Raw genomic sequence first — 72,089 nt, forward strand, 5'->3', positions numbered from 1 at the left:
CTCAGGTGAGATGTCTTAAATATGAAATAAGGCAGCAGTGCCTGTGATACATCATGGACACTGAAGGAAGAAGAAACCAAGCCTTAGCCTTTGAACCTTTTAAGGAGGTGGATATTTCAGTGTAGCACTGGCTTCATTTGTACCCTTATTTTTTCTTAACTTGCTCAGTCAGAATTGCTATCAGAAAAGATCCATTAGATCATTAAGCTGTCTCCCTACCAAGGCAGGAATGATCTCACCAATGTATCACTTATTTCTTGTTCAGTGCTGTCTTGTGCTTCATATGGCTGACTTATCTTGTGCCCTTGCTGCATTTAGAAAAAAATGATGTGTGTTGGAACTACTCCGCTGCACTCTTCTTCTATAAACTTTGGCTTCTAAGACCATTTTCTTTTAAAACAGGGATAAAATAAATCTTCTGGCCCCTGATTAGAGGGCTGAATGTTTTTCAAAATGAAAAGTTGAAATAACAGTGCTAATGATAGAGTGATACCGAATGTGGGAGAAAGGTTATTTTGGTATGTAGAAGGGACTGTAGAATTATAAATTATAGGGATTAAAAATGATTTTACCAAAAATGGATTATCATTGCCAGCAGATAATCCGAACTAGAGAATTCTTTTAACTGTCACTTCAGTTAAACCTAATAGGCGTGTTTCTATCAACTTTATTCTGCCTTCTACCTTTTATGCGATTCCTTTTCCTCTCACTTTCTCTGATTTCTGCCTTCTCTTGGCTTCTAGGCTCTATGCCTGCTTTGAACTCATCCTGCTTTGTTGAGCAAATCCTGCAGCTGTATCTTTACTTCTTGTTCCTCCTTATTCTTACTGATCTACGAGATTCACTTTTTATGAAAAATCTTTAAGCAAGTGTATTTACATGCAAAAAATTCCTAAATCGTAATGTTGAGTTCTTCCACAAATTCTAATCTCTAGATCCAGTCATATTTATGTATTTCCTTTGTGTTTAATATCATCTTCTGATTCAGGCAGCAAGTGATAGAAATTTCAGGAAATAAATAAATAAGTAGAAAGTGTGATCCTACTGTATTTTTTAGGATGTAAAGATTTTAGGTGCACAGTAGGAAGTGGCAGATGTATTTTTAATCACCAGAGCATGTGCAGTCTGAGAAGAAATTCAGGAAAGTATATTCCTTTCAATAACTGAACTGATTTCTCAAAAATGTCTCAAAAAGACACTTCTATCAAGCTGAAGGAGAATGAAACTATTCAGGAAAATGTGGACTCTAGGCTATTTGGTATAGATCTGTCTATTTATTTTCAGTGGACCTTGTCAAGTATGAGACTGGCCAGATGCTAAGATGTGTAATCTCTTTTCATCTATGTATGCTATTTATCCAGCTGTATTTAAGCAATTATTTTCTTTATGAACATGCAGCTTGTTTAAGTGTTTGAGCTGCTAATATTGCCATTAAGCTTTTGACTACATCTTACCTTCTAAGTCAAAGTGAAATGACAGATGCACACTTGACTTTTTAGTGGAATAAATTTACCATCCAATGGCTAAGTCTAGAATTAACAGAGGGAGGGAACACATGGCAGACAAGTTTGGAGCCCATTACTTCCAGCACATCTCAGCCTCCATGGCACACTGAACAACTGTTTCTTTCTTCAATACCTCCCTTAACAAAATGGTTACTCAGGGTTTAGTCTCTGATTTCTTGTAGCTGTAGCTTCTCTTGTTGCAGGTACAGTACAGTTTTAAAAACATAGAAGAACCCAGTACCAGGAGCAAAGAGAATCATGATTTTTCTCGTGGACCTTAAGACGTAAGAAGCACAAATGCTGTTTTGTGAGGCCACTGTTTTATCACATTTTCAACAAAAGAGTTGTGTAGTAGACTAAAAGTGTTTGAGGGATATTGTGGAAAAGCTACCACGTAGATACACAGTAGAAGAACTGTAGGCATGCTCTGGATCTCCTCATATTTTAGAGTGCTTCTTTAAAGTTGTGATTTTATCCATTTGTGTTCACCCTTCTGATCAGCTCTCCACACCTAGCCATGGTGTGAGATGGCAGGAAAGAGAACAGTGTGGAGTACTTCTTCCGGAATATACATGGCTGGGCAGAGCTGAAGCACCTCCCATCACAGTCACTGGCAGACTTTGCTGTCTGGGCTGGTGCCAAATCAGATCAATGGAGTTGTGCCTCACTGAAAGCTCTTTAATTTGAGGGATAGGATGGAACAAGAATTATCGTCTCTGGTTATAATAACAACTGCATGAACAAGAGAAAGCTTATATAAGCCACAAGGAATGAAAATTCATCTTTAAACTGCAGGAAAACTAAGGCTGTCTTGTACCTATGGCTTTAGCAACAACAGTTACAACATTTAAACTTAGATTTTATGGCAGGTTTTTATATGACAGGTTTTTTCTCCCCTCTGAGCTCTTTTAATAGGCTTGCAGCTATCCTGGCTCTATAGTAGCCAGCAGTTGCAGTGAATGAGTATTAGTTCTTTCACTGTATAAAAATGAAAAAAATTGATTTTTTGTTTTGTTTGTTTGTTTGTTTGTTTTATTATTATTTTGTTTTTTTAGACCTTGCATCCATGTGGCATCACTTACAGAAACAGTTCTTCAAATGTAGCTTGCAGTGTACTCACTGGTGATCCATGAAGAGGCAGTCAGCTGAAATTGCACTGAATGCTTTCCTAATGCTCCTTCTCAAGTCAAGCAGATCACAGAATCACACAGAGTCACAGGGGATGCAAGGGACCTCAAGAGATATCGAGTCAAACCCCCCTGCTAAAGCAGGTACTCTACAATAGGTTACACAGGTGGACATCCAGATAAGCCTTGAATATCTCCGTGGAAGGAGATACCACAACCTCTCTGGGCAATCTGCAGGAATGTTACAAATTTCTGAATACATTGGTAAAAAAATCTGTCTGGCATCTCCTGAAAGCTAGCAGCTGTCACTCCTTAACTATGTGGAAAGCATGGGGTGCACAGCAATAAGAAATTTTAATTTTTGTATTCTTTTAAAACATGACAAGGAATCAATACAAAAAAAAATCACAGTAATGCACAATTATTCCAACCCTGGTTTGTGCACAGTCAGCATGTTGAGGTATTCCAAGCCAGGAGGATTTTTTCCTTGCATTTAAAGAAAGATTTATTCATAAGGGTGAAGAGGGCAAATTCCCAACATTTCAGCCCTCAGCTGGCTTTTGTCAAGGTTTTCTAATGCACACACATGGTGAGGCTTGGCTAAGGCACAAGGGAAAAAAGTTACGATGTAAATTCTATGGATTGATATATGTTCTCTGTAGTAATGTTAAGATTTGCCAAATTTTTCATGGCTAAGGAATGTTAAAGCTTAGGAATATGTGCTGATCTGCATATACTTCTACACGCACAGATAAATAGCGCAGTCTGTGTTTTGCCACTATGACTTTACCACCGTATTATCTTACTTTGCCCTTAATTCCATTGAATTCAGCCAGTAACTGATTCAGCTACAGAACTGAAGTAAAAGTCACAAAATCTGGCCTTTGGTAAGGAGCTCACTTTGCTCCTTCCCCCACCTATCTAAAATAAGACCCATGCTTCTCTGATGACATATTTCTTTATTTTAAATTTCAAAACACCCAAGAGAACATACGTTTTAGTTTAATATGTTTGGGTTTATTTCCACTTCTGTTTTTGAAACTATCTGTATGGACAAGTAAGGTCAAAACAGATTTCAGAGCAAGCTTCTGCTTTGTTCTTTTGAGGGTTCACTCACCATCTGTAATGGTTAATGAGAGAACATGAAATCCGTCCTCTCAGATTCTTCCTCAGTGGTTGGTGAGTTCTAGTCTATGTTCCCAAGACCACTGCATTTTACTTTCTGTGTTTAAGCTAAAATCATTATCTACAGTAGCGACCATTCTGAGAGCTGGGGTTGAGATTTGTTACTCCTCTAGCTTAGTGTCCAAAACATGTAGAGAGACTGTATTTGTTTTCCTTTGGTCCTCTTGTGTGAATCTTGCATACCTGGCTGCTCAGCAGTAGTTTCTCATTACCTGCCTACCTGTCTTTTAAACAGAGCTGTTCTGTGCATGTCAATTACGTTATCTGGAAATCTACTGAAAGTGTTAGAGAGGAACTTAATTTTCTAATTGAGAAAGAAGCTAAGACAACTGCTTCCTGTATCATTACATTAGTTGCTAATAAGCATTCGTTGCTACCATTTTAGCCTCCATTCTTCTTCCCTGGCAGCAGAAGAAGCAGCTAGTAGAGTCTTCTGAACCATCTTTTATTTTCAAAGGAAGAAGGCTCCAGCCCTTCATGCTTGGGATGGTGAAATTCAGTTTTATTTTCACCTTTGAAAACAGATGAACAGGATGTGCTTATGCACTAACAGGCATCATTTCTAGGAAGACAAAACAATTACTTTGTTGCACTTAGGAATTTAAATTCCATATAAGCAGGCCTTCAGGTAATGAAGTGACTTTTTGGGTTCTTTCATTTTTTGCATAGGTGCTTTTCCACATGGTGCACGGACAGTTATTTTAAAATTGTCTCTCTTTGTAAAGATGAATAACATTTTCATTAACATATACGCAAAGGATCTTGAAAATATATGGAAATAACACTTGGAACTACTGGTTAACACATACTGATTTAAAAAAAAATATTTACACAATAAAAGTAAAACATGTGATGGTTTTATGTACCAATGTTTTCTGATTGAGCAAGGCTAAAAAAAATTGTTTTAAAATTGACAGTTTTGATTATGGTAATTAATATTACCATAAGAAGAGCTGAAAAAGAGAGGAAAAAGTTTTACAATAATGATAAGACTTAAAATAAGATTAGAAAAAAATATTAGGCACAAATAAAATAAATGCATACATTTAGATTAGAAAGTAATTTCTGATAACACCAATCAGAAGTAAGAAGTTTTCAGTACACAAGTAGTATTGTTTATTTTTAGAAAATAAGTGCCCTCTGTGGAATCAATTATTCAACTGTATCAAATATTTCACTTATTTCTCTTGGCTCCATTTGTTTGGTAAATTCAGATGTTTTCAGCAGAAATCTGTACATTTGAAGCAAGCTCTACATTATGATGTCTTCATTGTACAAAAACTTGAATAAACAGCAGGTACTAAAGGAGAAATTTCCTAAGAGTCAAAGTTAAAACTGTGTTTTCCATTTGCCTAGTTTGATTCAGCTGGCGTTTTGCTCCTTCTGATGTATTCTTCTCTTTCTGTAATCACTCTCTCACTCTTACAAGCTCATATGCCTTTTGGAGAACTGGACAGAGGTTGCAGCTTTAAAGTTCCTTTTCTCTGACTGAGATGAAGTAATACTTCTTAGAAAGGTTTGGAAAAGCAGAATTCCTCAGCTGAGTGAAGGAAAAATTCCAGCAAACAAATGAAAAATTTCATTGATTTTAAAAGGTTTGCTGTTTGATTTCATAGCTATAGGTCTTTACAGTAGAAAACACACATAAATGGCAGTTTTCCAGGAAAGTACCACTATGTGGTAGAGGATTTGAAGTTATTAACATACAATGAAAACAATGGTACCAAATAGAAGAAAAAAAATAATCTCTTGAAAGAAGCAAGAATCACAGAATCACAAAATGGTTGAGGTCAAAAAGGACCTCTAGAGGTCAATTGCTTCAAATCCCTTTCTCAAAGAGAGACAAGATATCAAAAGATATTTCAGTGGCACCAGCATCCATGGAACGTGAGTAATAAGTTCTAACAGTGATAGAAAATAGAGATAATGTCTGAGGGGAAATAGGCAACTTTGTTGGAAAAGAGGGGAATTACCTCCATCGAAAGATATTCTAACCACCATAAAACTCTCAGAAGGGCCTGAAGAACAGCGTCTTTAAGATAAAAAGAAAATACCTTATAAGGAAGAATAAAAACCTGAAAAGAACCAACAGAAGTGAAAATCTATGTATAAATCAAAGGTTATAGATTGCCGTTAAAACAATTTTTGACAAGGGAAGGCAATAATAATTGGATACAAATAGAAGGAAAGAAAGTCAAAAGGTTATCTTTAATTTTTTCCTGAAGCATTCCTCTCAAAATTGTCAGAGAAACAACAGGTAGTTGAAGAGGAGTAAATAAAATTCAGCATAAGATCATTTCCATGAAAGAATACAGAAATTACATTCAGGGATGAATGAATAATGAAAATGATAGAAACTTTAATAGAACATCAGCAAAGAACATCTATGTCTGTATTAGAAGCATGTCAGTCCACTGGTCTTAAGAAGACTGTTTGTGTTTGGAAAAAGCGAAGCAAAACAGGTATGGAATTTGACTGTGTTTTCAAAGCATAGAGGACCTTTCAATTCTGTGCATCATCCAGACAGGTTATCTCACATTTGGATATCCTAATAAGTGCCTTCACCTTGAGCTGAGTTTACACAGATACCTCTTAGGATTACAGCAATGGGAAAGATTTGTCCTGCCTGGCTCTTGACTTGTAATGCAGTTTGAAAGGTGTCACATTCAGGACGTTTTCTGGACCTTTATCATACCACTGTCAAGGCTGTATTGCTGTGAAAGTTTCATGATATAGTGGTGGAAGCAAGTGAAACAGATACCACAGATGTAGAGATTGCTACATCACCACAAGATCCAGCTGCAAGGCCCATTTGGTGTTTTCCAGCAAGGAAGTAATGGTACTCTGTGGTTTCCAAAGACATTTGCTTTTGAGCCTCTCTTTGAGCATCCCATCCTTACAGCTTACTGAGCTATATGCTGTACCTACATTTTGGTAAACAGTTCTCGTTGACTGAAAGGATGTTAAAAGAGTAGATAAGAGACACACGCTGGTCATAGTAGAAAACAATGTGCTTACTTTTGCTTTTGATCATTTCTAAAATAATCAAATGGATATGTGAAAGAGGAATATTTTCCACTACCTGCCAGAGGAAAAATCCTTCAGGAGTTTGCTAATGCCAAATATTTTTCCATGTCTGATATATCAGTAAGATTCTGGCATCGCCCATAGGAAAATAGACGACATGTCTGTGCACAATCAACACACCCTTAAGGAGACCATTTCTTTGTAGACTTCCATCTCAGTTATGCTTGGCACATATGATTTATCTCACTGGAAAATGGAAAATTTCATTTGTATGCAGCGTAGGAATCAGAATTCACACTTTCTGTTGGGAAGGAGTGGAGAAGGTATCTAGAAATGTATGCAACTATGGAAAGAGCTGGAGATTTTGAGGAAAGGTAAAAACAAACAAACAAACGAAAAGCAGTTCCTTGTGATAAAAGCAGTAAACGTAAGATAATTTTATATGGCAAGATCATCAGTTAGATCCTGTTAAGTATGAAGAATTTATCAACATATCTGATCCAAAAAACAAAGAGAAGATACAGAGACTCCTTGGAGAATGCTGCAGAAAAAAATATGCCAAACTTAAATCCAACCAAAAGCATCAAGCCAAGAGTTCTACAGTGACTGCATGACCACAAGGATATTAAAAGATTAGAGTAGAAAAAACAGTACTTAAAAAACATAAATACATTTACTCCTACTTGGATATTAACCCATCCCTCTGTACTCTGCTCAGCATGTGTGTAAAATGATACAATAAAATCTCTAAATTCATCCACCATGGTGTCTAATCAAGACAAATTTCAATTTCATTTGTATGTATGAATGTATATAACATTCATACATATAGGAGACTCTGAACGTGATATACATTGGAAAAATCTCCTGTCACTGCACAAGGTCCATATTGGTTGAAACTACTGTCACACACTGTTGCCAAAGTCTACAGAAAACTGCAAAACAGCACTCTAGGATCAAAAGTGTATGGACTGCAAAATGAGCAAGAAGTCAGAGAGTTTTGGACCTACAGAGATACATTCATGTTTTTTTGGACAAAAAAAAAAATGCTATGGAGCAAGTCTAGTGCTAGATTTTACAGGCAAAATCAGATAATTCTGTCTTGCCTCAGATGAAAAGAGGATTCAAAATCGTGGAGCTAGAGCTCAAGATGAAATCCTACTGAAAGCAAAAAATGATATAAGCACTGCCAAACTGAGGAAATATATTCTCTATTCTTATTATCTATGATGGATAAATATTCACATTATTTTCCATTACCTGTTTTCATGAGGTTACTGTAAAGGTCTGCTTATATGTAAAGACTGCAACTAAGATATAAATCTGTCAGTCAAATAAAAGGGACTATGTTAAAGACATGGGGAAAAAAAAAAAAACAGTTATTTATGTTGCTAAAATGAAAGAAAATAAACTTAACATAAAAAAAAAAAAAAAAAAAAAGAACATCTGTGTGCTTTCACAGGGAAGCTGCCTCTCTCTCCTCAATGCTTGTGTCAATTCATGTGCCTAGGATGGCACATGAATTACCAGTGCATATATGGAGTTGCTACTCTATAGATACATATTGTCTTGGCATAGCAAACATTTTCTCCAGAAGAAAATAAACAAAGCTGAATCCACTAATTTACACGGGTAGGTCTTAGACTGACAATAACCACTGCACAGTGAATGACATAAAAGCAAGCCAAGCTCAGGGCAATTACAACATGTGGGACTGCTACCTTCTGACTAAAGTGATGCCTATTCCTCCTGTTAAAGTAAAAGTTTAGAGCACCTGGTCTTGTATATGAACTGTGGACTCTGCAATTGATTTTAAATTCCCACATCTGAGATTGCACATCCCAGCTACAATCAGCTTCTATAACATGGAATATATCGAATACACATCTGCTCCTCCACACCATGGTTCCTGTAGGTGGAAAATGAAGGTGTGAAATTGATGGAAACCATGAGTAGAAAACTAGGAGTCCCAGACTTGAGACCTGTAGGATTCTCAGTGGGTAATTCTGTTTCAGTCTCAGACACAGACAAATGGACAACTAGAAAAAATGAAAAGAATGAAATGGATTCATTTACCTTATTATTATCTTTCCAAAAACTGCAGAACAATTCATAGTTCAAGAGAAAGATACAGATCTATCAGTCTCACCTCAGTGCTGGAGAAGGTTATGGAATGGATAATCTCAGTTGCCACCATGGACCAATTAAAGGTCAACCAGGGGATCAGGCCCACTAAGGTGGGTTTATGAATGGTAGATCCTGTCTGACAAACCTGATTTCATTCTATGACAAAGTAACCCACTCAGTGGATGAAGGTAAGGCTGTCGATGTGGTCTACCTTGGCTTCAGAAAGGCCTTTGACACTGTCCGCCAAAACACTGTTGTGGAGAAGCTGTCTGCTCACGGTTTGGATGGGCTTACACTCCTCTGGGTGAAACACTGGCTGGATGGCCGGGCCCAAAGAATTGTGGTCAGTGCAGTTAAATCCAGCTGGCAGCTGGTCACGAGTGGTGTCCCCCAGGGTGTGGTACTGGGACTGCTTCTATTTAACATCTTTATTAATGATCTTGATGAGGGGATTGAGTGCACCCTCAGTTAGTATGCAGACGACACCAGGTTGGGAGGGAGTGTTGATCTGCCAGAGGGGAGAAAAGCACTACAGAGGGATCTATATAGACTGGATTGATGGGTCAAGGTTTACTGTATGAGTTTCAGTAGGGCCAAATGTTGGGTCCTGCATTTTGGTCAAAACAACCCCAGGCAACCCTACAGGTTTGGGGAGGAGTGGCTGGAAAGCTGCCTTTCCTGATGGAAAGGGACCATGGTGTACTGATGGACAGTCAGCTGAATATGAGCCAGCAGTGTGCCCAGGTGGCCAAGAAGACCAACTGCATCCTGGCTTGTATGAGGAATGGTGTGGTGAGCAGGACTAGGACTAGGACTCATCCTGCCCCTGTACTCGGTACTGGTGAGTCCTCCCCTCGAGTACTGTGTTCAGTTTTGGGCACCTCAGTACCGAAAGGACATTGAGGTGCTGGAGCAGGTCCAAAGAAGGGCAACAAGGCTTGTGAAGGGCTTGGAGAATATGGCCTATGAGGAGAGACTGAGGGAACTGGGGCTGTTCAGTCTGGGGAAAAGGAGGCTGAGGGGAGACTTTACTGCTCTCTTGCAATATCTGAAAGATGCTTACATTAAGAGCGGGGTTGGTCTCTTCTTACTGGTGACAGGTGACAGGATGAGGGGAAATGGCCTCAAGTTACACCAGGGTAAGTTTAGGTTGGATATCAGGAAAAACTTCTTTACAGAAAGGGTTGTTAAGCACTGGAATAGGCTCCCCAGGGAGGTGGTTGAGTAACCATCCCTGGATGTGTTTAAAAACTGTTTGTATGTGGTGCACAGAGACATGATTTAGTGGAGGGTTGTTAGGATAGTATGGTTAGGTCATGGTCAGACTCGATGATCTTTAAGGTATTTTCCAACCTGAGTGATTCTATGATTTTATGATTCTATGATTCTAAGATGAAAGAGAAGCAAGATAGGAGGAGAGGACAAGAAATCAAATTAATTCTATCCAAAAGTAAGCAGCTCTGCAGAAGCACCTTTTTTTTTTTTTTTTTTTTTTTAGTTCAAATAGTACTGGGGTCATATGAGGAAGAGATGATCAACAATAGTGAATGTTGTTGGTGATCTACTTACATTTGACATAATCCCATTACAATTGATTAGAGAGTTACAGCAAAAGCTGTGTGTACTAGTAAAGCAAAATCAGGATTTCATTTATTATATCCCATGGGCAGGCAGATGTTCAGCCACTCCCAGGTAATCAGGGCTCATCACACCTAGTAGTTTCTTGGGAAGAGAAATGTCATCAATCCGAACATCCTCCCCCTTCTCCCTCTTTACTCCAGCTTTTATTGCTGAGCATGATACCATACAGTATAGAATATCCCTTTCACCACTTTGGGCCAACTGCTCTGGTTCTGTCCCCTCTCAGCAACTCGTGCACACCCAGCTCTGCTGGCAGGGCAATTACCAGAAATAGAAAAGTCCTTGAGTCTGTGCAAGCACCGTTCTGCAACAACTAAATTATCAGTGTGCTATCATGGCTATCCTCATCATAAATCCAAAATACTTTGCCGTGCCATATATTATGAAGAAAATTAACTGTATCAAAAACAAAACATGGACACTGCCTTTGAACTGGGTTCTGATTTGGGTCACCTTAGCTAGAAGCACGTAAGAAATCATCCCCTGACCACAAATTCTAGTGGGTAGTTCAGACTTTCAATGCTGCCTGTTAAATGTCAACATTTTGGAGACTAAAAGACAGATTTAAAGTATGTGTCAGAGCTCAAGTGCATGTATGCATACACAGATATAGATGTACTCAAACTGAATTTAAACACAGTTCAGATGCATCTTTTACCAGCTCCCCGAAAACTTATCTTCTCCAGGAAGGAAATCAACAAAAGAAACAACAAACAATGCCTCCAAAGAACATTAAGTGTAAATACCAATCATTTTACTTATTTATTTAAATGAATAGATGTTACAAAATAGAACAAAATGATGTACATTTCTTTAGTTTCATAGCATCATTTTGATGCTAGATTCATAGCATCAAAAATTGAAACAGGGATACAAATTTATATCTCAGATATAACATGTATATAGCGTCTTATGACAGTATGAAAAAATATTATACTGATACATTCACTGTAAGATGTGTAACAAAACAAGCTTTCTTCTCTGAAAAAACAGATGCAATCCCACCCACTCAGTAATAAAAATAAAAAAATCTAAACTAGAAATGATGACAATATATAACTAGAGGGAGAAAAGGATATTTTACTGTATAAATACTTAACATGTTTTTGGCTTGGGTTCACATAGAGAGCATAGAAATGTCATCATTTTCAAATCCTCAGCATTTCCAGTCCTCAGAAAAATCTTCCGTCCTCCTTGCAGATAGAAGTAGAAAAGCAACTGTAAATGGTTTGTTTGTTAAATGAACCCTGCCTTTAAGCACCATTTTGATTTCTTAAGAGCACCCTATGTGAAACAAGATGTTTAACTCCTCAGAGTTATTAGATTCCAATATTACCATTCACTCTTAAGGAACAGGTTTTTTTACTATCATCTAAGATGATTCCTTACTTACATGATGACTGAAGCTATGATGAGTTTGCAGCATGATAAACAGCTGAGTCCTTCGAAGGATGGTCTGTGTGCTAAACATATAACCATAATAAGAGACGTCCCCTCTCTTCTCCTGCTGGCCAAAATATCCCAAGAATAATTTATACGGATTGTTAGTACAAGGGATTTTAAAAGAATTTTCTGACTGATGGTCAAATGATAAGACTGCAAATGATTAAAGTATAGTAAAATCTCTTTCACTCTGAATTTTCTCTCTTGGCAGTAGAAGATAATAGTGAACCACCACAAAAATCTCAGTCTGGTATTCTCACACTTCGCAATCAGGTGAGCGCAGCAGAATGGGGTAACTATTACATCTTATGCCTAATTTTAAACTGCATTCCCTTGTAACATGAACAAAAGCTCCTCCTCTAACAGAAAATAAGTATATCTTAGAGAAACTCAGTAACTGAATGTCACACAGCAAGAAAATCTTGAAATCACCATTAGTAATGATTCTTTTCTTCTGTCTTGAATTAAGTAGATGGGCTGTTCTTAAGTTTTCTTGCTTTTTGCTTATTTTCCAGTGAAACAAAGCAGTCTGAGAAGTCTGTGGTTCTTTCAGATCACTACTGTTAGAGATTTAATGTTCCCCTTATTAATCCAAATGAGAAAGTTTGTGTTCTTTGCGACCGTCAAACCAACTGTGGTCTAACAGAAAGAGCACAAGAATTCTCTATTTTGCATCATTCTAAAAAGCACGTTAGAATACTGTGTGCTCAAATTCTATGAGATTATTTCATTCTTGAAGAAAAAATCGTGGTTTTTTTTTTTTTTTTCCTTGAAAATTTAACAACTAGGGAAAAATGTCAACTGTAATTTGGAACTTTTGTTAAGGATCACTAGAATTTAGAATCTCATTAAGGCTGCTTCCCACCCTCTACATTTTCTGAACTGTGTCTGAAGTAGTGCAGCTAAAAATTTGTCAGACATCTGAATAGCTCTATCTTACCTTATACTCTTAGAACATTGTATGGTAGGAAAGCAAAAGCCAATGCAATTTTGATTCACTACTGTATTTACAAATGACATAAAGATGAGAACTGGAGAATTTATATGACAGACCTCTTTTTTCAAAGCAAATGGACAAAGTCACACATCTTTAAAATCAAGGTCATAAGCTTAAAAAGGAAAGCAACAATCAAACAAAATATATATGATTTTATTTTTTTTTTTTAAAGCCTAACCCTTTTTGGAGTAGGACAAAATCAAACAAATATATATTAGCATTCTAAACCACAAGAGGGCATTCATGCTTGTAACTGGATCCCTGAAGGTAATATATAAATACATACATTTACCTATCTACCCCCTATCTACACATTTGGTATATTTATGATTTCTGTTAGATCCTAATTGTGGTATAGAGCACTTTTTCTGTGGGGAAATTTCCTCCTTCAGATTGCTGTGGTTTATCCCAGTGTTTGTAAGGGATAGCTCTTACAGTCTCATTTTGATATTTGCAGATGGAACCAGATTTTCTCACTCTTGCAAAAGCCTCCCACAGTCTTCACTGAGACCTGATCCAGCTCATCTCAAATTCAGAGGGGAACAAACTGATCTCAGAGAAGAGGAACACACAGCTTCTCAAGACTAAGTGTGCAAGGTCAAGCTTGAATTTTCTGAATTCATTAATTACCCCAGAGAGAGGAGTTGGGTCTCCTCAAATCTCAAGTCACTCAAATCTGCTCAGCATCATTCTGAAATCATAGCTGTCAGAGGTCTTACTCTCTCCATATTTTTTCCCTCAGGCACCTCATTGTGATGAGAAGAGAATGCTGTTTGTTTTGGTTTTGAACAGGAATACATTTCCCTCTCTGATGCTTATAAAATTCTCATTAGAACCTGAAACAACCATAGAAAGGAACTTTGAAAGCAAATCCATCCCTGTGGTTAATTATGTGCTTAGTGGGAAAAGATCTCAGAAACACTGGAGTGTATATGGTAATACTAGAAGTAAATCTACTTTTCCACAAAAATAATGTATTACTTCAGCACCAGAACATATAGGTTAGCACCAGAAGGTATCAATTGCTACCCATCATCTCAGATGTTTAAATGAGGCAAAAAATATCACAAGGAATATAATCATATAAAAAGCTGCACTCAGTAGTTCATGATATCCACTACCCCATTTTTACTCTTCTACCTCTCACAGTATTTTGAGAACAAATATTTTAACCTTATTCTAGTTTGTGTATACTTTCATGATTTTGTATTTAGAACAGAACAAAAGTCTGAGCTAATTTCTCCAACAGCCAGACTGTTTTTAAAGGCACACTACTCTGCTTGGAAGAAGTGAAAATATGCTGTGAGAATAGCAAATGGGGTTAGTTTGCCTCAGCGTAACCTTGAACTCATCTAGAGCTTTCCTCAATTCATATCATAGCAGACACACTGCTGAAGACATCTGAAGTTTTAGCACATTTCATTACTTTTTTTTTCCAGCTCCACTTTGTGCCGGGTAATCAGTCAGGCAACGGTGATGCTGGCAATCAAAGTAGATCTTTCCTGACATTGTGATTATCCAACTCAAGACAAAGATATGATAGAAACTGGGGAGGTTCAGCTAGGAATACAGAAAGGCTTTCTGTAAACTACATATAAAATAAAGTGGAAGGACAAATTTTGCATCATAATCAAACACCTGATTCACTGCAGTCATCTCCATTCAAAATATTCAGCTAATACTTGAGTGCTAGTGGCTGGTTTTATCAGGAGCTGCTCGTATGAAATAGCTTATTCCCAGGTCATTTTTTGCTGTTAACAATTGCAGTGTGAGTAGTTAATTCCTAGCACCATTATGGGATGTTGTGGAACACCTGCATACCTGTTTGTTAAAAGCAAAGTTTTCTATATCCACAAAAAACAAGATATTTCACAAAATTAAGGTATTTGTAGCAACTTAAAAAGTAACAGATACAATAACATATATACCCGTTATAATAATTTCAGCTGAATTACAGAATTATAAATTAATTTACAATGCCTAGTCCTGTTTGGAAAGTGTACCATATAACATACAAGTTGCAAGTTCCAAAGTGCATAGTCATTTGTCAATACACCTTCTGCTATAGGTTCCATGGTGTAACCTGAACTTTTGCTTATGCTCTGCTTCCTGTCTTGTATTTTTTACATGAAAATGTCCAAGTGCACTGTTTTAGCTGTGCTGTCTTTACTTCTTGAGAAGAATTCTAATTTGAACCAAAAATGTATCTGTCTCATGCATCTTTGTCAAGTACTGTGCTAGCTGAGGGCTGGTGACCCACCTAGTAGTTTTGTCTCATAAAGTTCTTTCTGTATGTACATAAGTATAAGTAAGTATACATAAGTACATGTGTACATGGTTATATTTCATTTCCAAAACAGAATTTTAGTCAAAGTATTTGACTGATCTCGCACTTCTGAACCCAGAATCCCTTGAAACCAGAAGGAAAACCATATACATTGTAATTGTGTGGATAAAGGTAGAATATTACACATTTTGTTCCTTCAAAACACGGACACCATTTAAGACAATGTACTTATCCAGCTATTTTCCAGTCACATGGAGGAACGTCATTAATCAGAAATATCTGAACAGTCACAGATCAGTTGCTGATATTCTCTGAGGACAAATGAAGAGGGGCTGTTATATTTAGCAAGCTGTACAGTTCAGTCCCTCCACATGTGTCTTGATGCAGAAAAAGAATAGCTAATGTGAACAATTCCAACTTTTTTATATAGCACCACCATGGTACTTCACTGGATGACAGACTGTCTCAGACAAACACCCTCAAAAGGATTGTAATATAACGACAAAACTCTAGGCTATTTCAATAATGTAATAGTTGTGATAGACACTGGATTTCTTTCTTTCTACAATCTGGTTTTGAAGAAAACTAATTGTGCAATATCCTAGCTTGAAATGTACTCTCAGAGTATATACTATGCATTCAGTTCAGATTTTGATAGGAAAGATATGAATAATTTGTCTTTTAATATCTCATACAGATACTTTCGGGAAATAGTGAAATATATTTTAAAGGACATTGTTCATTGCTTTAGAAATTTGGAATCTTCACTGCTAATCTGTATGAAGAAATAAGGTGTTAAAGTTGCCTGATGAATTTTTAATATTTTACTTGGAAATCCTCTTACCTAATTTAGGCTCGAATTCTTGAAAATTTCAAGTGGATGAGATTCAATCAGGGGAACAGCAGATATACTGGTAAGATAGTAGTTTGAAAGATGTCGTATGTATGTCATTTACTGATATGCATTGCTTTGTATCAATTAATTTCTTTACTTCCAGAACAGGAAAAAATATACTGTGACAAAGCACATTTATACCTCCATGACTGTGCTCAGAAAAACAGCAATACAAAGTTTGGCTGTGTTGATTACATCAGTATATACAAAACGATGTAGCTTTCTATCTACATCAGGTTTTAGGCACATGATTGACAGCCACTGCATCTTGGCCCACATGGTTTCTTATTCTAAATTTTTTGTCTGCACACAGGCATCATTGATGATAGCAGCAGCCGTGTGCTGAATTCTTGAAACACCATAAATGAATTAATGTTGTGCATGAGGTAGGTAATATCCTGCAGTTTCTCTTGCAGATATGTTTTCCTCTGCACAGTCCCACTGACACTGCAGATGAAAGCACAGGTATAAATGGGGGGAACCGCTGGCAGTGTGACAAAGAATTATTGCTTTACATGTCTCCGTTTTTAAAGCACAGTATTAAACAATGATCCTTCTCTTTCAAAATACATAATTTTTTAAAGGACAGCATATTTTAAGTATAAATTGACAGTACCTTTTCATGTGCTTTTAATAAACCTTATTTTCAGGAAGCTACACTTGCTAAAGTGAAAATGAGTTTGCTCCTCTTTACAGAATATTAATCTAAAAGGGCTAATGTGAGTCATAAATCCCGAAGAGTTAACAACTAATTACACTATACTTTGGAAGCTAATTATACAAAAGCATACAAAAAGAAAACATTGGAGTATTATTACAATATCTCTCTATATAAAATATGTGCAAAATTCAATATACAAGCTTCTTGTTACTCATCCAAGTTTTTTAAAAATAATGTAAACACTAACTTATTTAAACCAATATAAGTAGTTTGATGTTACTCCTGGGAAACAAAGATTGTCGGTACAAGAACCTCCATAGCTTGGAGGGCAAGCAGAACATGGGACTCCTACTTTATATGGTGCCTCTCCAATCCAGTTTCCCCTGAAAAACAAAATTAGAAAAAGAAAACAGAATACTTAGTATTTTGAGAATGGAGGAAAAAATATTCATTAATGGTATCTTCTGGGTGATTAAGTGAATGTTTTTAATGATATCTCATAAATTTACCATTACTGAAAATATGCATCAATATATTTCTGGAGGTTACTGGCAAACATCAATATACTGATCTAAAAAAGACAAGGAGTATGACCATATTGTCCCATACCAGTGGTCTGTCCCATATCCTTTATATGTCTACAGTGAATACATGACAAACAAGTGACTTTTGAATCTCCAGGACTGGGATATTCCAGCTATTCTACCAGAAGACTTTGAGGGAAATAAGCAACACAAGTACAGATGGCAATATTTTCCTTGAGAATATATTGTCTGGCAGTTATCTAAAAGCTCATTGTTCACAGGTGGAAAGATGAACTGAGTGAATCAGTTTCAGGTTTCACTGCCCTGGATCCGCATTGATCTGAGGTTGAATTCACAGTTGGAGGCAAAGAGAAGATGAAAAGTATTAATTACTGCAGTGTAATAGAAATAACTTTATGTCGGCATTTTTAGTGATTTGAAGTATTAATGGGAAGTTAAGGACTCCCATTTGGTGAATAGAGATGTACTGTTTGTGAGAGAGCCGTAAGGAAGAAAGGGTAAAAATGGTAACTGAAAAATCTAGGTATGTCTGAAAAACCTATCCAGACTTTTAGGTGCTTATATAAATCTCCAGACTTAAACAATATGTGCAATGATTGTGATGTCAGCAGAAAGTTAAAATTAGGTTTCTGTTTAACTGTTACACTTCACTTAACAGAGATCTTTCCTAGTTTGCATGTGATGTGTTATAGCACTGAGTAATGAAATTATTTATAAAACATTTTCTCATTCTCCACCTTCCAGCCAATAACACTGGTTCAAAAGCCCTGGTCTGGTTTGTACCTTGGAAGAAAGCAGGAATCTCTCAAATAATTTGCTCATTCCTACTTCTGTTCCAAATGGGTACAGCAGACTGAGTGCTCAGGAAATACATTTAGTTTGATAACAGATAAGGAAATCCAGGAAGAGGTTTTCTGAAAAATGATTTCTATTTCATTTTCTGTACAATGCACAACTGATTTTTATGAGTTCATATTAGTTAACTAGGTGCAGGGCCTTTGTAAACCGTGTAATTATCCTCGTAAACCTTTTTTCTTCTAATTTCAGAAGCACATATATTTTTCAGCATTATGAGTTAGTATTAGAGAAAATTATTGGAATTCTAAATCCCAAATCTTTTCCAGATTCCAATTCTAGTAACTTAGAAGGCTGTAATATTCAGCCTCTTCTGCTTTAGAAAAGCTTCTGACGTATTCAGAGGGACAGAGCCTTTACTGATTAACAGAGACTTCTGCATGTCTTCCCAAGGACATTAAGTCCACTGTCCTTAAACTAAGATTTATTAATTCTTAAGAATTAAGAATATAACCTTAAATTAGACAAATTTATTCAGTATCCTTTTCAGTATTCTTTGTTTTCGACTGTGCATAAAGTAGGTATGAAAATCCTGATCCTACTACCTAAGAAACAAAGATCTGCTAAAAATCTCCTCCAGAGAAAAAGCTTGTAACTCCACGCTTTTCTTTGCCTTTTGAGAAATATACTGGGATTTTTAGGCTGAGAAGATAGAAATAGTAGTTAGCTTTCTTTTATAAAATCTGATTTCATTTTTTCCAGGTTATGGAGCTAAACATCAGGTTCAGTTTTTTTTTTTCTGCCTGATACCCCTCACATTCAGTTCTTACCAATCTTTCCTAGTAGATATTAAAGATAAATGTATGAAGAAATCTTAATTTCCAAAATAAAAGGGTGCTGGGTTTTTTTTTTGTCATTTTTTTTACTAAATCTTAGCTTCTTTCAAGTTGAGAAATCTTTAAAATCTTAAAAGAAATATTTTACACATGTAACAGCTACAATGGCAACATACTTATGCATAAACCTTACCACAGATGGACCTGTGTCTGAACCAAAATTTTGTAGATGATGTGCTCAATTAATTATACTTGGCTTTCTATATGGAACTATGGCTCTACCTAATACTATACAGTCAGAGAAATCAGCCATTTACACTGTCCATAATGCTTTTGAAGAACTGGTCCAAACCAGAGCTCAAGTCAAAGCTCTCCCAGATTCACAATTTATTGGTTCATTTTGCACTTAGACATGAGTTTAAGTTGTTTCCTAGGGGAACATCGAGTGAAAAATCATTTCTGTATTTCAGTTTTACATAGGTCACTGCACAGGTGTCTGATATAAAGGCTATCCATAGTTGTGTATGATGCATACTCTAATGGACTCAAATTTGGAAGGCAAGATGATATTTGCAGACACTAAACTTTGGTAAAAGGACTACACTGGGCTTAGGTAAAAGGTTTTTGTAAGAAATCTATGCTTGGGCTGCCCTTAAGCAGCAAGGTGATAAGAAAAGGTAATTGTGGGCAACAGTTTTGGTTCAGTCTTACCTACAGTGTAGTAGCTTATCTGAGGAAGTCTAGTTCACCATGAGTATACATAACAGATTGAAGTAAGAAGGAGCTAAAACTAAAGCAGATCCAACACATAGGAGGAGGACAAAGAAATAACAATAGAAAATATCTTTTTCGTTTCATTCCAAACACATCAAGGGATTTCTTTTTTCTTCTGTATACTAAAGTCAAGCATGTGCAATATATTCAGATATGATGTCAGCATGAATGAGCAGCATGCAGAAAAAGCACAAATAAAGGTCAAGATGCAGAAAAGGGTGTAAGCATAAGAGAGGATCCAAACATGCAAGCAGTATAAAAATAAACAATATGAAAAGAAAGTAACTCACTTTGGGGCATAGTTGCATACCAAGTAAACAGCTCGTCGCCAAACAGATCCCCAGACGTTCATATTGTGGCATGTGTGGATTGCGCAGCCTATACGATTGGAAGTGGCCCAAACCATCTGAATAAATATTCATTATTGGTGAAGTCCAAATTAAAAAGAAATATATTTATATATACACATTTATATGAAAAATAGCTATAAATAAATCACAGAAAAGCCAAGCTTTGGACAGTAGATTTTGAATAGAAGAATGCAATGTATATAACCTGTGTGTAATGGGTGCACATGGGTCCATAGCATCGCATGGGGCACCTGGGGTTGCAGTCCTGAGGATAAGGAAAAGCATAATCCTTCACTTCATCATACCACGGCTTTACCAACTGGAGAATAGATCGATACCTATGTTTGTTTAAAGACAGAAGGGAATATATCACTTCAGATATTTTGGAATTTTCTGCTTATCATTGCTGTGATTCAAGACACCTAAAAACACATTTCTCAGTACATCACTATGGGCATAGCATTAAGGTTGGATATTGGAAAAAACTTCTCCAAAAGAGTGGTAAGGCACTGGAATGGGATAGGCTGAGTCACCAACACTGGAGGTGTTTAAGAAACATGTAGACGGGAAACTAAGTGACGTGGTTTAGTAGGCAAGATTGGTGGTAGGTGGATGGTTGGACTAGATGATCTTAGAGCTCTTTTCCAACCTTAATGATTCTATGATTTTATCATTCTATTATAAGAAACTACTCAGGTCAAACAAAAATCTTTGTAAACAATAGATGGATATCAGTTATTGCTAGAACACTAAATGTTTCTTGCATCAACCTAAGATTTGAATCTCAAAGGCTGTACAAAGACTGACAAAATAATTCTTCTGGAGGACATCCGCCTACCTTCCAGTTCTCACAGACAGGTTCTGGCCCAAGAATCTCAGCAAGTAGGAAGGTCCATGGTCCCAAATGCAAGTAGCAGCCCAAGCCTCTGCAGATTTGGCAAGAGTTTCATCCCAAACCTGACAAAATAAAGCACCATTAGCATGGGGGGGGGGGGGGGAAAAAAAAAAAAAAAAAAAAAAAAAGCAATAATGTGAGAATATCTTAAGTCACAAATACACAGAAAAGATTTAAGATTTTTTACCAAGGCAAAGACCTCTCAAATACAGACAATCATGGATCAGCAATCAGCACATACAGGCAACATCTGCCCCAAATTTGGGCAGAATCCCTGCCCACATCATCAAAGAAGGCCTATATTCATGTCCCTTCTTTGCATATGGAAAAACCCTTGAAAAGGCATTCTCCTACCATTTTCCCTTCCATGTTAATGAGATCCATGTGTGGAGAGGAATGAAACACTGGATGGGGCCCAAATGGAAGGCTAAAGCAAAGGAATAAAGTTCACCACAGGTATTACATACCTCGCAAAACCCCGATATTTTTGAAATAAGATTTCAGGAGTAGCCAGAGAGAGTATGTGTGGCAGGTTTTCCTATCTGAGGTCACAAAGTCAAGAAAAGGGTTTCCACAAAAACAAAGAAATGAATAGTTTCCAGGTGTAGAGTCAGTTTCATCACCATCTTCTACATAGGAGCTGACATTGCTATTTAACTGGGTTACAAAGATCAGAGGTTTGTAAGAGCTGATCTCAAGTTCTACTCCAATGACACTCTTTTATGCACTGATGCTTGCTCACTCAGGTGCTTAGTTACAACTTGATGCACTGCTGGAGCTACAGATGAAGAGAATAGTTACACAGTTACACAAAGTTACACAAATCCTAGGCTCTGTGTGTTTAAGTGATATCCAAGTAGGCCTTAGATCCTAAGATTACATATGAATTTTGAAAACCGCATATGAACTGTTTTGGTGTGTGAATTGAGTTTTAGTGAATTGCATATAGAAAGAAAGAACAAAATGTAGTCAAATTTCTTAACCCATTGCATCTTTTTAAATACAAAGCTAAACTTGTAAATCTTAAGCAGCTACAAAATAAAGACTATGCTCTGTAAGGTATGAAATAAGAAGAAAAGTCAGCAATAAACTTATCAAAGGATCAGGTGTCCCACAGAACAAATATTTTCTGTACTATGAACTAATACAGATTTCCAAAACAGTGAACTCATAGTTTTAAGCTCCCAAGACTCCAGAATGAAAGGACTGATCACAGACTAGGACATGGACTAGAACAGAAATTCATGCCCCTGACTGCTCGTAATTTGTGAAATTTCTCTAAGCAAACAGTAATAAACCTTTCCTAACATAGAGTAGTTGAGGTATTTCCTGAATTAAAGCTGAAGAAGCACAACAGGTATAAATATAAATCCTTAATGGAAATGATCTTCCATTCAAGTTGAATCACTTTAGTGAAAGTAAGATGGATGGAGTTTAAAGCAGAGAAGGTTAACTATACACCTGTTCGTCAAAGGTGCCAGAATGAAGTCAAAGCAAAAAAATAGACAAAATAGAAGAAACATACTAAAAAGGAACAGTCTTAAGCCAGACAGTCCTTTGACTTCATCTCTGAAAAATGAAGGGAGTTTCTTGGAGGAGTTAGAGATAAGCCTATAACTCAAGAAAAGAAAGCTAAGCTGGAGCGCTAGCATACATGAGGAGGGACCTGGAGTTGCTTTGGCACTGTCAAAAACCTAAAAAATGCTCCAGGGTCTAAGACGAAGAAAACTGTATGCAGATACTTGTTCTGATTTCTATTCCTGTTATTAAGCCAATTATCTGAATGCAAGCAGTACACAAATAACCCTTTATAATCTCTGCAGTTTATCAGTGATATCAAAAAGAGGGCTGAAAGAGGAGGCAACAGCAGGCACCATCGTAAAACTGTATGGGAAGCACGCCTGACAGGCCAGGGCAATAGACAGTGCTTGGAGCCTGCCAGGCCTGGGGGAATGGAGAAGCATATGAACCCAGTGTGTGGGTCCAAACACAGCTGCCTGGTGTGCATTCATAAGGGGCAGCTCAGCCAGTATTGTGACACCCCATAAACACCCTCCTTTGCTGGGATTAATCATGCTTCTGGCATGAGTGCTCTCTGCCAGGAGGCTGAACATGAGGTTTGCGTACTTGCTCCCAAGTGACCTGGCTGCAGTCCCACAATAATTCAAATGTGTACTGTATTTGCACAAATAGCATCAAGCTCCTGATTTTCACTCAGCATATTTTTGCATACTAAATTGCCTTGCAAAGTAGTGTGTTACTTGTTACAAAGAACTGCTGAGACTGGATTGAGTTTTCACCATTAATGCCCTTTCTAAACTGGGCATGTTTCCCTCTTGGACAGTGAGAACATTGGTAGTCTACTTTCTTTAGCTTCATTTTCTGTTTCTCAGGAATCATTAGCAACATCAGATTGGGAAAGTTGTAGGGGATTGCTTCAAACTCAGTTAAAAGTGTCAGGTTGGCAGGTAAACATTACTGGGTATATAGTTCACTCTGCTTGCCATTATCTTGACTCACTCTTGACCACTCTCTGGACATACGAAATTTTTGGCAAAGAAGGGAGATAGAGAGAACAAGAAAGAGTACATAACCTCTGAATGAGAGGGAGAGCGAGCATCTGCAGTATCTTTTAATTCCTTCCACTACTTAATTAACAGGTTGATGAAATACCTCTGTACAGAGTCCTCTCTTGCCGGGTAATCATTTGTATTTCATGAGAGAGGGAAGTGCACTTCACCATGATCTTTTTTTTTTCTAGAAGTAAAGTGATAGTATCAGTCCATCTAGGATTAGTTCTTGTTCCTCTTCACAAGAAAAGAAAAATAACTAATTTTAGGCTGAAGCAGAAAAAATTATTATCTCAGAATGACCTTAAATGTTCTAAACTACAAGACACTGTACTGCCACTGCAGTCTTTCCAAATAAGTTTGATTCTGAGTCAAAACTTGTTTTAATTTTTATCTCAGATCAGTTCCCTGTTTTGGCTGTGTAGGAGACCATGGCAAACTGATTTAAGGCTTTATGAACCCATGAGGCTTCAGTGCTGTACACACAAACAAAGAGAAAAAAAAAAAGATAACAGAACTAGAAAAGTATCATAAAAGTAGAAAATGAAGTAACACGAGGGGTAGTTTCTATATGAAGAGAAACTGAAAAGTTCAAAGAAATTAACAAAGAAGTTTAAAATTGCGATAAACAAAACTGTCAACTCTGTAGTGATGGTCAATCTATTTATAATCATTTTATTAAACACAGCAGAGAAACTTGCCTAACATCAAAGGAAAACTGCAAAAGAAAAAAAGATTTGCATACACAGAGAGTCGAGATCTGAGGAGGTGACTCATCCTCATAAACTAATCATGCAAATACACAGGATCAGACTTTGCTCATTTGCTCCTCTGGGGATAGCAAACTTTTGTATGCTAGGTCCTTAGTGCTTGGGGAAGCAGTTGTCTTCCTGTGATCCAACATATAGATCCCCCCCAAACTATCCAGACCACTAATCTTGTTCATCATGAAAATCCTCTCCACCTTCAACTGGGTTTAACTGAGCTGTGAGGATTAAAAGCATTTTACCACACTTCCACTGGCAACTTGAAGTCAACATCCTTTGACCAAACTATTTTTCTTTCCTCAGCCAAAGATTATTTTCCTAGAAAGCTGTCTGACTGTGCTCTTTACACAACTCCCTGCTAAACAACTCTTAAAAATTACACTTCACTTGAAATTTTTCAAGCAGATTGAATATAGGTGAGAGGCCAATGCTAGGATATGGGACATTTCAATACCTGAGAACACTTTTCAAGACTCTGTGAAGTTGTTGTGGTGTTTCTGTGCACTCAAACAGCACATGCTTGTTGAGCATCAGGAATAAAATCTAAGTTTTAACAGTGGGAATTTTGTCAGCAAGGCCAGAATTTCATCTGAGATTGTTGATTTCTGCTCACTCTATAAACCAATAGTAAAATAAATTCTTGTAGAATTTCTTGTAAGCCCACAGAGGGAGCTTCTTTCCTTAGAGGAAACCTTGTAATGTCATGGTCATACCTACCTGCCTTTCTGTAGCTGTTTGCTGTTTTTGTCATTCTTGCATACTACATACATACAGGGGATAGAGATGCTCTTTTGTTCTTTGTTGGAATATTTTTTAATACCATAAGGTTCCAATCACCATTGTCCTCTTAGGTAATAAAATTATGATGAAGAAACATTATGTTGAAGAAAAAAGAAAAAAAAAAAACTACAGTATTACAAAGATCTTTCCACAACATTTATAGAAGAATACCTGGCTATGCTTTTATTTGAGGAATGGTGTACATTACCATTACATAACTGAACTGAACTTGAAAACAATGTCTACAGTTTGAATGAAGAAGCTTTTTCTTCTGACCCTGTTTGACACGTGTTAGGGAGACAATTTTTGCAGCAGAATGGGAACTAAAATGGAAAGCAACAGGGTAGTTCAGGCAGCAACTTCACTCTGTTATTTGTAAACAGAACACAATGACTATGTACGTGTGAAACAGGTTAAATGGAGCTCTATTAATGAGTATCATTTGTTCATATTGCAAACTCTCTAACAGACTGTTGAATTACTGTAAATACACTGTTGCACTGGAAACTTTCATTCTGTGGTCATTTTTCAAAAATAAACATCAATCTTCTTGATTGATTGATTACTACAGTTTTACTTGAAAAGTAACAAGATTCATAGTTGTAAGTGCAGTAGAGCAAATTTATTAGCAAACATGAGAACATTTGTGAAGGATGAATATTTGAATCCATGGTTAAATTATACTAACTTAAAGAGAGTAGGGACCCAAAGCAGCATTATCATTGTCTGAAGCTCCCTCTCAGTGACAGCAAAATGAAGTCTCAGCATCTTTACGGTATTAAGGGGGGTGTGGAATTTTGGATCTGTATGTTTATTTAAATGAGGGAAGGGGGGATGGTGGTGTTACCTCCACTGTAGATATGACTACCTATGGGCAAAAAGATTCATGCCAGACCATCCTAAGGACTTTATTTTTTTCCTGGAGCACCACTTGGTTCTGCTGTACGGAAGGTTCGAGTCCTTGTAGTGTGGCTTCACACATTTGTATTGTGCAATTCTACGCAGGTTAGCAAATTAAAACTTTATCTTGTATAAGGTCTGATTCAGGACCTCTACATATCTGTAGAGCTCATGACTGAGTTGCGTACTTTCTTTAAGCAACCTTAGTATAATGGTTCAAACACAAGCATTTCATAGCTTTGCAATAGAAAAAGAAAGCAAAAGATTGCTACTCTATAAATATCAAAATATGTGCCTGCTTCTATTGTAACTCTTCAACATTGTCAAGAATAAAAAGGAAGAATCATGTTTTTCAGTTTCCATGTACCTATCAGAGCAAAATGTGCTTTGATTTTCTTTTTTCTCAGAAAGCAGTTAGTGGCTTCTTCCAAGCCACTAACCAAGATCTTCAGATACTTGCCCTCAGAATGATGTTACATTCCGTAATAACTCATTACTTCAAAAGTAAAAATACAGTACACGCAGATAAAATGTTTATTTCAGTGTTCTTATAGGTAGACAAAAAAGATCTGAGTAAGTACTTGAGATCCCAAGTAAAACAGGTAATTACACTGATAATACCATTAGAGCTGTAAAGGTAAATCTTCACCTGCAAAGGTGGAGATGCCACACCTGAGAAAATATGCCTGATACAGTCATATCATACCCATTTGTAAGTTCTTGAAGTTAAAAATTAGAAAGAAGAGAGATTTAGAATTCATTATTCTTAGTGAATACAGACAGTGAGAAAAAAATCAACCTATCCTTTGGTAGTCAATTTATTCATTATGCAAATGTTATTGGGATGGGGATGACCAGTTAGCAAAAGATGACTTACATGAGAAAGCTGAAATAGTTTCAATTTAACTTTTGCTGACATCTTAAATTCCAGAGCTAAGCATTCTTGTTTTCTTCCCAAGGCAATAGGATACTGTACTTTACAATGCAAATTCCCACTGACATCAGGAGAAATATCTTACTATGGTTATACTTTTACATGTCTTGTTGTATGTAAGACATCATTACCAAAATAAATTTTAATAAAATCTCTTCTTCTGTGTGAATATTTAAAAATTGTTACTTTTGGCAATGCGTCACAAGAATTTGTGATCTAGAAAGAAATTGAGAAGAATATTTTTACTGATACACTGCACTATTTTTCTCATTTCTTTTGGATATCTGTGCATAAACTGTATTTATTATTTTATTTTTGAACAACTCTTTGCAGCTTTCATTGTCACAAATAAAACATGGGGAAAAAAAAGAGAAATAGGAACATTATGATTTGCCAGCAGAGATAATGCATAGCTGGTAGAGATGAGTTAGCTGGAGAATTCATAAAGATAAGTTTTTAAGCTGGGGTTCTGTTCGTGATCATTTAACACATTCAAGCAGAACAGAACTGTGTTTCCATTCCTTTGCTGTCATCATAATCCTTAAAATACCCCAACTCAGATTTATTGCTGGTAGTAAAGAAGCTCCTCTCACTTGTTCTAAATGTTGAATACCAGCAGCAACCCTCAGTACTTAACTGTGGATTTTGTTGTGTTGGTATTTTGTGTTGGCTTTTTACATGTAACATATCAACTAGTACAACAGTCTGCATATTTCTCAGTGGTAAAGAAAGTTCTTTATGCAAAGCATACATACCCCAGTAACTCACAGTCCTAAGAATCCTCCAGAGCACCCATCAGGCAAGGACAGCTAGTCCTACTGCCAAGTCAACTGTGACGTGTCAAGGCTGCTGCCACCAGTTGCCCAGTTAGAATGACAACTTCCAGATTCAAGATCTAGTGCAAATCCAGACTGAATAGGTCAATTTTTTATACACTCTTCTATTTAAAAGTTTTTGTACAGCAATTTGTTGACAGCAATTGCATGATAAAAATGCAGATGAAAAGTTGGGATATGCAATCTCAATACAGCTGCATGGCAACAGTAGCTTATATTCAGTAGTAATAGTAATAGAAAGTATGATCTTTTTGGTCAGTTTTGTCATCTTATTTGTCACTATTATGTGCTTACTGTGGACTCGTATTAGTTCTTCAGATTGCTATTTGGTACCAATAGCAGAAACAAATCCATACCAGTTCCTACGCACCTCAAAAAGGTGGCCAGTAGGACCTTCTTCTAGAAGCAATCAGTCAAAAAAATAACCTTTCTAGATCAGAGTTCTGATTTTATTCTTCATTATCCCTATGCCTTTTGTTTTTGTTTTTGTTTTTGTTTTCCAGCTGAAGATCAGCAGCACTTACTTCCAGAATGGGAAAAAGTAGAAAAGAAGAAAACCTCAATTAAAATGATTTCTTCCTATGAAAACAAAACAAAACAACAAAAAAAAAAATGTTGGGAAACTGAAGGATGAAATCTGACATAACCAGTCCATCTGTGCAGCTGCACTTCACAGCTGCTGGTTCAAATCCCAGAGAGGATTAGCAGATGTAGGCTGCTACCCCTCCAGATACACAGACCTTGTCCTTATGGGTCACTCAGCCATGCAGCCTTACACTGACTGTACTGCTCACACATGCAGTACCCATTTCTCAGAAATCTCAGAACGGCGTACATAGCATGCAGAATTCCCTAGCACAGCTTCTTCCCATCTCTGCTTTTTAAGGTCCAGAGGCTTTCCGTAGGACCTCTTACCACATTCAGTACCCTTAATCTGGCATAAAGCTTAATAAGAAAACCACCAGTCCCTCTGCCTGCTTGCATTTTCAGCAAAGTGGCTGAAAGAGCCTTGTCTTTTTGCCCTTGCTTTTTTCAATACATACTGTGTGATGAAAAAATGAGGTCACTGGAATTTATAGACAGATTTGGCAAACTTTATGTATTTATTTGGGCTCTGAGATCATTTGGACTCTAGGCACTCTCTCTAAGAATATGAATACTTTTTGCTGTCAGCTGCCACCTGTTAGGTATTTTACTGTGCATGCTGTAATTGGTGCCTACTTCATGTGCAAATCTTCATGTTCCCAAACAGATTAGATACTAATTAGAAAGTTTACACAGAAAAATCCCAAAGTCTATCCTCTAGAGGAAAGAAGTCTCAATAAAAACTGCAGATCTGTACTTCTTTTGCAAATACATGCAGGGTTAATACATTAAGCTGCTTGTCCAATACTCCACTGCATCTCAAAGTAAAATTATGCAATGTTTCACAGTCAATTTGCTCTCATATAAACAAACCTCCAAACATCTGATTCACACTTCTGAAGGGCTCAGTATTATAAAGTCTGACTTACAGTGCTGAGGGCATCACTAGACAGAGGTCCAAGAAAACTCACTGCCAGAAATTCTTTTCATATGAAAATCCAAGTCTGTATTTTACATAGAAGTTTGTATTTCTGGGTGTCTATTTGGTCTAAATTCAAACTCCTATTATTTGAGGCTCAACCATTCTAATAGCCAATTTGTTTCTCCTAAATGTTGCCCACATTTCTTTCCATGTTTGGCACAAGGCCTTTAAACAATAAGAAACAAAGAAAATTGGTAGGTTGTCAAATTTAATAACATTAAGCTTCCCTGATATGCTATTATTTGTTTAGCTTTTGGAAAAGTTAAATATCATAACTACATATCTTAAAATATTTAGTGCTTTCCTAACCTACTGCAAGGCACATTTTAGTTGGCAAGAGCTTATCTCAGAATTGGTAACAAAAAGGGCCAAACTGTCCAGTTCCATGTCACCCTGACAATTTTTCATAAGTCTGAAGAGGAAGGTGTCTGACTTTTATGATCAGTATAGATCGCCTTCTTTCAAAACCAGAAAATGTAAATACAAAACGTGTCATATAGTGCGCTTTTTCTTTTCTCTATGAAACATATCTACATTTTCTACTTTCTGTTACAAAAGTATTAGTAAGTAATGGATGTTTTCATTAAACAAAAATGTTCCTTAATTCCTTTAGAAGTTTTCAAAGTTAATACTTATTTCCTAAGTAGTTGTAACTGAAAGATATGGCAATGTGACACAGAGGAAAACAAATAGCTTCTTCTTGCTGCAGGATAAAGAAAAAGAACAATAGTTCTTTATTCTAATAAGAATGTTCAATTTAAAAATCTTTATTTAAACAGACTAATAGATAATGTCGTACAGACAGAAATGGAAGAACAGTCCTGTCTTACTTGAGTTAAAACAGACCTCAGGGCACCTGTAAATTCATTTGCAAATGCAGATACCTTTGGTGAAGATCATTCTCTGCCCAAAAGCAAGTGGTTATCCCGGAGTTTCCATCTTTTGCTGACTTTATGATACACATTTCCATAGGCCTGGATAGCATAGGCTCTTCCTCAGATCTTTTCAGATACAGAAGGAGGATTAAAATGTTGAGAGGTTTAAGGCTACTATCTTCTCCATTCATGTGCGAAACAAAGCACTGTGTATTTTGGATCAAGATTTTCGTGAAAAATGCCCTGTCTCTCTTTTTAGCCAAAAAGTTCAAGAGGTGCTACATTTAATAATAAAGGAATGTCTAATTCTGAGGGCACTGGGCAGACTGCTTTTCTGTCATTACTAGGTTGTTTTTTGTTTGCTTAAACTCCTAGAAGGCTTTCTGCTAATACTAAATTTAAATAATGTAAATATTCTGTTTTAAGGCACCATCAGGAGATCTGTGTTTTAAAATACACATAAAATTTTGGAAAGGAGATCTCATAGCAAAACAAATTTAACACAGCAATTTCTTATTGCAATATTTATTAACAATATCATTTTTGGGAAAGTTCTTCAGATATTTCAAGAATTGCTTTCCAGGAAAAATCCATTCTGTTCATCTCTTAAAGCAGGTCATCTGTTCATTCACACTGAATACAACTTGTGGTTTTTGTAAGTCATGCAGCTAGCATCAGTTTTGGTTTTACTTACCATAGAGGAACCCTAGTTTAGTTACTGAGACTAAACTGTGGCTCCTAGACTCCTGTTGTTGGAAGTCTGCTAGAAAAATCAGCAGCATCCTGTGCCTCACTGATAAGCACTGAGTAGAGCAGTGTTGCATTGTTGACAGCAGTGCTGTAAGAAACAGGTAAGTGGAGAAACTCACCTGACAGACAGAAACAAGCTTGGTAACTCTATTTTACCGAAATTAGTAGAAATCCAAGTCCAGCTACTCTTGCATTCTTTCAACTCATTTTCAGTTACCATGCTTAACTGCTGTGAGAAAATGTGTCCTTTCAAAGTTGTCAGACAGAAACTCCTTACTGTAATCATGAGGATCACCTCAACACTTTTTGCTTTCTTTTCATTTTTTGGAAAGGATCATATTCATAGCACTCATGATCTTCAGACGCTCCTGTTCGTTGGTTCCAAACAGAAGGAACATACTCAGCTGTTTAAACATAAGCACAAGGGGTAGGAGGGAAAAACTGGAGCCAATGAGTATATTTTCCTATTGTACCCCAATCATATTAATCTCATATGTGAATCTCCAGCATAGAGCAAACTAAAAGCTATGGAAAACTGGGATAGGTGATTAACACCAGGGAAGCTCCAAGCTCCTATGTGTTTATCTTCCCAGAGAATTGAAGTAAACTGTACTTAGATTTACTTTGTGCATGATAAGGGCAAGTTAAGATCTTTGTACCTTGACTCATTGTTTCAACCTTCACTGCATACATAGGGCTAAGGGAACAGTTACTTGAAGGGTTAATTCTTTATTGCATTATGTCATTTATATCTTTAAACACGCATACTTAAATACATGTCTAACCTGCTTTGACACTGATATAATACGAGAGCTGCAATTGGAGTGCAACAATAATTTGTGCCAATATGCAGAAGAATTGTAAGACATTAGCATGGAATATACATACAATTTAAGTAATGCCAAGAAAACTGGCAGTAAATATATGAAGAATAATATTTGAAATTAAGCAAGGAAGGAAATTATACTGGACATGTAAAAGATTAATTATCTGAATTTTGGAGGGAAGTACTTAGGTTCGACATTTGGAAATCATTTCTATTCCTAAGGTAAAATATTTGCCAAGAGATGTGACTGAGACAGCGTCACTATATGTGTTCAGGAGTAGACAAGATGAAAACCATATGTATTTAATGCAGAAGGAAGCCCTGCAAAGGGGCGGGGATAAACTATATGAATTAAGAGATTCTATCCAACTCAACAGACATAAATCTTGAAGGAACTAGTCCTGCAGTCCTCATAAACATGAATGGTTTCAGTGGGACAATGTAGATGAGCCAGGGCAAACAACTCAAGAACAAAATGTCCTTCAAGATTTAGAATGGTTTGTAAGAATTGACAATAGAAAAAACAAGCAAACAAGTTGAGAAGTTAATTTATCAGAAATGTATTTGAATTCAAAATGAAAACAAATTAACTCACTTTTTCCATGTCCATGTGAAAGGTGTTCAGATATTAAATAAAACTTTGGAAAATGTGAAGTAGTTAGAAAACACTTCTTCTGTTTGTCTTACCTGTTATCTAAAGCAAATTGATGGAACATTTTTTAAGATCACTTTGACAGCAAGAAAATACTGTGAAAACTTTCACATTTAGGAGTGAAATAGTTATGAAGCTATTTCTGTCAATGACCATTAAGTGGACTATTTTCTTGCTTCTCAGAACTGACTTCTGATTATTGCCTGCAAATCTTTGTGACAGGAAACAATGTCTCCAAATTCATCATTCAACAAAGAGAATCACTCCTGGGCGTTAATGAATAATCAGACTTCCCCTGTGACTTTCTCTTAGAGCACAGGACCGTAGGAATTTCTTTTGGAACACAACTGTCCTAGGTTGGAAGGGACCTTAAAGATCATCTAGATACAATCCTCCTGCTGTGGGCAGTTGCCAAATTACTTTTAGTTTAGAAAAGCTTCTCATTACCTTTGTCCATTTTATCACATTATTTCATATGAGATTTACTAGAAGATGAATGAACTCATTCCCTCATTCTCCACTCCCTTCCAACTCCTCTGCCACCAGCTCATGAGAAACTGTCTTATGGTTGCCATGAAACAACTGATTTGTTTCTGGCCAGTCTGGGAATCTGTTACTACTTTAAGTTCTACAAAATGACACATTCACTAAGGGGCATGTTTTTCCCAAATATAAAAAAGTACGTATGCAATCACTGAACAAAAAGGATCTGAAACCCTATCAGGCCATCTTCTAGACAGAAGCAGGCTCAAGTTTACCTAGAATATTTCTCTACTCCTTAAAATTCTTCAGACAGCATTCCACAAACTATCTTCATGTTTTGAGTGTATAATTTGGCCCCATCTATTGTAATTCTGGCATACTACTGCTGGTGTATTAATGACTGTGTTGATCAGTACTGGGCTTGGGACTCATCCTTGCAGAATTTCAAATGAAAGGCTTTTTAAGTCAGCAGTGAACTACTCACAGCTTGTCTTTCAGTAAGGCTTTCAGCTCAACTTAAATTACTCTTACCTAGACTAGATTTTCCCATCTTAAGGGGAGTTTTATCAGATTTACTGTTTCTGCACGGTGCATGCGAAAATGTAAGAAGCATGCATATACACAAGCATCTGTTCACAGCAGGTTTTGCATGCATACAGGAACTTGGATTACATCAAAAGAGCACACTGCCTTTTAAAAAACTAGCCTCAAGTGGAAATGAGCACAAATATTTATTTACTGCATGTACTGAGAGTCTACAGATAGTAGCAATGTATATTAAATGATATGTTTTATAAAACTCAAATTTCATCTAACAACATACTGTAAATTTTCACTGGCCTACTAAGCACCAGAAATGTTCCAGGAAGGCAACACAGGTCTCTATACCACAGAGTTAGCATTCAGAGAAAGTGATCACTTGTCCACAGACTTCCCTTGGATTTGCAGATTGACATACCATTCACACAAAAGAACTGAAGACAATTCCTTGCTTTCCTGAACCATGAGTTTTATGGAATGTTTCTTCTTCCTCCAGAAAAACTATGTAAAACTGACTGGATGACTGTCCTCTGACATATGCCAGATCTAAAGGCTTGTGTTGGACTTCTTTCTGCATTAGCCTTAAGAGCACAAGAAAAGACTGCAGAATGACATTCTTAGGATAAAGAGAAATGAAGAATATAGAAAAGACCAATACTAAAAATCAGAGGTGATTACTTTAACATCGTAAGTTTGGAAGTTCACATTTCCTTTTTTGTTTTCTTTCTTTTCCCCACTCACTTAGTCTAGACTGGTACTTGCTGAAAAACTTCAAACTGAAGACACAGCACTACCAGCATCAGAAATAAAAGGACTTACTTAAAAATCTGACTCAGTGAGTGGTAACATCCCAAGAGAAATGTTACCCAAAGTCTTATTGACCCATAGTGCCTAAAACCATAGAATCATAAAACGGTTTGGGTTGAAAAGGACCTCAAATATCATCTAGTTTCAACTCACCCGCTGTGAGCAGAGCCACCAACCACTTGATCAGGACGCCCAGAGCCACATCTAGTCCTGAACATCCAGCCTTAAAACATGCCTGTTTCTTTCACTAGGGACCAGCAATTGCAGAATGCCTCTCATAATTACTTTTGACTCTCCAGCTGGCTACTTTCATCAGTAACTGCATACAGGAGCATGCTGGAGCAGCATTCACATCCACCTCTCCCACACAGAAGTGAAATGCTCCCTCTCTTCTCTTACTTCTATGTTTGTCCAAATTTGTCTTGCCTAATGGGTGTGCTTAAAGCCATTTTTTATGGCATCCCATCAATTGTCCTGTAGCACACAATATTCAAGACAATATGGGCAGACAGAATAATGCCCAAGGACTTCAAACTATCCATAACTATGCTGCTAAATCTTATGCTCTTATGGATGAAGAAAACACGAAAACTGATATATATAAAAGTGAGAATGAAATCATTCATCAGAGAAAAAGAGTTCCTAACAATTAAGAAAACTGAAGAAACCAAAATATGCTATGACTTTGATCAAAGAAAAGTATAGAAAACATTTCTGTATGTGTTTCTGAACTGCAGAGTCCACCTCAACTTCGGTATACTTAAAAGAATTTTCCAGAGTCTACTGCATTTTACAGGTACTTCCAGCCCTCTAAAACATGTCATCGTTTTTCATCACTGTTAGTTGAATGGGAGAGGCCACTTTCATCACTGTCACTTCACTTTTCTGTAGTGTTCAGGACAGGAACACACACTGTGACAATTTTCAGCACAGCATGTGTTGTCTGGGTAATGAAAATATGGTTGTTATTTATAGAAATTAGTACTGAGTGGCACAGCCTCTTTTATATTAAATACCACTAACCTTATGCTCTCATAAGACAAAACATAAACTGTGCCACACACTGAAATTGGAGACTAAAGAATGAACTGAGCACGTTCTAATAGTCTAATAATAGTCTCTTTACTGAGATGGCTCGCCAGGCTTGGTAGTCTTACAATGCCATGCCATCTCCAAGACCTAACCACCAAAATTTTTTTGCAGCCACAAAAGCCAACAAGTTAAATAGAAGCAGCTGTCATTACAAACCAGATGGCAGAGACACCTATGTGTGATACTGCTCACCGGGTTTTTCAATCTGTAAAGTTACAAGATGCAGACAAATATTGATTAAATTATAAAAGAGAATCTAGCCAAGGTTAGCTGCCATCTGGAGATCCACACTGGAATTGCATTCTAGATCATTACCTAAGTAAATTGTGGTGTACTCTGAAGGATGCTGCATGAAGTAACATACTATTGTGAAACCAAAGGTGAAACAAAGCCTTAGAATTTTCCTTTGTGACCTTCAATGGGGCTGATGGTGCCAGGAGCACAAGAACATCCCATAGATGGTTGGTACTTGCAAAAGCAATAGTAAGAAGAACAAGGAAAAGAATAACACCTAAGTGGTTAGGAGCATGACCTTAGCCTTGATTCTGTATCTAACTTTGCACAGTACCATGGCAGAGCAAAGCTGCAACAGAATACCCAAGCAAAATAGGTGAAACCTTGGCAATTTTCTACATTTGTGTGCGTTAACTATAGATTTAATCAAGGAAGCTTTCTTTCTGTTTAAATTTCTTTTTTACTGTGCAGGCTAAGAACACTGCACTTATAAAACTCTTGGGAGTGTAACAAGGTGCTGTCTTAACTTAAGCAAACTGTAGGAGCACATTTCTGAAAGACACAAGCCAAGGAAGGGCATGGTAGGCTGACATTCCCTCAGACATTACAACAAAGTTTATTTATGCAGAATCAAAGGAAATGTCAGCGGAGGGCTCAGCAACAAAAATGATGACTGAGCTTGACTTCTGACCTCTCTATTTTTTCTGTCTCTAACCCTTCTACTTAACAAACTTCAAACTCAGACTATGATATGGTTACAGAACTACATCCTGCAGTGTTTTGAGTGCAATCAGCATTTTAAGGTGCTGTTTGAATTATATGAACAGATTATATGAACAAATTCAAATGTAGGTAACATCTGTGATAGACACATGTTCAAACTGTTAGTCATTAGTTGATAAAAAGAAGTTGCTATTACTACTATTCTGTCATTATGTCATGCTGATAGTGTTATATCTTCTCAAACCTGTTAACCATCTGTTGTCATCTGAGGTGCTCTATGGCTTTAGGCAGATATGGTGCTGACACAACTTGTCTGTGCTTTCAAGACAGTGTGAAGACCTGAGAAGGCAAAATACTTTTTGCTTGGCAATCCTATGTTTAACTTTAGAACTCTAGAGTATGCACACTGAATGCTGGAACATGAAATGGCAAACATGTTGCTTCAGTTATTACTGCCATGTATGAAATCACAGTGGATGAGTAACTTAGAGCATATCTGAAGGAACAGATAATTCATACAATGTATTATTCGCCCATAAGGAGAAAAGGTGCCTGTCACAAACATAACATTTCAAACATATTAAATTCTACATGTTAGAAACACATCTAAAATAAGCATTATACCTAATGGAAAAATATTAACATTAGGTTTATGCAAATAACATGCAGTAGGTAAAATACATGAGCACAATAAACATAGTGCATTAGATGAATTGCTTTGCAAGAGTAGCTTCACCATATTGTGACTGAAAGTACTGTTTGTGATAGAAACTGGAAGTGCTCATTGGCTACCTTTTTGCATACACCAGGGCAATGAATTCCAGTGTGCTCCACCAAAGCAGTGGGAGAGCTAGCGGTTACTACTTATAACACATGCGATGTCACGTCACGATAATGTTGGACCACGTATATGTTATGATCATGTACCACTCTTGAGGCCAACAAGCAGTTAATTCACAACTTCATTACTTGAGGTCTCAGAAGCTTCATGAGAACTACTTATGGAAATGAAAATTCAACAGGGCTAGGAAGAGGTTCACAGTTCAGTATTAGCTTTTGCTAAATTCTAAAGTTAGTTCAACTTCAAAAGATGCAAGGAAAGAAAAATTTAGTAAGCAGTAAGAGTTCAAAATTGTTAGTCTGCCTAATTAAATCTCCATAACTCATTTAATAAAATGAAATCAGTGCCTTAGAGTTTGTTTTATTCTGAAGTAAACAAAGTTCACTTACCATGTATTCCATGTTGGAAGCAGGTGGGAATACTTTGCCTCTGACTTGATTATGATAATCAAGAATGGCAATCATGTCATTCTGTGAAATGTAGCGCTTCCGCCTGGCTTTGGGAATTTTTGCTGAGTCCAGATGAGCTGCCAAAGCCGTCTCAATGTCAGTGAAATTATCGTTTGACAGGAGTAGGTCAGTGGAGTTGGGTAACACTAATGCACTTGTTTCGCACAGAATGGAAAATAAGAAAGCACAACTGATTGCAGCTATTACTGTCATCTTGGGGCCAAAGCGGAAAGATAGGCCACAGAGGTTCTCTGCTTTAAGTCAGGGCAGTAGAAAACAGATCTGTAGAAGAGAAGATGTCAAAGATGTGATTCTGTACATCTGGACAGTGGGACAAAGCGAATTGGCAGGCTGTGGTCAGAACGATTCTGTCTGTCAGTTCAGCTATAAAAACAATCCAGTCAGAATATGGGCTGCTGAGCAACTTTCACTAACATATTATCTGGAATTAAATGATAATGCCCTTTTACTCCAAACAGCAAATTAAACATCATTGGACTCTTAATAACATGATCAGAGCTAGTCATATTCCTGAAATCGTGACAGTCCATAAACCACACTATAAATTCTTAATGGGGAGACTTCAAGAAAGCTTAACAAATGTTATGCACTGAAAATAAAACATCCATCCCAGGTTGTGCCTGTACTGTATGCATGGATTGCTCTGACAGTGTCATACAGACAAACTAAGAGGGAAAAGAACACACAAAAAGCACAGAAACAGCATTTACATCTTAACTACAGCAAAGTGTAGTGAGCATTAATAAAACTGCATGCAAAGCAAGCTTATTGAGTTGAATAGCTTACCTCTGGATTATACCACAATGAATACACTCTATTGTTCTCCCAGTATGTATAACACTCTCCTATGTGATGATATGGACCTTTGTGAAGGAGTGCCTCTTATTACAAACTCCCAAAGAACAAAACTCTGCTGGTTGTGAAGCTTTCTGGCCACAGGAACTGCTAACAGCTTTTATATGTTACAGTGCATGCTCCACAACAGGCAGCTCCTCTGAAGGTCTGCACTGAGCCAGAGGCAGAGGGGAGGAGTTCTCCGGAGCATGCACACAGTGATTGGGTGGCATCTCCCTAGTGTAGGTGGTTTGGATATCCAGTCACACCCCCGTTTCTATAGCACAAAGAGGCAACTTGCAAGACTCCTTTTTCTTCCGGTACTTCCTACCGTTTTAAAAAATAATAATTTGCTCCTCTCTGTTTTTCCTCATTTTATGAACATCATTCTGGCTTGTCCGGTGCTGTTTTCTGCTGCTCTGTGAGCACATGCAGCGCAGCCTGCAGCGCAGGGTGCGCTGTTGTCCCACTCCCAGGGAAGGGAACCAGTGCCACACCAATGCCCGTCCTGCCCTGTCCCGCCATTGCTGAGCACGCACATGCAGTCGTGGCAGTACAAAGCACTCGGGAGATTATGCCTTGTTACCTGACTGTCTGCTTGTGGGAAACTACAGCAGAAGCTGCAGGACTGAAAGCTTCCTACATTGCCTGGGAGACATGTGTTTCACATTATCTAGCATATAGCTGGAATTATTTAAGCACAGAATGGTACAGTCACTCACACAGCAGAGCTCAGGGTGTAATGCTGAGGCCACAATGGAAGCTAGCAGAATAAGGCAGTGATTTTTTTTTCTAGAGACAGGGAATGGAAGCACCATGATGTCACCAGACCGGCCAGCAGAGCCAGGAGACCCAGGCAACTTCTGAAACAACACAGGTAAAAATATAATCATACTGTTAATGCAGTGTCATACAGGAGCTAGGAGGGAAAAAGAAAACTGGTTTGGTATTACACAAAAATTATCATGTGCCCAAAAATTTCAGTAGCTCTCTCAGAGAAGCAATATGGGAATTCCGTATGAAGGAAGTGGAGTCCAGTAGTTGGAGGATAGGGCTGGAAGCCAACACTCACGCTCTCCTTTTGGCTCTGCTGCTCGCTCGCTGTGTGGCCTAACCCAAGCCATTTAATCTCTGTGTGCAATCTGTACAATGGTATAACAGCCTTTTACAGACATGTTGTAAGCCTCAAATAACTAGTGTTTGGTAATGTACTTTGTGATGAAAGGTGTTAAATCAGTATAAAGTATCATCATTAGTTATGTTACTATATCTATACTTAGGCTGTCTAAAACTGCTGCTTAGTCTGTAGCTCTGCAAGTATGATTTACATGATTGTACAAGAAGTTTTAACACATCGTCTGTCTTTGCAAGAGTAGATGTTGGACAACTAATTTCATGCAATTTTCTTTCTTCTGAAATGAAGTGCATATTTGCTTATGCTAGTGTCAAGAACTCTCATCCCATTGTTTGAGAACAATGGGAACAATTCTCGTCTCCTTTGAATTGCCACAGGTCCTTTGATTTCAACGAGCTGCAATTATCAAAGGGAAGACTCCAAGTTAGCGCCTCAGAAAGCTCAGAGGGTAAATTTTACTAATTAGTCCCATTTTTGATTGCTATCATTATTTCCTCATACTCACCCCGTGGCAGAATTTAAAGGTTCTTATGACACAAGGCTGTACAGTGTTAACCACAGAACGATTAGGATGTGCCAGCAAATGTTGTAAAACAGCCCTAACATTCACAGCTGTAAAACTGAGCTGTACTTCCCTAAAAGCAGGCCAACTTATGAGATTTCTTTTATTTCCATTGCTTGTGGTTATTGCCTAATTATTTGTTTCCATGTCTAACAGATCATCAGTACTACTACTTATCAAAATGTAGAAATAAGTGTTATGAGCAATACTAACAAGCACAGTAGCAAAAAACATGTTGCAAATATAAAAGGCCTTAGGACGTGAGAATGCATTGACCCAAGCTTGTCACAATAACAAGATCTCAAATAAGAAATAGAGACAAATGGAGCAAGAGTAATGGTGACTCTCCGCATGATAACTAAGACAACCACACATGTATGCATTTAGGTTTCCTGTGAAGGAAATGAATCAATGAATTGTCATGCAGAAAAAATCAGCGTAAACCAATGAAGCCTTACTAAGTCAAGACTTCAAGAAGGTCCACACCAAGGAGAGGAATGGATAAAGTAAGGAAGAGGAGGGATTTAAGCTGTCTGCAAGCTTGTAAGAAGAAAAATGAAATGAGGATAGAACCATCTGCAACATACATGAAAAGATCCATTTTGAGACTCTTAAGTCCACAGAAAAACTGAAGAGAACAATCGAACAAGTGATACAAGATTATTGTAGTCCAGACACAATTACTGAGACCATGAAACATGTCAAAATATCTTTCAACCTAATTAAGAACAAAATGTGCCAACAGAAGCAGCCACATCAGGGTTATTGAGCATTCTGAATAACAGATAAGGAAATTTTTTTGTATTTAATGAGGAAAGTTACATAGAGAATGAGAAAGAATTTAGAAGAAAGTGAAAAAAACAAAGTCGATTTTTCTTCTATTTTTTTTTTTTTTTCTGTTCTAGGATATGGATTAGATTTTAACTGCTGACTAGGAAAGATCTACTTTTTCACTGATTCTTGTCCATATGTATTAAAAGAAATATACGATACAAAATATTAGCATAAGATCTGGATTTCACCTGGGATATAGGCTGTATAGAAGCATGAGTCAAAGGGAATAGAATTGAAGTTTATGAAACACACCATCTTTATCTTCATTCCTCAACATAATAATGACTCCCAAATGATGGCTCTTGTGCAGTTTTACCTTGATCTGACCTCTGAATCATCCTGGGAAAGAAGGTAAGTTTCATACTGTTTCTCAAATTAAATAAATAAATAAATAAAAAGGAAAAAAAAGAATTATAGCAGAGAAATCAATTGTCTTCTGATATCAGAAGACAATTGGGCATATAGTAGTTTTCAGTTTAAGATTATAACAACTATATATATGCATCCAGAGAACTACCTGAGCTCCTAAATGATAGCCAAGGGTCTGTGAAGCCTAGAAACTTACTTGACTCACAAAGGCTGATTTTCTGTTGCCCAAACACAGACTTCCTGGTTAGCTGTGCCTTCCTGAAATACAGATGAAGACATTCATATTGTACCAGACATTTACCCTGGCAGGTTGCTCGAGTAATTCTGTCAATATTACTGACTGCATTGACCACATCTTTCTTGACTACTGTCAACGATTTACAGGCTGGTAACAATTTACACTTTAATTCCCAGTGTACTACATGATGTTGTAATGTGGAATATTGATAACCAAAAATCACTGTAAACTTAAACGCTCAGATAATCTATAAGCACTAAAATGCCTTCATCTTGAACTGAATGCCATCCAGCATATCAACATTTATTAGGTCCAAATTCTGTCTAGAAAAAGAGGCTTTAGAGGAAGAATATAGGAAAAACAGCAGTATGGACAACTGTATTAAACATTTTTCCTGAATTCCCAAACACGTTTAAAATATATCTTCTGTCAAGCACAAGTATTAATATATTGTGAGCCTATGCAGGCTTGCAGAGGAGTTGGAGATTCATGATCCTTGAGGTCCCTTCTAACCCTGGCCATTCTATGATTCTGTGATTCTAAGGCACAAAAGAGTGAAAAAAAATGGTACCTGGAAGGATCATGAAACAATTTACGCAGCTCAGCTTTGTCTGTTACTCAGGGAAATACACCAACAGTCTAGAAAATAATTAGTAGAAAATGAGGAACAATTGCATATAATTGGAGGAAATGTTAATTACATGTAACAAAAACTTTGCTTTGACAAGAAATTATTGCTGAGTAGAATGGATGGTGAAGTGCTTGCTGTGCCAGGCATAATATCGCATTTCTTGGAAATGAGGTAATTAGCACAATGATGCACTGATAAAATCAGTATTCTCACTAGCACATCAGCAGAAACCATTGGCTACAGAGACAAGAAGCAAAGGGGTTAATAATTTGCTAGGCTATGTGTACTTGTCATATTAGGCGTACATTTTCCAGAAATTCTTCTGGTTATTGTGTCACATTTCACTACTCTGGGCATTGCTATGGTGTTCTAGAAGTCTTATCATAGCCAGCATAATGAAAACAAATGAATGCATCAGTGCTTAAGTTATTTCGGTAGATAAACTATACAACAAAACCTCTCAAGCCATCAGTGCAGTAATTGCAATGCTTGCCTTGTGGACTCATTGTGATTAGACAAAAGCTTTTTTTATGTGTGCTCTCACATCTCATTGATAATATAGTCCTTTATATGGTCAGTTAAGCATTTTTATAATTGAAAATGCAGTTGAAAATTCCAGTGTATACCAGTACTAAAAAAGGAAAAATTTCACATACCAAATGCAGAGGCTCATGTTCTGCTTCTGGACTCAAGCATCCTTTTTAGAACTCTGAAGAACAGAGAAGCCAAAAAAATAAAATTTTGGATAGGTGTTCAACATCTGTCATTTGCAAACCAAGTTCTAACTGTAGAACTGTGTAATTATCAACTATTCATATTTCCTTTTTAAATAAAAAGATGTATAGTAACTTGGCACAGTTTTGCATTACAGCTGTGTACATTCTGCAGTATTTTTTTTTCTGACATTTCGAGCATTCATCTCTCTCCATATGAGATTTCTGTGAGTAAAAGAACCTTCTAAGTGATGTTTGACCTGAATACCCCCAAATGAACTTTGCTTAAGGAAATTAAATTTAAACCTGAAAGAGTTTCTAAATATTTACTTTGAAGGCAATATGGTCTAATGACCAGGTCACTGTACTGGAAGAAGAAAATATAACATCAATTTCTGGATCAGTTACTGACCTTCTTTGTGACTCCTGGCAATGTAATTTACTTCTTGTAGCTTCAAGCAGGAGTCTAAATCTGTTACTCTGAATGCCCTTCTTTTTTTCTATCTCATTTATTTTTACTAAACAGAAAACGTTTTAATTTAATAATGTTGCATTTTGTCAATATTGAGATTTTTAACTGATTGTTTTGATAGAAATCTGCTTAGATCAGTATATTTCTCACCTACACAACTTTTCTATGTTGCTAACTTGTTCAGTATTACAGGGAAAACATTCTAACATGAGCTTTCCACAGACTACCATCTAAAGAAATGAAGGAAGGAACAGTTCCTCAAAAAATGGGATGAAGCGATGAGTTATTAAATGGCTAATAACTAATTTCAAGTATTTCAGTGTGGTATAAATTCCCCAGAAATGCAGTAAAAGTTCCCCAGAAAACAGCAGAAAATTTGAGCATGATTTTCATCTCTTCGTATTGGATGAGTAAATTAACTTTAAAAAAAATATATTAAAAAAAAAGTAATCAGAAAGAAGGGTTTTGGTTTTTTTTGTATTTTGTGATAGGTTGATTTTGTGTTTGCTTTTGTTGTGTTTCGATGTTGTTGTTGCTTTATTTCTTTAGTTTTGCTTTTTGTATTTTGATAGAGTTGAACCACAGATATGAGAAGTACTTATGAGACAATAAAAGTGAAATGGTCTTTTGAAAGATACCAATTTCCTATGAAAATACAAAGACAGGATGAAACTTGAAATATTTACAACAGATTTGAGAGAATTATGTTGAACATGTAATTTTGAGGTTTTATAGAATCCCTAATTCACGACTGAATTGTAATAAAGATCAGAGGCCCAAAATGGAGAACAACATTACTAGGAGAATGTGACTTTAACTTAAAAGAAAGCAACTAAATGATACCAAACAAGCTAACAGACATGATGGTTTGCAAGATAGTTTCTATGCTCTTTCCTTAGATCTGGAAATTTTCTAAGATTTTTAGGGACTTCTGTGAAGTTTCCTGGGAACATTGGAGTGACTCATGTTGCTGGGAAAGGGTAGCTACTCCAGATTTTCTTCTGTTAACTCTAGCAGTTTCTAAATATCTCTCAGCTATATCTGGTCAAAATGTTGTTTGCATCTTTTATCTTCAACTGCTTCCTAATTCAACAGCATCAAGCAGCCATTCAGCTAGTGATGATTGATGCTGTCAGGTCCTCCAGTGCATCTCTTACAACAGTGGTTTCTGCAGACAGCTGAGCAGAAGGAGGTTGCACACTGAAAACTGTGTGGCGCTGTTAAGAACCACGGGGCGTAGTCCCCAGCACCATTTAGGCCAGTTACCTCTGGCACAGCAGAGGTTTTTACCCAGGCAAGAGCATTAGAGATAAGATGTGGACATCCATGACCAACACAGCAGATTGGCATTGTGAGGCACAGTCTGTATATGAAAAAGCATTTCCTCCATGTGGACATTTCAACAACAGGACAGATTGGCATGGGAGTTTAAGTAATCTTCATCCTTAGAAACTTTCAGAATCCAGCTAGGCAATACTCTGAGCGACCTGGTCTGAACTTAGAGCTTACCCTGCTTTCAGCATAAGGTTGGACGACTAGATGAACTCTCTGAAATTGTTTCTTAAAAATTTTATTCAGACTTGGAAAAAAAAAATCACAACAAATAAATATATTTTTTAGCACATGGTAAAGAAAGTATAGATTGGGGAATCACTCTCAAATGATAGCTTCTTAGTAGTTCATCATGATGTAGAAGCACAAGTCAAGAACTTGATTTTTGGGTTCAGTAACTGCAAGACTGATGAGGTCAGATCCTTTTTTCTTCATCTTCCATTTCCATAGAGCTGCTATCACCACCCTAACATGATAGCATCTTTGAGTTTCTGAGCTGCTTTTAAGTGTACTCTTCCAGCAATGAAACAAGCTCTCTCTCAGAAGAGAAGGGAGAGCAGGGTCCCAAACTGCTTTTCTCTAAGAAAAACATTCATTGTTATTGAGTTGTTAATGACACTCACCATTAGTGTTTGTTTTGATAAGAGAAGGTCAGAGACATTGACTTTGTCTGACTTTGAACTTCATCTCAACCCTATGATATACAACACTAGAACTCAGGATTTATCTATCTATAGAATGCTTCTTCCCATTTCAGGAAAAACTTGTTAACTCTCCTTGTACTTGTTTGAATCTACTCTGATGTCTAACATGATTTCATGTTTTGGCTCCCAGAAAATTTGGACTTTTGAAGGTTCCCAGAAGTGTTTCAAGTGTTATACTAGAGACTGATGAAAATCATTTCTTCATATTGTGGTACAGTTTGTTTTGTAAGTAGTCAAATGACGTTAAAAGCCATTTATTTGAATCATTCTAAATTTAAAACACCAGTAGCATTTGCTGGTTGCAATGAGAAAATAGCCAGCCACAATTATGAGCTATGAGTTTGCCATATAAAGGCTTTCACAGTAGTGAAGAAAAAGCAACTCTGCAGGTTTCATCTGATTCCAGTGACTATAATTTAGCCTGGTGTGCACGCAACAAAGATGATTAAAAATGTGAACACTTAACATTTCACAGAATACTTTATTGATACAGTTGTAAAGAACAGAGTCAAATAAGTTGAGTGTTTTTCCTTTGCTCTGAAAGTGAATCTGATTCATTTCCAAGAAAGGACTGGTAATAAAATGTTTTAATTTTTTGTCCATTTATAAGGAGATACAGTCTCTGTTCCATTCATTCTTACATAAGGATAAAATAAGAAATTACAGATCTTTCAGAAGAAAAATCCCCCTAGGTGGATGTTTGAAGGGCAGTCATCTACAGTTTGTGCTCTGTGTACTTTTCAAATTTCCTTTCACTTGGTTCCCTACAGTTCAAGTCATTCTGAAGTTAAATATATATATATATAATTCATTAAGGCAAATGTTTTACATCAGAAGAAACGAAAAGTCCCATATTCTTCTTCTTTTCTGTATGGGTATATCTTGTCTGCTGTTAAGAAATGCTGTTTAAGCAAGTCGAAACCTAGTGGCATGAAAAGAAGGAGAAGGCCATTAGCATCACACCTACTTTTGATGTTGGTTACGTCTGGAATATTTGTGCCTCACAGGAATTCATTCTTAAGTATTGATATTTTTGTTGCAAAAACCCCAATTGCTTTGGATCCTGGTTAAATCAACAGTTTTCATTTGTTTCATATTTTCTATATAGGGTGAAACATGCAGCCAATGGACCAAATGTGGTTCACAAAGTGTTTCCTAAAACAATAGAGAAAAGTCCTTACTTTCAACAGAAATGTGGAAAGTACCATATGGAAAGCAAGCAACATGTAATACTGTTTTCAAACTAAGAGCTCTTTCATATTAAAGATCTTTTACATCTGATAGAAGAAATGAGACTCAGGCTCAGCTTGGATCACCTTGGAAAAGTGGAATGACCTACTTCTACTTTACACAAGGTGTGTGAGACTCACTAGCTTTTAGAAAGTTTACAACATCTTGATGTGAACATTCATAAGGACAGAAGGAAAATGGTAATTCTGAGAAATCATTAAATCACTGGCTAGAAAGGCTCTGGGGAAACCATACAGTATGATGCAGACATGATGGGAAAAAGGCAGATCTTATTGCTGAACAGAAATCGTGGCAATGGCTTTTTTAAGGCTGGTTTGGAATTGGACAAATGTGTACTTTCTATTATTCATTTGTTACGACTTATTTTGTAGGATTTGTTCCTAGAGACCAAAAGGTTTGAAGAGATATGCATTTCAATTATTTGTCTCACTGTTTGCATTAAAAATAGTTACTGGAAAGGTAATTCTTACAGCTTTATTTTTGGATCTCCCTGTCATCAGTAGTATTCCTCTAAACACATCTGCATTCAATTTAGAAAAAAACTGGCAAAGACTAAAGGAGATATCTTCAACTCATGTCAATCTTCTGTGTCCTGTTAGATTATTTACACTCTTATGAATACAGGCAATACAATGGCCTCTTTGACCTCAAGCTAAGATCTCTAACAAAGATCTCTGGTAAGACAACTAGACAAAATATTTTAAAATAGGGGAATGGTGGTGTTGAGTTTGTTTTTACAGTGGGTTTGCCAAGTGATGCAAATGCAAATTGGAATTCCACATTCTGTATTAACAAGAGACAGAGCACAATATTATTCTTTGATGCCCTTCTGAATGATTTTTTCATGTTGTGCATACAGCAGTGCTGATCTTTTGGTAGGAAAATGACATTCCTTTCTTGATCAAAGGTAAAGTTCATAAAATATAACCAATTCAGATGTTGAATTTATTTAATTTAGTAAAAATAAAGCCATTGTTTTATCAAAATTTGAGATTGTGTTAATGAGAATGGTTTCACGAAATTACTCTAAGCCCTCACTTAAATGGATAAGTTCAACTGCACTAAAGGTAAGGCACAACTCATATGAAATCAGTTAAGTTCTACTGATTACAACAGGGTTTCATTTGGCATCTGTGTTTGCATGGCTACTGTATGTGTTCTTTTAATTAATTTTCTAATACCTGTTTTATACTGCTTAATCACCCTAATCTGGGATGATTATTAAGCTATGTGGAGAATAGCTTCTTTCAGCACTGAAAACCTCCTAGCTTTATTTCATCTCCTGTTGGGATTTTTGTCCCCTGAAATCAGGCTGTGAAACCCTAGGCATCCAATAGCTAAAACAGCATGTTTTAAAGAAAACAGCGATGTAAAGGAACATGGAAGGGCACATCAATTAGGGTTTTGGCTGCACTAGAGTTAATTTTCTTTACAGATGCGCGTAGAATGCCACGTTTTGAATTTTTGATGAAAATAGTACTGGTAAGCGCTGTGATGTTTTAGTTGTTGCTGAGCAGTGCTTAGGAGTCGAGGACTTTTCAGCTTCTGACACTGCCTGGTCAGTGAGGAACCTGGGCTGCACAAATAATTGGGAGGGGACACAGCCAGGACAACTGAGCCAGCCTGACCAAAAAAACATCCCATACAATGTGGCATGATGCTCAGCAATAAAAGCTGGGGTAAAGAACGAAGAGACATTTGTGGTGACGATATTTGTCTTCTCACAAAACAGCTGCAATGAGTCTTGTTTTCCTGTAACTGGCTGAACATCTGCTAGCCAATAGAAAGTAGTGAATGAACATCTTGTTTTGCTTTGCTTGCTTGTGTGGCTTTGCTTTACTCGGTAAACTGTCTGTATCTCAATCTGCAAGTTCTCTAGCTTTCACCTTTCCAATTCTCTCAGTCATTCCACCTGGAGAGTGAGTGAGCAGCTGTGCAGTGTGAGCTACCTGCTTGGGTTAAACCAAAACAATACCTGGGATCCTAAGTCTGAAAGTGTAGACAGATATTGGCATTCTAAGTAACCAAAGTAGTTTAATCCACACATGGCAATGGGTTTAATTTGCACATGGTGCTATGTTTTAATTTCCTTGATTACATCAGTCAAAACTACTCCTATACATTTCTTATGTCTTACAGAACATCTTTCTGTTCTGAGAAAAAATAGAGTATTTCTAGATCCAGAAGATTCTAGATTTAGGAAAAAAAAAAATTGCTAATGCAGAATTTAAAATATCAGTGATGCTGTGAACCTGCTGAGAGATACTATTTGCTCATCTTGTTCTTGTGAAAAAAGATAAAGCCATTCATGTTTCCCAAATGTTGTAACACAGTTCTATCTAGCACACAGGTAGATCGTATTTTAACTCATTTTGTGCCGTTATAAAACATATGTCATTGGCAAATGTAGAAGTACTCTCGTGCTTATACTTCAGGAGATGTTTAAGACTAGGAAGTACAGAAATTAGATTGATATGATTTATCTCAGATTGTAAAGAACTACAGTCTATTTCAACAGATGTCTTCAGGAAAGAGAACTTCAGATCAGAAAATCTGACCTTAAAAATGTTTTACGTCTTGGAACAACATCTTTACCAGTTCTTCAACGTGCAAAAATGATGGATCACAGTCTGCTTCAGTATACTAGCTCTTAAGACAGAAACTTTATTCAAGCAGTGTTCATACTATACGTCAACTGAGAGGAACTTTCAGTAATAAAGCAGATATTTCTAACAGAATTGTGATGCCTTACCATAAAAGTGCAAAACAGTTCTGGGCAACTGGAGTGGTGGAAAGTTTCCAGAGGAAAAGGGATAATATATCTTTTTCAGTCTTAAAAGAGCCATCTCAATATCTGTGTTCCAAATATTTTAACCCTTCAGATTTTTTTGTTGTTTTTTGCAAATTTGTTTGCAATTTCAATTAACTGACAATAAACATTATCTAAATCAATTATTTCACAATGAAAATCAATGAGATTAAATCTGCTATGTTCTAAGATACTATTATGCAGGTCCCTCTGAATGTAAGATCTCCTATTTATTTCCCTGGAAAATACAACCGATACAAGGTGCACAGTAATACTGTTTGTTAGAGCAAATTCTCAGGTACAAAACACTACTTTTTCACAGATTCATCATTAGCTGTGCATTTTTGCCAGCAATGAACAACTTGCATACCACACTCAGAAATATCTGCATGGCCATCCAGAACATGGTTTGCTTTTTACATCTCTATCGCTACTGTTGAAACACACCAGCCACCACCTCACTGTGCTTACATCCGCTATTTGATCTCCATAAACATTCACCAAGCAGTGATGAATGTCAATGGGTGCAATTTTTTTCTGCATGAGGGAATTCAGTGACATGCATCTGCTTTATACACACTTCGTGTCAGAAAACATTCTGTCTGACTGCCCCTCTGCTGCCATCTGTTGCACAGCAACAAAATGTAACAGAATATTGGTGGGAAGCTTCAACCTTGACTGCCATGTCACCAACATCTGCCTTTGACACCGTGGGCCAAAAAAATAGGAGGCATTACTTTTGGAGCAATTCTCATATAAATCATAGCAGCAGGATCTGTCAGAAAGCCAGATACTAGTCAGTAGTTATTTCAAGGTCCAAACTCCAGATATAAATAGGAAGATGAGCACTTTATTTTCCTTAGACCGCTTGCCTCAAACACAAAACCTGACAATCCACTGCTGTTATTGTGAACTGGTTTTCAGCTTTTTGTGCCAAAGCCAGCTGTGTCCATGCCAATATAAAATACTTTCAGCAGAACACAATAGAAAGAAAAGAATAAAAGGAAAAAAAAAAAAAGATTAAAAACTAGAACATTTCCTATCAATCAGTGGCAGAAATATAAGAAGGCAGAATAGCAGCATCCAAGTTACAATATAGCCAAAATATTCAGGAAAATACCCCTAGTCTTCTGCAGAGCTCAGCATGATCTTCAATAACTGTACTCAGTTTCAACTTCTATAAGAAAATCATCCGTAAGAAAATGATGCTAGGTTAGAAATTCATTGTGGGCTTATGTGAATAAATACAGCTAGCTAAATTGCCAATTCATGTACTACTTAATCTACTTTGAACTGTTATTTTAATGCCTGTTCACTGTCTCCAGCAGTGAAAAATCGTTATGCCAGATGCTGTAAAGTGACCGTGCAGGTTCCTATAGTAAAATTCTAAGCCACAAGTTGTTGATCAACCTGTTTTAGAGTCAAAGTCTCTTATCTCACAAAAAATACTAACAACACTGTTCTGTTGCACTGTGTCAGCTCAAAGATGGTACATTTAAGGAAGTCTGAAGATGGGTAAAATCACTGTTGATGGGAATGATTAAGCCCTGGCTCCAGTGTTTATAATCACTGTACTGTGCCATAAGAGTATTGTGGTGTTGGAAGAATAGTGACATAGAAAATGAGACTTTACAAGCATCTTTCTTGCAGTCTCGACCATTCCAAAACAGTACTTTAAACAATGTTGATATTTTAAAAAGAAATTTCCAAATTTTCAGCAGAATTTTGCAAGATTATAGAGATAAGTATGTGGCCATATAAGACCAGAACAGGATTGACTTGCAGCTACGGAAACCTGTAAAAAGAAAGCAAAACAAGATTTTGCATTACCTTTCTTTGTATTTTTAGTGGTCTCCATTATAAAAATTACGTGCAAACACAAACTGCTCCAGCATATGCTGTAACATAGAATCATAGAGTCATAGAATCACAAAGTTGGAAAGGACCTACAAGTTCGTCTAGTCTAACTGTCCTCTTATAACCATTACTACCCTCTAAGCTACTAAACCATATCTCATAGCTCCTCATCCTCTCTTGAACACTGCCAGGGATTGCTACTCCACCACCTCCCTGGGAAGGCCATTTCAGTACCTGACCACTCTCTGAGAGAAGAAATTTTTCCCTGGGTCTAATTTAAATCTCCCCAGCGCAACTTGTGGCCATTTCTCCGGGTCCTGTTTGTTGCCTGGGAGAAAAGGCCGACCCCCTTCTCATCATAACCCCCTTCAGGAAATTGTAGAGTGCAACAAGGTCTCCCCTGAGCCTCCTCTTCTCAGACTGAACAATCCCAGCTCCCTCAGTTGCTCCTCATAAGATTTGTGCTCCAGACCCTCACCAGTTTCATTGCCCTTCTCTGGACATGTTCCAAGGCCTCAATGTTTTTATTGCAGTGAGGGGCCCAAAACTGAACACAATACTCAAGGTGCTACCTAGCCTTCAAGACATGATAATTTTCACAGAACTGTCCTTAACCAACATAAATATTAAGAAAAGAGCGGAAATGGTTTTCCAATCAACATACTGATAGTATCTTCCTGGTATAGGTTTTAATCCAGTCAGGATCTGATCATGCCATCTGCCTCCACAGTAGAGCTGCTCATGAGTAAATTTGCCACTCTAAAAGAATTCCCAGATAAAATACTGCTATTGTCCCTCTACCATACTTACAAGACGTTATTCTGAAATTGGTTACTATTTCGGTGCCATTGGTAGTAGCGGAATTTTGCTCCAAAAACAGAGAAGTCTTTGTGTTGGTGATGTAGTCTTGGATACACTGAAGACAAAGGATTTCTGTTGTTAAGTGAGACCATAGTTTAATTCCAGATATTTTTAGTAAACCTGGATATGATACAAGGCGAAGAAGACAGAAGACTGTTCATTGCCTTGCTCATTCTCCAATTAGTTCAATTTCTCTCAAACCTTTTAAAGAACCTTATCAGGCCTGATGAAACAAAATCAACAGTCACTGCAAATCTTAGATTCCTGAAACAAAAGATTTGTTACTTAAATCTTTCTGAAAGTCGCTCTATATTTGCAGTACTACTTAATGCGATGCAGTAAGTGCTGGTGCACAGGATGGTGTACTTGTTCATAAAGTAAATGTACGCAACTGTCCAGAAATCCTTGCCAGCTTTAGATATTGCCAAGAGAGATGCACTTCAGCAGATCATCATTTATATTAGCGGCTGGACAAATGAAAGCAGGATGACGCATGAAATGGCTTAAGGAGAAGCACCAACCTTTTAACTGGAAATATCACTTGTCATTTCATCCTAAAATGTTTTTAAATAAGTAATTTTTAAAAATAAAAATGCATTAACAAGCTGAGAAAGTGATAAATATCCTTCATTGCACAGCAAATTTTCCTCTCAAAGTTCTTTCTTCTGTTCTATCATGTTTTCATCTCTCTTTGAAGTGGATGAAATTTGAGCCCTTAACGAAGGTTTACCTTATTAGAGTTCAGGGCCATCACACACACACCTAGATTAACATCTCTAAGAAATACATACTTCTGCTGTTGTTTTGACACTTAACTGAAACTCTACTACTTCAAGAGCTAAAAAATACTTTAGAAGATAGTACAAATGTGCTCTGTAATGAGCTTGACACATGCATTTACTGTGATCTGAAAAAAAACAATTGTCGCATACAAATACCAGCACTCAGGTCCATATTAAGATGAACATTACAGTAGCATAAGTAGAATTTTAAAAAATTGTATGCATTATCGTCATGAAGGAACAGCTGGAAAGAGATTTGGTACCTATGTTTAGACTCAGTGCACAAAGAGAAACTGAGTGGCTAATGTTAAGTGTATAGAAGATTTCCAAAGTTCAGTATTACTGAGATATAAAAGACATTTACTTTTATCATATACTTCTAAATTTTGTTATTTTAAATGATCTTCTGAAAAATAGGCCATTATTATGGAACACCATTTCCTATCAACATCTTTGCATGTTTCACTGATGTGTTTTTTTTCATTTGTTTATTTAGTATAGCAAACTCTTTAAGAAATTGCAACATCCCAATGAAGTAATGCCAGTTTTGTGGAAAGAAAACTATTGGATGCTACTGCCACTCAAAGCTTGCATCTCAAGTGAATTTTGTCTGTTCTGCTACTCTGTTGTACATGAGGCAGGCAATAAAAATTGGAGCTGTGAACTAGCACCATTTCACAGTCACTACCCTGAAATATATCCTTAAACTAAAATTTTATTTATCAAATAGTTTGCAAACATTTTGAGTGATCTTATGTCTTGTTTCAAAGCAATTTTTCTGTGGTTCTGTTTTCAAATATGCTTTCCAAAGAAATTTTCCTTTTATGCTGATTTTCAGTGATGATCTAACATTATCAGTTCTGTGAGGAAAATGTGGACTTTCTGAGATCTTTTGACTAACACCTAATGTTGCTAACATTCTTTTCTTAATTTTTCTTTTCAGAAAAAAAAAATCCAAATTGTTGAGACCTAAAGATTTAAGTCTATTATAATTAAGGAAAAGAAAAAAACAAAAAACAAACAAACAAAAAAACCTATAGGAATATTGAAAATCAATCATATTTGTAATAAATTACGTGTGTATGACGTAGCAAAAATGTTGACCTTTTATAGAATAGTAGATGATATGGTAAAAACAATAACATTCACAATTTTTAAAGTACTGCTTTACTATAAAAGACAGTATAGATCCTGTGTTTATTAAATAAGACTTCTGAAGTAAACGTACCACTTTTTAAAGCAAGAAATATTCTTTTTAAATGGTATTCTAGATTCCCAGCTTGGATTCTCCAGTTAATACTGTAGGTTTTTTTACAGTATTATCACTGGTAATGAGACTTGTTATAGAAAATTATGTGATCAGAGACACTTTTGTACCACAGCAGTTTTGTTGTAGAAAAAGAAGAAATAAATATTATATTTTCTTTAAAAAATGCCACAGCTATTGTTTGTTATAATGACACAAAATAGAATTCATGAGATCTCAAATTTGAGAAGAAAAAGTTAGAACTTACGTACAACTCTATCTTTCATATTTTTCCAATTTTGGAGAAAATAAAATGTAGCAAAATATTATTTTTGTCAGTAAACCAAGTAGAAATGATTCAAAATGCAAACATGGGAACCAGACCTGTGATTAAGGCGCCATTTTTGAACTCAAAGAAAGCCAGTATTTCAATTGAAACTCCATTACTTTTTTGCTATTTGTCATCTGCGCTAGATGCAGTGTTTTCCTGGGGACTGGTCCAAAAATACGAAGAAAAACACCCCCTGAGACTAACATTATCATCACTGTTTTTTAAAAACCACAGTAAATTCTGTCAGGACAACTTGACACATTTATTTGACCTTGAAAACAGTGCTCTAAATGTTGTTTTCCCATAAGGAGGGGAAGAATGAGAAAGAATATCACAGAACATGTCAACATGGGGTAGTAGTATGACGTTATTTTAATGTTTACTTTATATATCTGTACTATGAGCTTATTAAAAGATTCGCATAATGTAGAATCATCTGGTGATATGCCTTAATCTGGCTTCCCTTGCTAATCAGTGGAGTAAAAACAGTGTTTCGTAAGAATAGAGTACATCACCACTGATTTTGAAGGGAACCTTTATAAAATTCACCCATTTACTCAGTCTCTTTAGTCTCCCACTGCATTCAATAAAAAAGATAGGTTTTTCAAACGTAGTCATGTTCTCTCCTTCTCCTGATTGTAGGTAGCAGTGAGACTTGGTAGTCTCCCTTGCTTTTGTGTCTCTTTCCACAACAACCTTAGTGAAGTGGAAGCGATTTGCAGCACACTGTGCGCAAGTCCAAGTGTGGTGAAGTCAAGGGCTAGGACCTGGTGTGATCTGTGGCATATACTCTCACTTCTTCTTGTCACAGTGCTGAATGAAGGTAATCTGGGATTAGGAACAGAGTTGAATCCTGCATTGGCAAATTTGTTCAAAAACAGTTCTTAATGAAGTCGTATTTGAGAGCTTATTTTAGCCAGTGCCAGGCAAGGTCAGATATTTGCATACTCAAAAAAATTCAACTTTGGACACTGTTTCTTTTGTATTTCATAACTGTACCAAAAGGACCTTGCAATTTCTTCATACAAAAACTCAGCCATAAGTGCTCTGGTATCTCACATTACACATTAAATATTGCCATTATTTAATATGTCTTTGACTCCTAATGTTAAATAACTCAGAATTACCGATCTGTGATGACGTGGGGTATCAAGCTAGGGAAAGAAGTGTGAATAAGTAAAAGAATTTGGTAGCATTTTATTTTTGTTCTCTGAGTCATGTTGTAGAAAGATTATTTTGATATGAAAGGCATACTGTTTTTTAATAAAATTTTTACCCTTGCTGTGCATAGACAGCAAGTTAAACCCTGAGCTTTGGAAGTATGAAAAGCCTACTGTACTACAACCTAAGTTATGATAAAACCTATGATATGAAGCTGAAATGGAAAATTCTTCCCTTTCTTTCAATCTTGAGCACTTTGGAGAGTTGTATCCACGGACTACTTGGATGTTTAGGTCATTTGGTGGCAATTCTATGGAATTATAGACTATGGAGTGAAAAGTAGGAAACAAAAAGGGTCCAAACATTTTACCATCCAAATCATCAATGTCCCTCAAAAATTCCTGCTTAGAAATAAAAGGGAAAAAAAATTAGTTCCACTGCAAATAGCACAGATTGGAAAGACTATTTTATGCAAGGTTCTCATCTGTTGCCAAACAAGAAAGACAACTGAAAATGTTTGGATATATTTCTGGGTCTTCGAAGACAGAGTTTGTGTTTTCATCTCTATTTACATGAACTAGACTTGGGGATAAAGAAGATAACGGAATCACATATCTATTCCAAGATTGTCTTAAGGGCTGACTGGTTTCCAGATGTCTAGCTAAGGGATCATGCAACATTTTCTCTTCACTTATAATTTTCCCCTCTCTCTTCTACTTTTTAAAAAGTAATGAAAGAGGAATTTGTAATATTTTGCATTTTATTTGGAAGTTTGGTAATAAGATCAGTTCTAGAGTAACCCAGGATTATGTAAGTTTCATTTGATTCCATACTGACAGGGGCACAGGCGTTTTCATAACACACTACACTAACCACTCCAGAAACATTATTAAATGTCTTTAGAGTCTAGAGTAGCCATTGTTTTACAGTGTGCCTTACTGAGGGATTTGGCAGCTGCTCATAATTAACCTGGGACTTGCCATCAGGCCTGATCTTTAACTCAACCTCTACGAAAGCTCCATGGAGACTTCTAAGAAATGTGTGAATTTGTAAAACAAAGCTGAAATATTTTCTGCTTTGCTTCAATGTGGACTATGTCTTTCTTCTTCCATTCTAAGTCTTCATGCCACCATTTCTCACATCATGTACTTAACAGCACAGACAGAGCATGTATGCCATGGGGTATAGTCTTCCTAAATGAAATAAAATTTGCAGAGCATGGTTATACCTTCGTTTATTTTCCAGCACAGTAATGATGACCAAATCTAAAATTTGGTTTTATTTAGTTGCCTTTTACTGAGGCTCTCTTTTTGAGAGGATTTAACTGCTCTCTAATATCCTGCATTGGGTGTCAGCCTAAATAATTCTGCCAAATCACATATTACATCTAATTCAGAGGCTATCCCAAATCTGAGTATCGTGTTTCCAGACTTGTATTTCTGCATGGTTGTTTGCAGTCCCACAATGGTAATGCTGGACCCAGTTGGGAACTATGAACTGGTCTCTCCCTCTATTGAGCATAGTCCGAGCTGGGACATATTTTCTACCTCCAGTTTTACACACAGCAACAGATAGTCTATCTCCCCTTTAAAATCTCAGACACGTCCTACATTTACCAACACTTCTGTCCTCTGTGAGAGAAACTTTTCTCAGGTACGTCTCCCACCTCTAATTCAGCAAAGGATGTCTATGCTGATCTTCCATCTTGTACATTCTCATTCTTCAATTTGAACACACAAAGACAGCTTTTAGCAAAAAAGAAGGCCTGTCTTTGAAGTGCAGCCTTATCTGTGAGAACAATATGGGAGAGATTAGAAGCTGATATAAAATCTGACCCAGAAGTGCTGTGTGCTTTTAGCTTCCAGAGACCCCATTGGATCATGTTCTTTGAATGGCAGTGCAGGAGTAGAAATAAGAAGAAAATTAATATTTAGCTCTTTTAGACACCTTTTAAACTCCCTAACACCTTTTAAAGACAGGCAAATTGCTAAAAATAGATGCTTTTTTTTAAAGACAGTAATTATCTATTTGTACAGACTGTAGTAAACAAACCCAGTACAACTCATTGAAGTACATCACAAAGCTGACTTTGTAAGGTGTCTTTTGCTCATCATGCTTTTCTCTCTACAAATTTTCCATGCTGCTTCAAAATGGGAACACATATTGGATATTTTCTCTGTAACATTTGGCTGTCTGTCAAAGTGAGAGCAATGTTAGGTGTAAATCACAAAAGTACTTGTTCCAATTTAAATATTATTTTTGTACACTCTCTTAGACTATTCCCTCATATATCAGCTGTTCCCATGCAGACCAGCACAAGAATATCTGTTTAAAAACAATCTGTTTACTTTATTACATCTCACAAAGTTGTGCTTATGAAAGCACACAACACTGGGAAAGGGAGAGTGAATTCAATTTCTTTGAATTCACATATATGACTTCTTATGTTAATGAAACAAAGCCTACACAATCAGCTCATACTGCCATTTTGTTCAAGTCTTGTTTCGAAGCTAAGCAAAGGAATGAGAATCTAAGGCTATTTCTCAGCATTACCAGGCCCAGGAACAGTAGGATGCTAAGTAAACACTCCATCAATACTTTTATATTTCGCAATTATTTTTGTATAAAAAATAATGTAGGTTTTATTTCTTTGTTAGTTTTGGTGTGTTTATGTGTTTTTATGCATGTGTTTTTAGGGGAAGGACCTTTTCTTGTTGATATTTTTCAGTAGTGGCATATTTTATTTGAGTGGCTAAATAAAAGATAATAAAATGTGATTCAGATACAAGTAAAAAACATTGAGTTCCATGTTCTACTTATTGCTGATATATTCACAATGTATGAACTGATAAATTGTGTGAGAAGTCAGATCTGAAATGTGACAGATTCCACTTGTAATCAATTATTGCCACCCTATATAAAATATTATGAATGTGCATGAGTCTTCTTATATGACAATTTCAAAATGTTTTATTCAATAAGTCATACACTACCTAGTCGTTAACTAGGCAAATCTCTTTTCAACTTGCTAGAAGAGCTAAACTATAGGTCACTAATACCGATATACCAGATGTAGTGCCCTTCACACGTGAGGCTGCTCTGAGTTACACAGAAAGCAACATGCATTTCTTGTTGCTCAATATCTGAGATCTACAAAATAACAGATTGTGTTGTTTTCTGTGGCCAGACTTTAGATCCTTGATTTCTTGGTCAAAATAAACATTGCATCAAATCAAGTATCACCCATTGCATGGGTCTGTAAAGTGTTTCCAAAAGGCTCAGGCTGAGTCAATACAGCAGGCAATGTTAGACAGTTTTGCTGTTTTTCCTGTGTCTACAATTATAAAAATAGATTACAGAAATATGCTTGTTGTGACAGAGCTTAATTTTCTTTTTAGGAAATGCTTTGCAAGAAAATAATTTCCCTTGCAATATAAGAGCAAGCATCATGGAATCACAGGATAATAGAGTGGTTGAGTTTGGAAAGGACCTCTGAAGGCCATCTTGTCACAGAATCACAAGTTTGGAAACGACCTGCAAGATCATCTAGTCCAACCGCCCTCCCATTCCTATTAGTACCACAAGCTACTAAACCACATCTTGTAGCTCCTCATCCAGGCGCCTCTTGAACACCGCCAGGGACAGCGACTCCACCACCTCCCTGGACAGCCATTCCAGTGCCTGACCACCCTCTGAGAGAAAAAGTTTCTCCTAATGTCCAACCTAAACCTCCTCTGGTATAACTTCTGGCCGTTTCCTCGGGTCCTACTATTTGCCTGGGAGAAGAGGCCAGACCGTTTTGCACCACAACCTCCCTTCAGGAAGTTGTACAGTGCAATGAGGTCTCCCCTGAGCCTCCTCTTCTCCAGACTGAACAATCCCAGCTCCCTCAGTCGCTCCTCATAAGACTTGTGCTCCAGACCCCTCACCAGTTTCGTTGCCCTTCTCTGGACACGTTCCAGGGCCTCAATGTCTTTCTTGTAGTGAGGTCCACCCCTGCTCAAGCAGGAACACCCAGAACAAGGTGCCAGTTCAGGTCTGGACCATGTTCAGACATTCTTGAAGATCTCCAAGGGGAGAGACCCCCACATTCCTCTCTGAACAACCTATGTTTGTGTTCAGTTGCCCACACAATGCTAAAGTGCCTCCTCATGTTTAGACAAAACCTTCTGTGTTTCAGATTGTGTCCATTTCCTCTTGTCCTGTCACTAAGCACCACTGAACAGAGCCTGGCTCTGGAGTTGTGCCCCAGTCTCCTTGTCTTCTGTATATGTTCAACATCTGTTTCACTCACATTCTTATTTCTTTAAAGTGTAGCTGGTAATACCATATTCAAGGCAGATTACATAGCTATGCTTTCACATCACAGGATTTCAAGCTATAGGATATACTTACCACAAAGGAAATATAAACTACTTCAAAGCCTCCAGTGTATGCTGCAGCAACAGCAGGTCTCAGATGTGCTAAGCTGCTTGTATGCTGGTGTATATTCTGGTGACTCTGTACATTGATTCAGGGGTTTGTACCAAAGAGGAGAAAGAAACAGGAGTTGTGAGTGGGCATAAGGGCATGGCACTGAATTTTTCTCACATTCAGGTCATTTAGATGTCTTATTTAAGGTCTTTTACTATGTTTTCCACATTGGAAAAAAATAACAAGTGGATGTGCGTGGACTCAGAAATACTAGATAACTTTGTTAATAATCTAAAAAACATGAATGCCAGATCAGTCCAAATTAAACTATTTTTATTGAAAATGTAGTTTCAGAATTCATCTTTTGGTCATTTATAAAAATGCACATTATCCTCCTTCGTGGAAAAAAATATTTTTCAAGAAGGAAACCTCCCTAAACAAACAGGTATTGTTTGAGACAGTTTCTGACTTTCTGGTCCACACTTCATGCAGTAGTGTTTGGGATGGAGAGCCACACAGATTCTTTTGGAAGACACCTGCAAATTCAGTACAAATCATGACTGCAGTGTTTTTACTGGTACTGCACAGAATGCTGGTGAGGCCACTGGATGCTGCAGGTTTAAGTAAACTCTTGATTAATTTAGGTATGAGAGTTTCTCTAAAATAGTGCTACATATCCTTATATAGATAGTCTGATTGCATCATTATTTTTCCTTTTGTGTGTGTGTGTGCATGTGTGAAAAACTCCAGTATGATAGCATGGGGACCATGTACTTTCCAGTTGATCAGTGTCTTCTAGTGGATCATGATTACTTAAGAAAATTGAATGTTTCGACTATTCAGTCATTTTCTTTGAAAGACAAATTCACTAGGAAAAAGCTGTTCATCCTGTTTTTTAGTCCTGGAAAGCCAAATGAGTAGCTGCATTGGTTATATTTGTCCTATAGGCTTTATATTACATCTGCCTGCTCTGACATTCTGGAGGAACTTCTAAGTCCAGTGATTCTAATGCCAGGAGTTACAAGGACATAGGCATGAGAATATCCAGAAGAACTGCCAAAATGACATAAACTTCCATATTTAGGCCAAAGAACCAGAGTTTGAATATTCAAAAAGACAGTAAGGAAAATTCAGGAGCTTTAGGTGGGTGAACTTGGAACAGGTCTGTAACAAACATAACCATTTCCATATGTTTGAGAAAGGGAGTGAGGGATTTGTAGAAATGGACTTCAGGGCAAGAAATACGTGTCAGAAAAATTAGTATGTACAGATACAGGAGACAGGAAAGGTGCTTAGTTGAAGGGAAAGAATGAAAGAAAAAAAAGCTGGAGGAAGGAAAAGGAAATTTCTTAGGGTATGTGGATGGAGCTTTTTCTGAGTGGAAGTTGTGGCAACTAAAAACTCTTTACAGTGAGAGAGATATATGAAGGGATTTATGAAATATATACTAAGTTTTATTAAAGGGACAGAATAAAATAAATACAATAGTATATAGGAAAGGTAAAATTAATTTCACTCTTTCTAGGATAGGCAGTCTGAAGAAAGAAAATAGCAATGCTAGCAGTAGTTGAAATTATCTAACTTATAATGGAATTACTGAGTGTAGGAAACTTGACTCATTAGTAGTATGAAGAAAAAGAATGAAATATTTTACATAAACATTCAATAACTTGAGAAATGAAATTAAGGATGGAAACGTAAAGTAGATATTACGAGAATAACAGCAATAGAGCAGTCATACATAGAAAATAGCTAAATTATCCAGAACAGATAAGGATAAGAGCAAGGAGGAAAAGGATGAAATATGAATGGGATTAAAAAAAAAAAAAAAAAACAAAAAAAAACAGAAATTAATTTTCCTGATCTCATGATCAGAAGTTGATGAAAATTCACAAGTTGATGAAAATTTGCAAACCAACACTGAATGTATGTATAAACAGGAATTTATAATATATCATTACAGAGAAATGAGCGGTAGCAATGTGGGAGACTTCAGTTTCCCAGATACAGCCTCAAAAACAAATGCTGTTACCAGTAAGCAGACTTTAAAACTACTGAAACTGTAACTATACTATAGAGCATGTTACAAATCTAGCTTGAAAACACTGTAGAATAATGCAGTGAAAAGTGTTCAGTAACTGTTTCACACTGAAATAGACAAAGCAATAAACAAAAAAAAATCCCTAAGATTCTCTCTTTGTATTCTGAATTGAACTTGTGTATAGAGGAAAGCTTTAACCAACTGTTCATAAAATATCTTTTCTTGAAATATATGCTTATATTTGGAAAAAAAATAAAGTAGAAAAGTACAAAGAAGAACTTTGGATCTAGCTGAATTAATCAAACAGATATGATACGAGGAGTAAGAGAGGAATGAAAAAAAGGACTGATCAGACAAGAAACCATCCCTTTGAGATCAAGAAGTCTAGGGGTAAAACAAGAATAGCCTTTGGCTGTTCAAGTTGAGCTAGATTTTTAAAGGGTATTAAAATACATAGGAAAGAAAGACACTTTGGAAGTGCAAAGAAAAACAGAATTTAAAGAAAATAAAAATTAAAAAAAATAATAAAATAAATTAAATTAAAAAAAAGAAGTACCAAGGTTGCAATTAAAGGTAATCCAGGTATGGCTCCCACAATAAATGCTAAGCTTTCATCAAGAATAATAATTTCAATATTGAATGAGAAAGTTGAAGTGTATAAAAGAAGTCAAGATGCAAAAAGTTGCCAGACTGGAACTTGACTTAGAACTTAAACATTCCATTGCAATCAAGATCATATAACTGAACAATCACTCCTTCCAAAATTTTGAGATAATTAGACTAAGAACTTCAAGAGACTGAGAGTAAGAAAGCATAAAATAGAAACAAATACAAAATGTTTCACCTGTATGAAAGATAGGAAAAAAGGAAGTTATTCAGGCTAATACAGATACGTCAGATCTTGTTTTTTTCTAAGGAATTAACCAATTCATTTAGAGGAAAGCAAAAAGAAAGTAAACTAATGCACTGAAGTGTAAAATTTAAATTGATCTCATGATAATTATGCTCTGATAAAGCATTTTGCTATCTTTGCTGATGTAAACAGTATTTTTAGTGAAACAAACATGACAGCTCCAATCATATTTGCCTGAAGCCCATGAAATAATGTCCTACAGGAAATAAAGAGCATTAATAAAATTACTGAATAATAATGGCACTCTCACATTTGAACACATTGGATAAATGTTTCTTCTTAAATACAATCCCTTTTTGGTTTGGAATAGGGTTTTATAATGAGCCAGTAACTTTGAAAGATCACACTTGGCTCTTAAATTATAAAGATGCTTCTGGAAATCCAATCATTACTATTGTAATGTGTAATTTCACTTTTATTGTTGACAGTTCACTCCTAGTCTTGAGGATGGCTGTTGTCAAAGAAAGCCAAAATCTTAGGCAGATGTGGAAATCCTTGCATCATCGATGTGTTTTTGCTATCAAGTTTCCACATCAAACTTTGAACATAGTTGTGTATTCAGTAGCAATGGAAATACAGTGGAGAGATGATGGACTCTTTCCAAAACCAGATATGACTAATAAGGACTAACTGGAAAGCATGTCACAGAGACAATATTTTTTTGTCCACTTAGGAAGCTATGTTTTTTAAGAGATATTTAAACAAAATAAGAGAGATAGTTATGAAGAAAATTTATTAATTTCATAACAATTTTCCTTAACCAATGAATTAACCAATCTGTTTCAAGTTTAGTGTAATATAATTTATAATTACTCTTAGAATCACCACTAGATCCATCCACCATGTGACTTTCCCCCTTTACTTACAGAAGCTACTGGATTAACCATTTGTTAATACAATTTACTGGATACAAAATGGCACTGAGTTTACTTATTTTAAAAAATAAATTACATAGTTGGCTATTGAAAACTGTTTTCAGGACACAGAAATCTACTAATTTCTGACCTCAGGGTGTTGAACTGTTGAGTGAAAATGACTTAGACTAAACTTAATGCATGTGTCCCTTTCTAGCCAAATAAAGAGAGTAGAAAAGATATTTTCAATAGACTTTGTAGCTTTTCTGAAGACCTCTAACAATAATTTTATTTAGACTTATATCTTTGTTATTCTTACTATGCATATGTAAAGATATTAAAGGTAAGTTAAAATGAACTAATTGTCCCTGTAAATAAGCATGGTGTTAAAGATATCTACAACCTATTCTCCAAGTAGCAAGAAGTACACAAACCATACAATCATTAGCCAGAAATAATAGAGAAAGGACAAGAAGAAAGGACAAGAATTCCCATAGCTGCTCCCTTCTTTGTGTCTTGTCTAATACAAACTATGCAGACTTTTGCTGATTTTTCTGGCAATTACTCATTTGAGAAGGTATCAAAGTATGGAACGTCATCAGGCTAGAATTAAATATTCCTATAATACGTTTAGCTATCTCTCAAAAATCAAACTGTAAACATGTATTTGAGTGAGTCTTAAAGCTAAAGTGATGTTTGAAAACTCGGAGCTAAATTCTGCCAACTCTTAGTGACTATTTTATATGAAGTTGTGCAAAAATGCAGTGGTACAAAATGACAATTCTCTTGTTATGTCATGCCTGAAACTCATGCTAACAACCAATGAATCTAAGATTGTTGTGGAACTAAATGCAGAGAAACTTGGTTTAACTCTACTGGAAATGACCCCTCTGAAGCCTCATCTGTATTTCCTTTAAGCTCCCATTCCTGCAAAGGAGCATCGCTGTTTAAATGCTTTATTAACAGGAATGATAAATCCATTTTTGTAAGAATTTTGCCAGTAACTACTATAAAGATATTAATTGTAAATGTGCTAATCAAATTATTTGTGGCCATAATCATAATAATTGTGTAACTTACAATTAAAAATGCTGCTTACTGTTGCAGCATTAGAGTTTCCATCATTACCCTCTGCGTGCTCCTGCCATTACAGCAGTACCAAGCAGCATGCAGCCCAAGGTACTCATTTAAGTTTCATCTGTTTCTGTTTTCCTCAGCCTCCCTGACTTCAAGTTAAGATTCCTATTAAAGCTTTTCTGCTGGTTTTCTTAGGAGCTACCTTACATTTATATGATACTTGCTCTTCTTAGATACTTCCAACCTTGTTTTACAGATTTTGTTTTGTTTTGTTCTTTTTCCTTCTTGCTTCCTACCCTATTCAACGTTTGCTGGCAGCTTTTGTAGTAAACTTGAGACAGACAGTCATACTCAGACAAAATAACAAATGACTTGGACTTTCACCCCAAGGCCGTAGTAGAGGGAATTTGAGCTGGATTTTTTTCTACAGTAGAGATGGAACAAATCTTTCTGTTTATATTTTTAAATGCCTGCTACACTGGGAGCGTAGGAAAAAATAAAAAGATCTGTAGCAACTGTAATGTTGCATAGTTTTTTAGTCACATTTTACCTTACAAGTTCAGAAGACATCTTTATTAGCATAACTTATTTTGAACTCTTTTTGTAAGAGATTTTCACTTCAAGATGAGTCCTTTAAAAACAAACAAAACAAACAAAACAAAAACGCGGTCGCAGTGAAGAAAACAAATATTTTAGAAGATCTGTTTTTATAAAACACTTTTTTAAATTTTCTTAAAGAGCATAGGTTAGCAATAGGGAACAAGAGAGAGAGAGAGAGAGAAAGCTATAGTGGGTCTGGGCAGCCTGGTCTAGTAGCTGGCGACCCTGTCCACGGCAGGGGGGTTGAAACAAGATGATCTTTCATCCCAGGCCATGCTATGATTCTATAACTTTGTGTTTTGCAATGTATAGGAGGAGCCACAGTAGCTGTAGTATGAACAACTTGGACATAGTGACTATAATGTAATGAGGCTGGATGTGCATTAAATCAAGAAAGTTACACACATCATGCTATGGCTAAATGTTATTCCATCCTGTCTTTCATTTTGCTTAGCATTATAGGGAATGCTTCTTGAACAGTCTAAAAATGTGTGATACTCTCAGTGATCTGTCATCCACTGCTACAAGCAGGCAAGTGTTTTAAAAAAATAGTAAGCTACCTCAGAAGAATGCTTCAATGTGGTCTCTTTCTTTAATACATTCCAGCTAAAATAATATATCTCCTCCAATGTTTTGAAGCAGGAAGCTAATTGTTTGTGTTTTGCTGTTGTTGATGTTTAAACATATGATATAGTTAATTACATAGCACTTGATTTAAATTAGATAAAAGTCTCAATGAACTGACTGGAAGAATGCATCATAAGATATCATGATGTTCAGCTTCAAGTAATCATTCTTCAAATCAGCATTTCTTTTTTTTCTTATTCAACATTCCACAAGAACAGTGGCAGTTCTTTTGAGAATACTTTTCAGAAGTGTTTTACTGATTGAAGCCTCACAGTGATAAAAATGGGCAGAAATATGATTAAACCAGTGGGAACTTGCTTTCCCAAGTCTGCAGATGTCACTGAATTGCTTCAGCTGAAGGACGGTATTAATCACACAGAAAAGTAAATAAATAAAAAATAGAGAAACGTGTTGACTTATACAAATTAAAAATACTAATGAAATCAGCGTATCTTTCACTTCTGGTTTGCAGTCATGCATTAATCACTTTAAGTTTGTCAAAATCATAAAACCACAGTCCATGGAAAAGGATGGGTAAATCATGGAGTTGCTTGCTCTTTCCAGAAAGTGTTTTTATTTTTTTATTTTGTAGAACTGAGCCCTATAAAGCTCTGAACTCTAGCATCTTTATTTTCATTACATATCAGTCCTTATCTATGACTAATTTAACTTTCCAGGTGTGACTACAATTTACGTTTTAGTCTGGAATGCCTTTAATCTACTCTGTGCTTGTAATTTAAGTAACATGGCTTTTTCCCACATACACACAAGAAAAAAAAATAATAATAAAAGCCCATGACTGCACTAACAATACGTCTTAGTGATAATCATTAATAATCTGATAACTTTGTATTTGATCTGATTATATCTAATTCTGCATCGAAGAAGACCTTAGCTTCATTTGGCTTATTTCAATTAGATCTTTTGCAGACAAAGCACATGATTTGGAAGTGGTACAAATCTGCCACTTTTGCCCAAAGGCGGTGTGGATCAGACCAGCCTGTTGTGAGGGCGGAAGGTTGGTCACATGGACAGAAGGTGAGCCACGCCACTTGTGCTTTAGGCCTTAGCTCATTTCATTGCCTGCTGTAGTGCAGCCTATGGAATGCTGCTTGGACTAACATACACAATACATACACAATACATTAAAAATTGCTTTGGGAGACATATGTTCAATTCTAAAAGTCTAAAACACTGCTTTTCCGTACGTATAATTCTTAGTAACTCCAGAAGATTACAGAATAACAAAAATTGTTCTCAAAACAAAATTACATGAGATAACTCAGAATTCAGGACTTTATCTTCTTCAGCCTGCTATATTAAAACTTCTGTTTTTCAAAACTAGAAAAGAAGTGGAAGGGTCAGGGATTATAGTAACTAGAAAGTAACAAGGAAGTTGTAAAAATAGTCAAGGTAAATTACTGAATCTAAAGGGATGTGCTACTAGTGATTAAAATGACAAATGTGTTTAATTGAGATATGTTGACTGCTATTACATATGAATGAGGAGTAGAGCAGATAATCATTAATAGTCTGTGTGTTTTTTCCAGCTGAGAAAATTCTGGGAAATAAGTGGAGTATCTACTAATGTGGTGCTATGTAAAACTGAGCCATTTGTTACTTTTTGATTTTCACAGTATGGAAGTTGCTACTTGATTGTTTGTCATTTTAACTTCAATGAATGTGAATGCTTCTATTCAATACTGAAAATACAACATTATTACATAATAAATATCAGATATTGGCAGATTATTTTATCAAATACAAAATGAAGTTGAGGTAAGTGGCAATGTAAAATCCAGGAAATGAGCCGCAGGAGTGAAAGCTAATAACTTTTCCCAAAAATTAAATATTAACATTTTCAAGACATCATCACATAATATACAAAATAATTATTTCCTTAGGGTCCTCCATGCAAAATGTGCAATTGAGGTTTACTTCTTCTCCTGGTAGAGAAATAAGTAGATTATTGATCATCCTGAATCAAGGGAATGTAAAAAAATTGAGTTTAGTAAGGCTTGTGACATTATCTCTCAATTCAATTACGTAAAGAAGCTAAGGATGTATGGCATGCAAGAGCATGGTGTTATATGGGCTGAATATTCACTAGATGGGTAGCTCAAAGTCCAGCTGGCCAACAACAAGCACAGTATTACAATGGTTGTTAAGGTCTCATATACATAATTCAGCATATTCTTCAACAGCTGGCGTTATAGAACTTTTGAGGAAAGGACAAGATCTGGACCTTTTTGGTCTGGTGAATAGGAAGCTACAGGGTGATCTGTTAGCAGCTCACAAGTACTTGCACTGGGGAGGTGAATAAACCAAACATTCCTCAAAGTTGCCTTGGGACATTCAGATTAGACATCAAGTAAAAACATTCACCAAAATCAGTGTAGCACAGGACTTTTACTAAGCAGATCCTTAATGCAAAGCCAGTCCTGACAAAAATAAGTCAAGGTTATGTTCATATGATACCTTGTTTGAGAAAGTGGGATAGGAATATGATGTTAATGTTTACTGCTAAAAATATTAACCCCAGCAGCTGTGTTTGATGCTGGCAGTAGTCCTGCTTCAAGCAGGGTCTGACTAGATCATGTCCAATCAATATTTCTGCAATTCTCCTATAATGTGAATGTTCCTCAAGGAAGGCACTTGATGCCAACATGTCAGCACTAAAATGGTCTCCTATTCACTAGATCAAAAAGGCCAAGAGAACAAATGGAAGATTTTGATGGAAACAGATTACAGTCCTTAATTAACCAAGGGTTCTTAGATTGGCATTAAATTCACAAAATTTATCAGTTTGTATTTATCAGTTTATAGTTTATCATTGAAAATAACTTCTTTATAAAATTAATACAGAGCAGAGGGTTGTTTTTTTTTTTCCCCTCCCATAAATTCACAGAATCACAGAATTGTAGGGGTTGGAAGGGACCTCCAGAGATCATCGAGTCCAACCCCCCTGATTAGATTGTTCCTATCAGTAATCTTTTTACGCACACATTTTCACAGTGTTTTATAAAGGGAAGGAAGTTTCACACTGTATCTCCTATCAGATGTTCCATGAGAAACTTAGCAGCACAATAAAAATAAAATAAAATAATAATAATAAAAAAAAAAAAAAAGCAGCCAGTAAGACTTCTATTCCAATCTCTAAGTGCAATGAATTCTACATCAGGCACAAGCTATTCATTCACTTTAGTACTCTTGTGCTGAGTGGTTGCAGTCTGAATCAGTAATAGGTGCCCATTCTAAAAATAAAATAGATGTTATTCAAGAATACTTGACGCGTTATGAGTTTTTAAATGGCACATAAAGAGAAAGCACTTTCTAATGAAACTTGCTAATAACTTTTGGTTTGGCTACACTCTGTCAGACTTGAAAAGGTACATGAATGGAAGTGTTAGAGAGAAATAAATTTGCAGAATTCACAAATAGTTTTTCCATCCTGTTGAAACCACATACCTACTGTGTTCACTGTCCATCTTTAAGGTTCTAAACTACAAACTTCTAGAAACTGCAAAACTGAAAATTTTAATTCATTTTAGGTTTAAGACTTATCCTGAATGTTTTCTGTTCAGGAACTGTGAGGATACTTTTTTTAGTTAATCCAGAAACATAATGGAAGTTAAACCACTTCATACTTCAGGTCATTAGTGCCAAAAGAGCTGATTGTGTCATAATTTTTACTAAGTTAAGTAGAACCAAGTCCAGGTAGGATTGCAAGTCTACTTTGCACTCTGAGCAGCTATTTCATTGCTGTAATATACTAGAATTTTTTATTAACTACTGTCATTTCAAAGCAAGTAAATCAAATATTTTCAAGAAAAGAATTTAAAGGAAAACAGTTTCCACCAAAATCATCAATTATTTGCAACCAGGGATTGATCCGTATGTCTGTAGGCAGATCTTAATAAATAAAAGTTTCAAAACATTTAGAGATCCAGTGGAAAGACATCAGTAGAAAAGAAAAGTATCAAAGGTATCATTTCCAAAGCACATCTGTGTGAAAAACAAAAGGAATAATATCTTTTTATTTTCCTCCATGGAAATAGAGAACAGAGATGCTTCCGAAAACAATTAGAAGACTCTGCTTCTGTTCTTGTTTAATAGTTCACATAAACTTCAAGAGAAAATAGTCTTAATGCAGTTTTCTTTCCTTCTACTGTGCATGTTGAGCTTAAAGTGTTTCTTCTAATAAACCAATGTTCAATTTGTTCCTTGACAGCACAAATCAGTTCTGAGGTAGAATATCATTCACTGGAGCAGTTGTAGAGGATCCAGATCCAATGCATTCATGGTACCTCATATGCCATATTTATGTAGAATATTATCTTAGACTTTGGTCAAATTCAGAAAGCTACAGGCAGAATACTACAATAGTAATCTGTGTATATATCTCACATGAACTCCCACTTAAATCTCATGTGCTGAGCCAACCAAGGTTTCAAGGCACACACAGAAATTATCTGAGTTAAGGGATAAGGTTATCCATGATTTTATTTGGTGTAAAGACACACTGTGAAAGTGGAACTTAGCTAAGTTAAGGTATCTATGTATGCCTGTATCTGAACAGGAAATACATCAGGCTTCTAAGTCATTAACCAGCATCAGTACTTCTCAGTATACTGTATTGTAGAGACTGTTGTGAGGATAGTATAGAGTGTTTCGTCAGTCTAAAGTGAATGTTTGTTTCCAGTTAAGCTGTTCTTTAGACCTCACTGTCTGATTTGCTACAGCTACAAAGGAAATTAAGGCATCTAGCTCACATTCTGATGTTGTGGTAGACAGCTGAAGTCAAGTGAACTGAAACCACTCTTAAACTCTACTCAAGGCTTCTGTGAAGGATAGTAATTTCATTAGCTATGTTGTGAGAACATCTTATGTCCAAAGACAGTACCACAATGCCAACATCTTCCATTCAATATCACAACTGATAGCAAGAAATTTAGCTGCAGAACATACACTGAAAAGGAAGATCTGGTTTCTACAGTTTTATCTTCCTGGTTGGATCAAAATTTAAGGTTTTATCTATACCATTGCTATGAATCTGTAAAGCCACTTTGTTGGAATGAATAATGGCAACCTCATGGTGTAGCTAGACTTTGGGCACTTGAAAATGCAAGAGTTATGAGGCCAGTGGTACCTGAGAGATGAGCTGTGTGCTAGTTATTGCATTTAGGGTGTATATGAGTGTTCTAAAGCAAAGATATTTCCACCAGAGTTACATTTTTTCTTTAAATTTAGCAATGTTAAAACATCTACAGTCCTGAAATAAGTAGCTGGAGTTTGTACGATAATAAAATGTAAGTATACTCATCCACAGTTGGGTAGCTTATCCTCTCAGAGTTCTAGTTCTTTTAAGGATTTATGAAAAATTGATATTTCTCCCAGAGCAAGTAGGTTTTTAAGGTAAGTAGAATGAACTGTCCTATAGGCCTCCTTCCTCTTTCTCCCTCTAGAATAGAAATTTAAGATAGGTGTTTTTAGTAGACTGGGCTGGATTGCCAACACTAGATCCTCCTTTATAATCAAGATTCTATTTTTCATTTTGTGATTATGAAATGTCTAGTAGTAGCCAGAATATTCCAGATACTGTTACTTCAGCCTTGTGGAAAAAGACGTTTTGTATTGGCTGCTCCAAATCCCACAGGCTTGTTCCTGTTACAGTGAAGGCTGGTGCATTATCTCACATCATCCTC

At 36.5% G+C, this 72,089-nt stretch overlaps 1 protein-coding gene across 1 annotated transcript; it reads right to left on the bottom strand.

Moving 5' to 3' along the window:
- Positions 1-11,361: 11,361 nt before the first annotated feature.
- PI15 (peptidase inhibitor 15) lies at positions 11,362-38,693 on the bottom strand. Its single transcript, XM_042809155.1, has 6 exons — positions 38,524-38,693; positions 37,657-37,998; positions 21,034-21,152; positions 20,401-20,533; positions 20,136-20,251; positions 11,362-17,278 (listed from the first exon to the last, which is right to left on the bottom strand). Exons 2-6 carry the CDS (start codon positions 37,927-37,929, stop codon positions 17,143-17,145), a joined length of 777 nt encoding a protein of 258 aa, XP_042665089.1. The 5' UTR covers positions 37,930-37,998; positions 38,524-38,693; the 3' UTR covers positions 11,362-17,142.
- Positions 38,694-72,089: the final 33,396 nt, after the last annotated feature.

The sequence above is a fragment of the Centrocercus urophasianus genome, unplaced genomic scaffold, assembly GCF_019232065.1.
Source record: "Centrocercus urophasianus isolate 14NV4802_14NV808 unplaced genomic scaffold, USGS_Curo_1.0 seq_11, whole genome shotgun sequence".
In the NCBI taxonomy this organism is placed as follows: Eukaryota; Metazoa; Chordata; class Aves; order Galliformes; family Phasianidae; genus Centrocercus; species Centrocercus urophasianus.

What these genes read in the sequence shown, in the direction of transcription:
- PI15 (XM_042809155.1), bottom strand. Translation starts at nt 37,929, where the DNA reads ATGACAGTAATAGCTGCAATCAGTTGTGCTTTCTTATTTTCCATTCTG. An exon ending in TGTGCACCCATTACACACAG is followed by an intron (nt 20,252 to 20,400) that starts GTTATATACATT and finishes ATATTTATTCAG; the next exon opens with ATGGTTTGGGCCACTTCCAA. An exon ending in GTATGCAACTATGCCCCAAA is followed by an intron (nt 17,279 to 20,135) that starts GTGAGTTACTTT and finishes TTTGTTTTTCAG; the next exon opens with GGGAAACTGGATTGGAGAGG.